The 63,156-nt window shown below is 35.9% G+C and overlaps 5 protein-coding genes across 5 annotated transcripts; 4 read left to right on the top strand and 1 right to left on the bottom strand.

The window, feature by feature from the left end:
* Positions 1-13,721: 13,721 nt before the first annotated feature.
* On the top strand, positions 13,722-14,570 carry LOC108217869 (uncharacterized). Its single transcript, XM_017390765.1, has one exon. It carries the CDS (start codon positions 13,722-13,724, stop codon positions 14,568-14,570), a length of 849 nt encoding a protein of 282 aa, XP_017246254.1.
* Positions 14,571-14,767: 197 nt separating this feature from the next.
* Positions 14,768-22,833, top strand: LOC108204651 (uncharacterized). The gene is made up of 9 exons (XM_017374193.2): positions 14,768-15,128; positions 16,467-16,582; positions 17,732-17,939; positions 18,012-18,582; positions 18,667-18,918; positions 19,015-19,203; positions 19,313-19,387; positions 19,478-21,895; positions 22,221-22,833. Exons 1-9 carry the CDS (start codon positions 14,908-14,910, stop codon positions 22,521-22,523), a joined length of 4,353 nt encoding a protein of 1,450 aa, XP_017229682.1. The 5' UTR covers positions 14,768-14,907; the 3' UTR covers positions 22,524-22,833.
* A 402-nt stretch (positions 22,834-23,235) lies between these two features.
* On the top strand, positions 23,236-26,471 carry LOC108217859 (calcium-dependent protein kinase 11). The gene is made up of 7 exons (XM_017390755.2): positions 23,236-23,937; positions 24,434-24,577; positions 24,678-24,830; positions 24,936-25,048; positions 25,268-25,435; positions 25,534-25,758; positions 25,976-26,471. The coding sequence occupies exons 1-7, from the start codon at positions 23,391-23,393 to the stop codon at positions 26,174-26,176; spliced, it is 1,551 nt and encodes a 516-aa protein (XP_017246244.1). The 5' UTR covers positions 23,236-23,390; the 3' UTR covers positions 26,177-26,471.
* A 398-nt stretch (positions 26,472-26,869) lies between these two features.
* On the top strand, positions 26,870-34,382 carry LOC108202376 (large ribosomal subunit protein bL21c). Its single transcript, XM_017370783.2, has 5 exons — positions 26,870-27,266; positions 28,103-28,183; positions 33,761-33,862; positions 33,944-34,018; positions 34,108-34,382. The coding sequence occupies exons 1-5, from the start codon at positions 26,937-26,939 to the stop codon at positions 34,174-34,176; spliced, it is 657 nt and encodes a 218-aa protein (XP_017226272.1). The 5' UTR covers positions 26,870-26,936; the 3' UTR covers positions 34,177-34,382.
* An 875-nt stretch (positions 34,383-35,257) lies between these two features.
* On the bottom strand, positions 35,258-38,701 carry LOC108197659 (uncharacterized membrane protein At4g09580). Its single transcript, XM_017365373.2, has 4 exons — positions 38,108-38,701; positions 36,969-37,239; positions 36,666-36,836; positions 35,258-35,740 (listed from the first exon to the last, which is right to left on the bottom strand). Exons 1-4 carry the CDS (start codon positions 38,356-38,358, stop codon positions 35,609-35,611), a joined length of 825 nt encoding a protein of 274 aa, XP_017220862.1. The 5' UTR covers positions 38,359-38,701; the 3' UTR covers positions 35,258-35,608.
* Between the last annotated feature and the right edge of the window lie 24,455 nt (positions 38,702-63,156).

The raw sequence follows: 63,156 nt of genomic DNA, 5'->3' as shown, positions 1-63,156 counted from the left end.
TCTCTAACAAAAGTCCATTCTGGATGCTAAGTTGTGTTAATTTTATATTATTTCTCTCATTGTAATTATATATTTATACTTATAATTACGATATTTATTTAGATGAGTGTAAATTTAATTTTATAAAAGAGAAAATATTTAATTTTATATCGAATAATACTCGAAAAATCATGTACGACACGTAATATATGTTAATCAGGAGATTATATTTTTTTCAATCAAGTAATATAATATCGGATAATTATCCTTTTATATATAAATATTTTCCAGTCTCGCTACTACTATATAGTTAAAATCCTTTTATTTATTTATAATTATCGGATAATTCTTATGTGACAATAATATGAATTGATGATGATGTGTTTTTCGTGTATTATAATATCGTAAATTTTGCTCATTCAAATATTTAATCCTCGCGTTTTTATGTTGCATCTTTATATGTGGCGTTAACCTCAATTTAGTGGACTTGGAAATTTCCAACTTTTTAAGCGCTTTATATATGATTGATTTAAAATTTAGTTTCATTTTTTGATTGACGAAATTTGAATAAAAATTGATTAAAAATATATCAAAATCCACTAATTAGTTTAATAAATATTGTTATTTTTTTTTTTGCATATAGTTAAGATTTACGGTGTTGATTAGAATTTTTATGAAAATACAATAAATCGTACATAAATATAAATATTTGACATCATGTTTCAAGAATAATTCTTTTTTTTTTTTATGCGTGATTCGGGGTGACTCAACAGGGCAACCCATGGTGCATGATCCCAGATTCTGCATAATGTCCCTCACTCCATCTTATACACGTTATCGGGAGTATTCTGCTTCCGATTATGTCAATGATATCGGTGTTTTTTTTATTTGAATTAGATAACTTAATTAATTATATTATATATTAAAAAATTGTACTGGTTTATGTACTCAAGTACTTACTATTTTAGTTAAAATTTAATAAAAGAGAAGTTAAAAAATAAGTATTATTGGTCTAAAATTTAGGCATAGTTTTCTGATTGGCTCCTAAAATAGCTCATCTTTTGTGATTGGTTAACTGCATATTAGTTAAAATTTAGTAGAAGGAAAGTTGAATAAAGATAATTATTGGTCTAAAATTTAGGAATAGCCTTTTAGTGGTCCTAAAATAATTCTTTTTTTCTGATTGGTTAACTGAATACCGTAGTAGACTCAGGTGTTGTAATAAAGGATTTGTACTTCTTGAACTCGTATTTAGAGGTACATGGAACTGACTTATGTGACCGTTTTGAGTTGGTCATGTATTTTATTGAAGAATTTATAATATTTTTAAGTTAAGGTAGTGTTTTCAAATTCTAAACTTTCAGAATTTATCAAAGACTTGTAATATTTGAACTCATGTGTTTTTGTATTTTAGAATGTCGCATTTTGATTTTATAAATTGTTTTTTTATCAATATAAATTGTTATTATGAGTGATTTCAACATGGTTTTTTATGAAGATTTTTTTTTATTTTTAAATATAAATGGAGCGGAGTTCCAATTTAAAAATATATAATCCTACAAATCACGCTATGATCATATTCTAAAAAATCCTGCTAAAATTCGATTCAAATGCGGATTCAATAAAATTAAATATATCTGAGAACCAAGCTGCTTTTGTGCCGGGTAGAAATATTTCTGACAATGTCCTCGTGACTTTTAAGGTTATTCACTTCATGAAAAGAAAGAATTATGGTACGGAAGGAGAAGTAGCATTAAAGTTAGATGTCAGTAAAGCGTATGACAGAGTTAGCTGGTGCTATTTGAGAGATCGTATGGAACAAATGGGTTTCAATGCATGATGGGTGAATTGGATCATGCTTTGTGTCACTACTGTCACATATAATGTTTGTTTCAATGGCTATTCTGTTGGACCAATCTCTCCTCAGCGCGGCCTGAGACAAGGTGATCCGCTGTCACCCTATCTCTTCCTTTTGTGTGTTGAGGGATTATCTAGTTCGTTGAGACAAGCAGCAGAAAATGGTCGTATAAATGGCTGTAGAATCAGTTCTGGGGCTCCTTCAGTGACCCACTTATTATTTGCTGACGATAGTTTCTTGTTCTTCCGGGCAGAGAAAGAGGAAGTTTAAGTAATCAAATCTTTGCTGAATTCGTATGAACAACTATCAGGACAGGCGATCAATTTTCAAAAGTCAGGGATTTTCTTTAGTGCAAATGTGCGGAGAGATAAGCAACAGGAGCTCACAGAGATGCTGGGTGTAACTAATGATATTAGAAACAGTAATTATTTGGGCCTACCATCTCTTGTTGGGAGGTTAAAAAAATCTGTGTTTAACTTTGTGAAGGATCGTGTTTGGAAAAGGATCCAAAGTTGGAGCTCGAGGTTACTCTCTAAAGCGGGTAAAGCTGTCCTTATAAGGAATGTGGCACAAGCTATACCTTCTTACTGTATGAGTTGTTTCTTAATTCCCAAAAGCTTGTGTAGAGAGATAAAAGTAATGATGAACGGATACTGGTGGAAATCGAACTCGAACAACTATAGAGGTTTGTGTTGGCTTTCATGGGAGAATATGAGCATGGTTAAGAGTAAAGGAGGAATGGGCTTTTAGGACCTTCACGGCTTTAACCTCGCTCTTTTAGGTAAACATGTTTGGAATTTCATGAACAATCCAAATTCTATGGTGGCAAGAGTGTTTAAAGCTCGGTATTTTCCCCATTCTAATCTTCTTAGAGCCAGTAGAGGTGGTGGGTCGAGTTTTATTTGGTCTGGGATATGGCAAGCTAAGGAAGCTCTTGCTAAAGGCTTCCGGTGGGTTCTTGGAGATGGGTCTGATATTGATGCTCATTGTGATCCGTAGCTTCGCTACAAAGATGGATTTTGTGTAGAAGATACCCCAACCAGTGGTCGCATCCACACCAAAGTAAGTGAGTACTTTCTAGCTAATCCTAAGAGGTGGGATGTAGTTAAGGTGAGAAACTCATTTCATGAAGTTGACGTCAACTTAATACTTTCAACACATATTTTGAAAAATCAGGTGAGGGATGTTAGGTCCTATAAACTCACTATATTAGTTTATATAATGAACACAATCAATCACACAGAATGACAATATAAGAGATTGAAAGCAGTAAACTCTTATTCACAAAGCTTAATCGGTTACAAAAACTCTCTCGGTGATTTATATATTATCACTAAGAGCTGCTAGGGTTCTGTAAAATATACTCGATAACTCAACTCGTATAGAGTAACCCTAATCTGTGTCTATATATACACAGTTACAAAATCAATCTCTGATTTGATATCCTATAAATCAGCTATGTATTCTATCAATCAAAGATTGCTACTGTTTTCTGTTTGGTTTCCATAGTCAGCAAATCACTCCTCCGCTTCTATCCTTCCTTGAAGTATACCCGCTTCTGAGCTCTTTCCACGTGTAAACTCTGACGAGTCTTGACTATGTAAACTCTGATCAGCTTCCAGCTTAAACTCTGATCACTCCTGTTCTAAAACAAACTTTAAGAACATTAGTAATCATCAATTATATCTAACAATCTCCCCCAACTTGTGCATAAATATGTTATGTGCAAGTTAACAGATAATTGATGATGTCAAAACAAATAAGTCAAATGCAACAGAGTTTAGCTACATAACAGAAAACTTTTAAAACTTACAGATACTTTTACTCCTTAGCTTCATAGACACCATTGGCTGTCTTTAAGTATTCTCTGAGGAGTTCCCTTTCAACTTCTGCAAGTGCTGCAGTCATCTGTCTTTTGACTTCTCTTAATTCTGGATCTGAAACTCCAGTTTGATAGATGGCAGCTCTAAGATCATAAATCTTATTCCTTTTCATGTCCTTGTCCAGCCTAATGTAGTAACCTTTGTCAGACTCTTCATTGAAACTAAGAGCTCTGATCCCAGCTACTGTCTCCAATTGTGCTGAATTTTTCTTCATCTCAACTAGCTGTCCTTGGTAATTGAAGTACTTTGGAACAAAAGGTCCAGCATTCTTGTTTCCAGTTATACCCATCTTTCTCTTGATTTGATCCTTGATCAGATTTGAGATGTGCTGACATGATTTGTTCTTCACTTGAAATATGTACTGAACATATCTCAATTCCTCCCAGTGTTTAGCATAGAGATCAGCTTCAATAACTCTAAACACTGTTCCATCAGACATAAAGTAGATAAGAATGTTATCACCTCTGTCATTCTTTACCAGTTGGACTGAATCAAGTTTGTCCATTCTTTCTTGCAATGCTCCAGTCTTGGGTGCACAGAGAGATGAGGGGTCTGTTGACATTGATCCTATACTCTGATCAAATTTTTCATATTTAGATCCTAATCCTCCTTTATCTCTTCCTGCTTTTCGATGAGAGATTGGTTGAATTGAGCCCTTGTCGAAATTTATCTCAGTCATTAGACTTGGCTTTGCAAATCCTGGCAATGGGGTTGTTGTTGGTTTAAACACAACTTGAGCTTTGTCAGAGGTTGTATCTTTCTTTGCTTCCTCATTAACTTGAGCTGTGTCAGAGGTTAATTTTTCTTCTTGTGATTCTGCAATATGAGCTTTGTCAGAGATTGCAGCTTCTGATTTCTTTCCTTTTACAACTTGATCTTTGTCAGAGGTTGTAGGCTTCTTCTGAATCCAGCCTTTCTCAAGGCTATCATCTACTATGCTTTTGCCTTTGCTTGTATATTCATCTTCAGAGTCTGCAATTACAGCATCTGACTTGTAATTTTCTGGAGCTGTATCATGAATTATGGCACCCTCAGGAAATTTCAATGGAGAATGAGGAATTGGAGTGGAGGGTCCATGATCAGAGATTGGAGTGTGAGGATCAGACAATGTTGTCCCAGCTTCAGTTGTAACTGGTTCCTTGCAGATTATTTCCTCATCTACTTCAGATGAAGTAGAAGATGCTGTAGCAGTAGAGAGTGGAACAGCTTGAAGAGGATGCACCATCAGAGCTTGAGAAGAATCAGGAAGTGTAGTAGATGGTGCTTGCTCTTCCTCAAGAGTGAAATCAGTGATCTCAGTAATGGGTACCTTTGCCTTCTTAGGCTTGTTTGCCCTTGCTTTAAATCTAACTTTTCTTGACTGAGGGCTAGCCTGAGTAGGTTCAGAGTTTGTTGCATGAGAGGGTTCCAGATCATCATAGTCATAAGCTGCAACAAGTCTCCTTCTTTTCTGCTTTGGTGGAGAAGCAGCTTCAGTGTTTAAAGTCTTAGAGACTGTATCAGAGTTTACAGTGGGAACTGTATCAGAGTTTGTTGGCACATCAGACTTTGTCTTCAGAACTTGTGTAGCAACAGAGGTTCTGGTCTTCACAGTGGAAGGGGCTGCATCAGACTTTGTAGCCCTTGTTGACTTGGATGCAGAAGATCTGCTTGCTGTGGTAGGTCTGGAAGGTTGAGGTTGTTGTTGTTGGACTGGGGGCAAATCCATCCTAGCTCTAACTGGAGCTGGAATTAGGAGAGGCCTCTGGATTGGATACTTCTCATCTTTTGAGATGAGGTCCTTGAACACCCTTTTATGAAGCCTAAAGGGCTTGATCTCATCATCAACAGCAAAATCCACCTCACCAACAGTGGCATTAAACAGTAATTGACAAAATCTTGAGAAATATATGATTTGTCTATTTTCATGCATTCTTTCACCAATATTTCTACGAACTAATCTACCAAAATCAAAATTAGTAGAGTAGATCAGAGAATACCCAATTTGTAGCATATCCATGGGTATAGCATCCCAGTTGGTGCTTTTCTTCTGGAAAGCCCTCGTGATACAGTCAAAGAAGAAGCTCCATTCCCTTCTTAGTCCTGGACGCTTTAATTGTCCCAGTTTATCAAGCGATTCACTGTAGCCCAGAGCATTCATCATGCCCCTCAGATTGGTATCTCCATTTGTGATGTAAGCTGCATTCTCTGGCATGTTGAATGCTTGACGAACTGTGGCTGGAGTAACAGCATACTCTTCCCCTTCATATGCGAACACAATAGATGGTGATCCATCTGCACCACCATTATCATATTGCCCTGTCCTCCAAAAAGTGATGATTTGGCTTCCAGATAGTCTGGCAGGAGCGGTAAGAGCAGTAGCCAGGGCACTCTGTGCCAGGAATTGCTGGATTGGATGATAATCACTTGGAGCATCTGCTGTGTTAAGAATGGCAGCGTGGTTGTTGGGAACAAATTCCACACCTGCATGAGTAAACGCTGAAGTCTCCATTAGAACAGAGTTTGTAAAGGAAGAAAGGTGTTTGAGAAAGTGTGTAAGAGAAGATTTGAGTTGCAGAGAGAAAAGCTTAAGAGTTTGTTGAGAGAGTGTGTGTAAAGATGAAGTGTATAAGCGAATAACAAGCAATAAAATATGATTTGATAAACTCTTCAGATTTTGTTTAGCTGTACACGCTTGGACTTTTGTTCAGCTGTACACCTGTCAGATTTTAACTGGTAGATGAGTGTTAGTGGCATGGAGAAAAGAAAATAGTAATCATGAGCGCAGTAAAACTTGTGCAGTTATAAATGCTGATTACACGTTCTCCTATTAAAATGTTCTGCATGCCTTTCACTAATTATACAACCGTTTGGAACACTCTCTTCACATTCTCTGAATATTTAAACTCCTGAGATGTACAAGATTTAAAAAAAATCAAGATCAAATCCCTCGAATTTTAAACTCTGAGATTTAAAACAAAGAAAATAAATTTCTAAGTACCTCAGAAGAAGACATAATGTTTAAAAAATTCATCAAAAATCAGATTTTGTCATAAAATCCATAGCTCAATAATGTGCTTGTGAAATAATGAGTGTGATTTAACATATTTAATCAGAGACTAAAGAATTTCATAATTTCCTAAAAATAAGGAAGACAAATATAATCTGTTCAAACTCTCAAGACATAGAGAAGTGACATACTCTGATGAAGAATTATGCAATTAAATACCCCCTATATATATATATATATATATATATTTTTATATATATATATAAGGACGCTTCTCAGTGCAAATGAGGCACGACCTTTAAATATAATATTGCATCAGTATTTCTCCAGTAATCAGAGATTGTGACTGGTCACCATAGATTATAAAATCTTAGCAATTACTTAATACCAGCAAATGTTTGGGTCTTCCCAGTCACTGTCATATAGACATCTAAGATCTCAAAGGAGTACCATGCTTATCATCTGGGGTGTATTGGCTTAGATATAAAGTCATCAGAGTTTATAACCACTGTGCATCTCTAATCTAATGAGAGAAAATTCAAATTAATCAGTCTCACTTATAATTAAGATATGTGAAGTAAAAGAGTCTCAATGATATTAACATTCTTCTTGTGTAATACAGTTGCACAAAATTGAGATCAAGATTGAAGAACTTAACTGAGATTCATGATTACTAATTCAGATCATGCTTCATAGTATCTTCACAGGTTATTTATCTCAAAGAAATAAAATGAGATCATTTATCAAGATTCAGAGTTTACAAACATCAGAGAATATCGTCAGAGAATGACAATCAGAGTATAACAAACAGAGTATATCATCAGAGAATGTCATCAGAGTTTAACAATCAGAGTATATCATGGCAAATTTGTGAGCAATACATATGGTAATTTGACAATTTAAACTTGAAAGATCTGACCATTATGTTTACTCAGTTCCTGATATCATTCCTAGCTCATTCACCAGCCTAGTAAAGGTTGTTTCACATAGTGGTTTGGTGAATATGTCTGCTAGCTGCTGTTCAGTGGGAACAAAGTGAAGTTCAATGGTTCCTTCCAGCACATGTTCCCTTATAAAATGATATCTTATACTGATGTGCTTTGTCAGAGAATGTTGAACTGGGTTTCCTGTCATAGCAATAGCACTTTGGTTATCACAATAAATAGGAATTTTAGAAAAGGATAACCCATAGTCCAACAATTGATTCTTCATCCAAAGAATTTGAGCACAGCAGCTGCCTGCAGCTATATACTCTGACTTTGCTGTTGATGTTGATATTGACTTTTGCTTCTTGCTGTACCAAGAAACAAGTCTTCCACCCAGAAATTGACAACTCCCACTTGTGCTTTTCCTGTCAGTTTTGCAACCTGCAAAATCTGCATCAGAGTATCCAATTAGACTAAAATCTGATTCTCTAGGATACCATAATCCCAATGATGTGGTTCCCTTGAGATATCTGAATATCCTCTTTACTGCAATCAGATGAGGCTCTCTTGGATCTGCCTGAAATCTTGCACATAGACATGTGGCATACATTATGTCTGGTCTACTTGCAGTCAGATAAAGCAAAGATCCAATCATTCCTCTATAGTTTGTGATATCCACTGATGCACCAGTATCTTTGTCTAGCTTAGTTGCTGTTGCCATAGGAGTAGTTGCAGCTGAACTGTCTTGCATACCAAATTTCTTCAAGAGATTTCTGGTATACTTGGCTTGATTGATAAAAATTCCATCTTCAGTCTGTTTTACTTGTAAACCCAGAATATAACTGAGTTCCCCCATCATGCTCATTTGGTACCTAGACTGCATGAGCTTGGCAAATCTTTGACAGAGTTTAGCATTAGTGGAACCAAAAATGATATCATCAACATAGATTTGAACTAAAAGCAGATCATTACCATGATTCAAATAAAACAAGGTTTTGTCTATGGTACCTCTAGTGAATCCACTTTCAATAAGAAATTGAGCTAGAGTTTCATACCATGCCCTTGGAGCCTGCTTTAGTCCATAGAGAGCTTTGTCCAATCTGTAGACATAGTCTGGATGCTTTGGATCCACAAATCCTGAAGGTTGTTCAACATATACCTCTTCATCCAGTTTCCCATTAAGAAAAGCACTCTTGACATCCATCTGGAATACCTTGAATTTCTTGTGAGCAGCATAGGCCAGAAAGATTCTAATTGCCACCAATCTTGCAACTGGAGCAAATGTCTCATCATAATCAATACCTTCCTGTTGTGAATACCCTTTTGCCACAAGTCTTGCTTTATTCCTTGTAATGACACCTTCACTATCAGTTTTGTTTCTGAAAACCCATTTTGTACCAACTATGGATCTATCTTTAGGTCTTGGTACTAGGGTCCAGACTTTATTTCTCTCAAACTCATTTAGCTCTTCTTGCATTGCTTGAATCCAGTCAGCATCTTGAAGAGCTTCCTCCACCTTTTTAGGTTCTGTTTGTGACAGAAAGCAATGATGTAAACACTCATTTGCTGTAGCTGTCCTTGTTTGCACACGTGCTTCTGGATTTCCAATTATCAAATCAGGTGTATGAGATTTTGTCCACTTCCTAGCATGTGGAAGTTGGCTACTTTCATCATTGGATCCTCCCCCCTGATCCAAGCTCTCTTGATTATGTTGATCTTTTTCAAAATGCAGTTCTTCATGATCATCCATATCTGCTAAACCCATAATTCTCTTGTCATCAAATGACACATGTATGGATTCCATGATCACCTTGGTTCTTAGATTATAGACTCTGAAGGCCTTTGTTGTCAGAGGATAACCTACAAAAATGCCTTCATCAGCTTTTAAATCAAACTTGGTAAGCTGTTCTGGATGAGTCTTCAATACAAAGCATTTGCACCCAAATACATGAAAGTACTTCAGATTTGGCTTCTTTTTCTTCACCATCTCATATGGGGTCTTGCCATGCTTATTAATCAGTGTTGCATTTTGAGTGAAACAAGCTGTTTGAACAGCTTCTGCCCAGAAATAAGTAGGTAATTTAGCCTCATCAAGCATAGTTCTGGCAGCTTCTATTAGAGTCCTGTTTTTCCTTTCAACTACACCATTTTGCTGTGGTGTTCCAGGTGCAGAAAATTGTTGCACTACACCTCTTTCTTTGCAGAACTCTTCCATTGTTGAATTTCTGAACTCAGTTCCATTATCACTTCTAATGATCTTTACTTTGTCTTCAGATCCATGGTCCAGTTGCTTCACATGATCCATCAGATGCAAAGCTGTTTCATCTTTAGAGTGAAGAAAATATACCCAAGTGTATCTAGTATACTCATCAACAATGACAAGAGCATATTTCTTCCTTGCAATGGATGGTACATTAACTGGGCCAAATAGATCAACATGTAGAAGATGATATGGCTTCTTTATTGAGAATTCAGTCTTACTCTTGAAGGATGTCTTTCTCTGCTTGGCCTTTTGACATGAATCACATAGACCATCTGAAGTGAGTAGTGATTCAGGGAGTCCTCTCACAAGCTTTTTCTTTATAAGCTCATTTATGGAGTTGAAATTGAGATGTGAGAGCTTCTTATGCCACTTCCAACTTTCTTCTGCAGAGATTCTTGTAGATAAGCAAATTGCTTTTCCTTCAGAGTTTGTAGGCAAGTTGATTTCATAAATATTTCCATGTCTGTGAGCAATCATTGCCACCTTGCCTGTTGACTTGCTTACTATCTCACTGTGTTCTTCATAGAAATCAACATGATATCCTCTGTCACAGATCTGACTGACAGAGAGTAAATTGTGTTTTAGCCCTTGAACAAGAGCTACATTTGAGATGATGACATTTCCAAGATTGATGTTGCCATATCCCAGAGTCCTTCCTATGTTGCCATCTCCATAAGAAACACTTGGGCCAGCTTTCTCCACAAACTCTGACAGCGGGGCCTTATTTCCAGTCATGTGTCCTGAACATCCACTGTCCAAGACTAGGATATTCTTCCTGTTGCCCTGCAATCACAAAGACCACTAATTGTTAGTTTTAAGGACCCAGACTTGCTTGGATCCCTTGGCCTTATTAAGTTTGTTAGCTTTTGCAGCGGAATTATTATTATCAGAGTTTGAGCTAACAGACTTTGAAACAGAGTTTGTACTAGAAACAGAATTTGTACTTGCAGAATTTTTATTAACCTTTTTCAAAGAAGGTTTCAATTGATAATAATCATAATACAAACTATGATATTCTTTGCAAGTATAAATAGAATGCCATAAACTACCACAATGAAAACATGGATCTTGTGGTTTATATCTAATACTACTTTTTCTAACTCCAGACTTTGTAGGTAAGGAGTTAATGTCCTTGTTCTTCCTGCAAAAATTAGCAAGATGATTAGTATTTCCACAGTTATGGCATGTCTTCCTAGGTGCATTTGGAATGGGCATGTAGTTATTACTCTTGTCTATTCCAACCTTGCCATTTCTATTTTTCCTAGGCTCCTTGTTTTTGTTATCAGACTTTACCTCTTTAAGCTTATGCTTAAGCTGTTTCTGAGTCATCAGTCCTATGTTAACCTGTTTGGGCTTATCAGATTTTAAATTGTTGTTAATCTCTGATTCTGGTCTACTCTGTTTAGACTTAGAGGATTCAGCAACAAATTTAACAGGTTTAACCTTAGGTTTTTCAGTTTTAACAAACTCTGTTTTTGATGACTCAGCTTCTGAGTTATCAGTGTAACCTAGTCCCTTCTTCCAGTTTCCACTACCTAAGATATCCTGAGTAGTTTTGCCTGAATTAGTCCATGTCTTAATAATATCCCTTTCTTTAGCAAGTTCTGATTGAAGAGATGCATACCTCTTTAATAGTTCATCTTTAACAATGACAGCATCATCTCTCTCTTTCTGAACTTCTAACATCTGAACTAATTCTTTTTCTAGATAATCATTCCTTTTCTTTACACTTAGAGTTTCAGATTTTAATCTTTCATTCTCTAAAGTCTGATCTCTAAAGCTGATATGCAAAGTTTTAAGGAACAATCTTAACTCAGTTATATCTTCAGTATCAAAGGCAAGAGTAGAATGAGGTACCTTAGCAGTGGATTCAGAGTTGTTGTCAGTGTTTGCCATCAGAGCGTAATTGACTTCTTCCTCTGAATCAGATGTATCTGTCCAGTTTCCTTTCTTGGTGATAAAGGCTTTTTCCTTTTCTTTCTTGGCTTTCTTGCATTCAGATGCAAAGTGACCCTTTTCACCACAGTTGAAACAGGTATACTTGTCAGCTTTTCCAGCTTTTCCTTCCTTGCCCTCATTCTTCATGAAGTTCTTCTTATCATAAACTCTGTCAGAGTTTCTGTCTTTCCTTGAGAAACTTTTGCCTTTGTTGAACTTTTTGTAAGCCAACTTCTTGAAGCTTTTCACCATCAATGCTGCTAACTGCATCATCTCATCATCACTGTCTTCAGAGTCTGAGGGAACATCAGAGTTTGAGTCATCAGAGTTTGATGACTCAATGTCAGACTTTGTGACATGAGCTTTTCCTTTGCTCTTAGCAGCTTCCTCTTGAATTTTTAGAGCAACAGACTTTGATTTGCCTCCATGACGTTTGCTCCTCTGCTCCATCTCAAGTTCATAAGTCTTCAGTCTTCCAAAAACATCATCAAGAGACATTTCTCCAAGATCAAGATTGTCTCTTATTGTAGTGACTTTCAAATCCCGTTTTTCAGGAAGAGCCAGAAGGAATTTGAGGTTTGAGTCTTCAAGATCATATTCCTTGTTCACCAGAGATAAGTCATTCAACAGTTTGACAAATCTGTCATACAGATCTGTCAAGGACTCACCAGATTTTGAGTCAAAGTGCTCATACTCCTGTGTAAGGATGGTTTTTCTGTTCTTCTTGATGGCTTGAGTTCCCTAACATCTGGTTTCCAGAGCATCCCAGATTTGTTTAGCAGTTTTGCACCCAATCACCCTATTAGACATTGCATTATCAAGGGCACTGTGCAGAAGGTGTTTCACCTTTGAGTCTTTACCAATTGACAAGATGTCCTCAGGGGTATAATCTTTCTTGTCTTTTGGAACCATCTTCTGAGGTTCATCTCCAAGCCCAACAGAGAGCTTGGTGGGCATATGTGGTCCATCATAGATCCTGTCAAGGTATTCTGGATCGACAGAGTCTAGAAATATAATCATTCTCTCTTTCCAGACTGGATATTCAGATGCCTTAAGGACTGGAACTCTAAAAGACGAAGCTTGTGATTTTTCAGACATGATTGTGATTAAGATCTCACTGTAGTTATCTTAACAGAGCTGGCTCTGATACCACTTGTTAGGTCCTATAAACTCACTATATTAGTTTATATAATGAACACAATCAATCACACAGAATGACAATATAAGAGATTGAAAGCAGTAAACTCTTATTCACAAAGCTTAATCGGTTACAAAAACTCTCTCAGTGATTTATATATTATCACTAAGAGCTGCTAGGGTTCTATAAAATATACTCGATAACTCAACTCGTATAGAGTAACCCTAATCTGTGTCTATATATACACAGTTACAAAATCAATCTCTGATTTGATATCCTATAAATCAGCTATGTATTCTATCAATCAAAGATTGCTACTGTTTTCCAGTTTGGTTTCCATAGTCAGCAAATCACTCCTCCGCTTCTATCCTTCCTTGAAGTATATCCGCTTCTGAGCTCTTTCCACGTGTAAACTCTGACGAGTCTTGACTATGTAAACTCTGATCAGACTTTATTAAACTCTGATCAGCTTCCAGCTTAAACTCTGATCACTCCTATTCTAAAACAAACTTTAAGAACATTAGTAATCATCAATTATATCTAACAAGGGATCGTATAGCTTGGACACATTCTACTGATGGTAAATATAGTGTTAAAAGTGGATACCAATTCTGCCAGGCTCAAGCTACGTCTATCGCTGGTATTGAACAGTCTGGAGGGTGGAAGAAACTCTGGAACCTTGATGTGCCTCATAAAATCAAGATATTCTTGTGGTGCTTCTGTCGTAATAACATTCCAGTAAGGAACATGTTGAGAGGTCGCGGTGTAAATGTTCCTATTATATGCCCTATGTGTGACTCAGACGTGGAGCATTTGCTTCATGTTTTTTTCGATTGCGAGTTTGCTAGTAGGTGCTGGCAATACATGGGAAGTGTGCTAGATATGAGGGAGGTTTTCTTTGCTCCTAGTTGGCTTCTGCAGATTCTCAATTCCTTGTCACGCGAGGAGGCAGTTCTTGTTGCTACAACTCTGTGGGGAATATGGAATATGCGTAATAAGAAAGTGTGGGAGAACAACTGTGTCACACCGAGTTTAGCGATGGATTGGAGTAAGAAGCAGGTTAGTGAGTGGAGAGAAGCGCAAATGAAGAGATGTGGCTCTCAGACATTAGCTCATGAACGGGATGTGACCGCTGATTTGAAATGGGTTGCTCCAGCTGAGGGTGAGTTAAAGCTGAACGTAGACGCATTGGTTGTGGAGGGCTCTACATCTTTCTCTATTGCAATGGTTCTCAGAAATCACAACGGCCAATTTGTGGAAGGTAGGAACTTCAGAGGTGCTGGGCATGCAACTGTACTTGAGGCTGAAACTCGAGGATTGGTTGAAACTTTGGACTGGGCTAGGAATATACCGGGGAAGAAAGTCACTGTTGAGAGTGACTCAATGCTCGCTGTTAATGCCATCTGCAGGAAGGTGAGGTATCATCCAGAGGTTGGTTACAATATGGAGCGTTGCCAAGCTATGCTTGAGGACAACAGGAACATCTTTCTTTGTTTTATTAGAAGGCAAGCGAACAAGGCGGCCCATCTGATGGCTCGTGTGCCTTGTTCTGTAGATTGCTTCAATGTTTTTTGTCTCCTCCTAGCATTTTGTTGAAGACTATTGAATTGGATTCTATTTTGCATTAATAAAATTTTTTTCATTTCAAAAAAAATAAAATTAAATATATTAGAATATAGATCACGCCTGATCCGATTCATTCACGGCTCTGTATAGATTATCGAAACAAATCGTTTTATCAGGACCTATCACCCGTAAATTTATCTTAGTAAACTTTTTGTTTCATAAACCGAAGAACACGTGTATTTAGAAATCGGGCCAAAATAACCCGATTGCTGAGTGTATATATACTCCTCCAATATCGCAGTAACAGCTCGCAATCCTGACTACACAACTCCAGAATGTTCCTGAAAAAAAACTTTGAACACCGAAAATGAAAAACCCCCAAACGCTCAACACCGAAGCTTTAACTCCGGGATCGATGGACAAAACGCCGTCGTCTCCGAGCTCGTCCGGCGGCCGTGAGCTGCAGTGCGTCGGCCGGTTGGAGATCGTCCGGCCTAAACCGGTCGGTTTCCTGTGTGGTTCGATTCCGGTGCCTACTGATACGCCTTTTCTCTCCTTCGATTCTGCTCTCGTTCCTTCTACTCAAGAGTAACATTTCTGTCTACTCGTGTATATGTGTGTGTGTGTGTGTGAAGTGTTTAATTTCGGTGCTTTTCTGTAGGGGAGAGTTTGTTGGAGTTTGGATTGAAATGCTTAGAGAGAGAGAAACTTTTAGAGCTTCATTGAAATGCTTAGAGATGAGAGAGAGAGAGACGCTCATCTTTGTATTGAGGGAGGGAGGGAGGGAGAGAAGCTGACTTGTTTTTATATGTGTTTGTGTAGACTGTAGAAGATGACTGCTGTGATTATATGAATGTGTGTATAATGTATGCAGTAGGTTTTGATTTCAGTGTCTTCTTTTGGCTATGGAATGTTACCTAAAGTTTTGATCGAAGTACACTGATTGTGTATCTATGTGTGTTTGTATGCTCATACATAGTGTTTAATTTCAGTGTTTTTTCGGTGGAAAGTTAGTTAGGGTTTTGATTGTAATGTTCCGAGTATGTGTGTGGAGAAGCTGATTGTTGTGATTTATGTATTTATACTTGTGGACATAGTGTTTGATTTCAGTGTCTTTGTGTTAGAAATTTACTTAGGTTTCTATAAGTTGTGTAGATTGTTTGTGCAGACAAGCACTTAATTGCGCATTAAAGCCCTAGATTTATTGCGCTTTTAAAAGCAAGATCTGCGAGTTAATTAAATGTGATGCAATTTAGTTTGACTATAAAATTGGCAAAAAAATGCTACGAAGTGCGCTTAAGTGCAAAAAGCTTTTAAGTTTATTAAAAGACAAAAATTCAACATCCTCCAGCAATGCGCTTAACAAAAACATGTCCACGTCAAATGAAACTGTTGGAGCTATTTAAACTCTAACTGTTAAAGATGATGAAGAGAAAAAGAACGAATTTGAGGATCCGGGGTTTGAGCAAAATGATTATGAAACTTTTGAATTATTGAACATTATAGAATGACATCACATGCTTATTTAGTCACATTTCTATTTTGTTAAATATGCTTTATCATGTTAAATTTGTGATCACTTCTATTTTTTTGGCCAAAAAAGTGGCGCATAATTGCACTTTGTGAGTCAGGCTTCATAATTGGAGGTTGCGCTTTTTAAGAATGTGTGCCTTAAACAACATTACAATCAGTAGGTAAAACAAATAAGAGTTTAATGGAGGACATGTGGATTAAGCATATTTGTGTTTGTATTTCCTAAAGTTGGATATGGAATATAAATGGAACAGTGCATGTCTAAGTAAATTCCTGTTAGAAAGATACTTTTTGTTGTTGTTTTTTACATTGTAGGTTCATTTCTGGCTAAGTTTGCTAATTAGTATGTTAAACTCTATGAAGTATGATTTCTATTTGTTTTTGTTTTTTAAGGGTGAGAGCTCCAAGGTATCAGATTATCCCACCAGAGACAGACCTTAATTTGCCACCTCTTCTTCATAATGTACGTGAAAAGGTTTTACCAATTGCAGCAGTAAGGACAGGAAAAGGTACAACTTTATGGGATGTTTGGATTATAATAGTGTGTATTTCGACAACTGAATCTTTACTGAGCTTTTAAATATTGTATCTTCCTCTCAATCTTGTGGTTTAATTATGCTGAAAATAGTGGATATTATGATGATAAGTTTTTTGAGAAGGTGATGCCTGAATTTGTATGAAACATTGCACTACAAAAATTTTTAGAGATGCAAATCAAATGATCAGACAATTAAAGAGAAGTACAAAAGAGACTACTTACTAGGCTTACAGGGGCTGTTAAACATAACTAACCCTTATACTGAGGTCCCGTGATTGTAAATTGTATCATGGTAAAATATTCCATGTTCTGTTTATTCTATTAAAATTGAAACACGAGATTATCTTGAAAATGTAAAACTGCTTAAAAGGTTGAGTGTTCAGTGGAAATAAAGCTGTCATATTTCTTAGGTACCTAACCATATGCCTGTTTCTGTCTTGTACTTGGCTTGTTACTCTTGTTAAACTTAGGACCGTGATTACAATAGGAAACTATGATCATATTTTGTTATAAATATAATTTTATGTTGATTAAGTATATTAACCTGTATACCTCATTATTTTATCTTTTGTCTTTCCTCTCTCTCGGAAACTCGTTAATGTTTACTTTGTCGGTAAGATTTTCTTTGTGCTACATGGTAGAGGGAATACCATGATAGGTTCTCTACTCCAGTGTCTACAATTGTAATATAATTGTTTGTTTTTTTTATAGCAAATTTATGCGTTTTCTATTGAGTTAACTACTTCCACATTTTATCCATGGTTCCTCTACCCACTTTTGTGTGATAACAAAGAGGATACAAGAGTGAAATAATAGTTTTCCTATTATTGTATAGTATCTTCATAAGTTAAAACCATATCTAGAATTTGTAGTATCTGCCAACTCTGCGTCATCAGTCACCATATCCACTTATGGTCTTAAATGTTATTATAGTGTCCATATTAAGATTTTCTCCAACTCCGCGTCATCAGTCACCATATCCACTTCAAGCTGCACATCTTTTTCATTTCAAACTAAACGCTCATACTTGTTAAATTATTAGCAATAGTATCTGTTTGCTCCCTACCATCCCCATATGTGAAGTGGCAACATCTAAAAACTCTGTATCGTATTGTGGCAGATTTACCTTACACAAGTGGTGCTATTACATCTAATCTTGCCACTAAGGGACAGGCACTTGCTGTATCTGGTGTAGCTGAGTATGGTGACGAGTTGGATGTTATTGCACCAGCTGATATTTTGAAGCAGATCTTTAAGATACCATATTCAAAGGCTCGATTGTCAGTGGCTGTACATCGTATTGGTCAGACTCTGGTCTTAAATGCTGGGTATGTTGATCTAGTAACGTTTCTTTTCCATCTAAATTAATCTTTGATATCACTAACATATTCTTTTTGCAGGCCTGACGACGAAGAGGGAGAGAAATTGGTTAGAAGACATAAAAGCCACTCACAGTGCCCCGATAAATCTTTATTTCTGAATTTTGCTATGCACTCTGTAAGGATGGAAGCTTGTGATTGTCCACCAGGTTATAATGTGCAGTCGGAAGGAAGAAACTCATCTGTTCTTCCTGGTGGATATGAGACCAGGGAGAGGTCTGCCGATTCCTCAGAACATTCAATGCAAGAAAACACATCGCACTTTGTTGGAAGCAGTGAGATTTCTCGAGGGGAGGGATCCAAAGACAGTTTGAAAGACCAGCATGTCAAAAAGGATAAGTACATCTTGGGGGGAAAGAAAAGTAGAAGCAAAAGTCATGAAGCTGTAAAAAAGGTCACAAAAGTCAAAGAAACACCCAGATCCCTAAGGCAAGAGAATGACAAATATCGGAGAGCCAGTAATGATGGATTCTTAAAAGTTCTGTTTTGGCAATTCCATAACTTCCGGATGCTTCTAGGCAGTGACTTGCTTATTTTCAGCAATGAGAAATACGTTGCTGTGAGCTTACATCTGTGGGATGTTTCTAGACAGGTAAACATTCGACATTTTATTGTCCGTTTTATATTGTGCGAAATTGCATTTACATTCTTCAGTCTTTCTTTGATGGTTTTGTAGGTCACTCCTATAACTTGGCTTGAAGCTTGGCTTGACAATGTTATGGCTAGTGTACCTGAATTAGCCATCTGTTATCATCAAGATGGTGTTGTTCAGGGTTATGAACTTCTCAAGACAGATGATATTTTCCTGTCAAAAGGAATATCTGAGGACGGGTCCCCTGCTTTTCATCCACATGTTGTCCAGCAAAATGGTATCTCTGTTTTGAGGTTTTTGCAGGAGAACTGCAAGCAAGATCCTGGTGCTTACTGGGTACTATTATTTACACATCTTGTCTAAAGTAATTATGTATAGGCTTTTAGCCTTGTATTGCCTGGACAGTTGAGTATCAAATATACTATTTTGCAGTTATACAAGAGTGCTGGAGAAGATGCTATTCAACTTTTTGATCTTTCAATCATATCTCAAAATGGCCCCTCTGAAGATTCTGATGGTAGCTTAAATTCCCCACCTCTAATTGATAGGGGAAGAAACGATTCATTACTGTCTCTAGGGACTCTCTTGTATCGAATTGCTCATAGGCTCTCACTTTCTATGGTGAGAATCTATCTACTCACACAATGATCATTGTTGTTATCATTATTGTTACTACAATAATAATTGCTTTTGTAAGTACATTTCTGGTTAAATTTTGAGTTTTCTGCAGGCCCCTGCTGATAGAGCGCGGTGTGCTAGTTTTTTTAGAAAGTGTCTTGACTTTCTGGATGAACCAGACCATTTGGTAACTTTGTTTCCTAGAATATGCCAATTGATTCGGCACCTTGTAATTTGTCGAATTGATCTATGCTTACAATTTCAACTTTTTGAATAGGTTGTACGTGCACTTGCTCATGAACAATTCGCAAGGCTTCTGCTAAACTATCATGAAGAACCAGATGTGGCATCTGAAGCACTAATTGTGGAGTCAAAAGCTACAATTGTAGATGCAGGAGATCAATCATTTGACTTTTTCAGTAATCGTTCTGAATCAATCGTTCGTGAATTAATTTACTCGCCTCTTCTGGAGGATGAACCTACAAATACCGAAGCTCCAGAAGATGTGAATTTAAAAGCTTGTAGCAGTTTTTCTCTGGATGTTAACATGCCATCTTCTCAAACAATTGCACCGCCAGATAATATGAACTTTAGAGAATCCGAGACTTCGAATGATCAGAACTTCATATCTGCCGATGTGCCAGCTAGCTCTCCCATTGTTCAGACAGTTGATCCATTATCCTCTAGATTGGCTGCCATACATCATGTTTCACAAGCTATCAAGTCACTAAGATGGACGTGGCAAATGCAGAACAGCACACAAAATGACATGGGTTGTAATGCCAATTCCCAGGACTGCCCATCTTCTGTGGATGTATCTGTTTGTGCATGTGGAGATACTGATTGCATTGAAGTTTGTGACATTAGGGAGTGGCTTCCAACATCAAAATTGGATGACAAGCTGTGGAAACTTGTTCTTTTGCTTGGAGAGTCTTATTTAGCACTTGGGCAAGCATACAAGGATGACGGTCAGTTGCAGCCAGCTTTGAGGGTTGTCAAATTGGCGTGTCTAGTTTATGGGTCAATGCCACAGCATCTTAAAGATGCAAGGTTTATTTCGTCAATGGTTTGTGGCTCAATATCTGATAGTAAAGTTAATGGACAAAAAGCTATAGGTGGTGCAATAGAGGGAAAATGTAGGGTGGAAAATGATTTTTATACTTCTGAGCAATTGTCATCCACCTACCTCTTCTGGGCCAAGGCATGGACTCTAGTTGGCGATGTGTATGTTGAGTTTCACATGGTTAAAGGTAAAGATGACTCCTTACAGCCAGAGAGAAATCCTTTCAGGAGAGAGTTGAAAATGTCATCTGAGGTTTTGAAGGAGGTCAAAAGGTTAAATAAGAAGTTAGGTCCGCTTGAGAATTGTAGCTCGTGTTCCTTGGTTAACTGCAGTTGCAAGAGTGATAGGGCCAGCAGCGGTAACAGTGCAAGCAGTAGCAGAAGAGATTCCGGAAAGCAGAGTAAAAAAGCAACTGCTAAAAATGTCTCCTATCGATCTGAAAAAACTGTAGCTGATCCTGATAATAGAAAAGAGAGGTCTGAGGTGACTCTAGATGGTGGATGCTTGAGGCAGAACAAAATTGATATCCCAGAATGCACTTATGATACGTCACCAGGAGATTCTGCCAAATCTACTCCTGAGTTGCTTAATGCAGTGCCTGCAATCTCTGAAACTTCACAGCAGGAACCAAAGCTGAAAAATGGTGGCATATTTAAATATCTTCAAGGTCCCTTAACTGCTGATGACGAGTATAATCTTTCTGCTTCTCTGAGTTGTTATGAAGCAGCTAGTAAAGCTTTAGGTGGTGCTCCTTCTCATTCAGCAGACCTCCAAGCAGTTGTTAAAAAGAAAGGATGGGTTTGCAATGAATTGGGTCGAAGGTTGCTTGAAAGAAAAGAATTGTGTGGAGCCGAACTTGCATTCATTGAAGCAGTCAAGTCATTTGAGGAAGTATCAGACCATACAAATATTATACTGATCAACTGTAATTTGGGTCATGGAAGGCGAACATTGGCTGAAAAGATGGCGTCCAAGCGTGATGATCTCATGAATCATGCAAGTTACAATAATGCTTACAATCAATTAGTTGAGGCTGCAAAACAAGAATATGCGGAGTCACTGAGGTATTATGAAGCAGCCAAGGTAGAGTTAAATGCTCTTGATGAAAATGATGATTCTGTCTCGAGCAGCTTGAAGAATGAAGTGCATACTCAGCTTGCTAATACTTATCTCAGACTTGGCATGCTATTGGCAACAGAAGATACAGTAGCCAAGGTTTATGGAAATGCATTCTTCGAGGACAGTGTCGTTACTGGTGTAGAAAGAGCAAAAAAGGAGCTAAGAAAGCATGAGATATCTGCTAGTGATGCCATGAGGGAGGCAATCAAACTTTATGAATCACTAGGTGAGCTGCGCAAACAAGAGGTTGCCTTCGCTTTTTTTCAACTGGGTTTTGTCCAAAGAGATCGTTGCTTAAAACTATTGGAGTCAGATCAGAAGAAGACCAATCTTTCTAAAGGGAAGACGAGTGGCATGCAAAGAGTGAAACAATATGCTTCCTTGGCTGAGAGGAACTGGCGGAAGGCCATAGATTTTTATGGACCAACAACACACGCAATGATGTACCTGACTATTCTAATAGAGATATCAGACCTGTCATTACGTATGTCAAGCACACTTCACTCGAATTCGGTATGCCTCTCATCATTGTGAACTTCTCCTTACTATGTAGTGCTTGTATATATTTTGATGTAGCAATGCATATATATTTTAACTGAACTAGCGAATATGAAATTATGAACTGTCTAATGACGGAGGTGCTAAGTTATAAGAACTGTCTTGAAGTTTATGGTATTGCCATCGTCAGATTGTTTAAAGCACTATGATATTGACGTCTTGCATTTGAAAGCATCTGCATAATTAAGTGTCTCTAACTCAACATTCATGGGATATGTATTCTATTTGTTGTGGACAAATATCATTGTTTCCGCCATTAACAGATTTACCTTCCTCTCAGATGCTAGACTCGGCTTTCACTACACTGCTTGAAGGACGGCATGTTTCCAAAGATGAAATTCCGGATTCCTTGCAAAATGAAAGTAAATTTGTCTATACGCATTTCTGGCGCCAGATGCAAAGTGTGTTGAAAAAGTTGCTATCAGCCTCGCTTTCATCAAACACAAACAAATCTTCTGTCAAGTCTGAGCACAGTAATACTAATAGGCCTGGTGAAGAAAAGCTCAGGCAGCTTTACAAGCTCTCATTAACTCCTACAGATTTTACTCAGTTGCACGAGATCTACAACACTTGGATATCATGATGGAAACAGGATGTAGAAGCTTTATTTATGGAAACCAAGAAACAGGAATGTAGCTTTTCTGTTTTTGGAAATCTGGGACGTTGAAGCTCTGACTATTTTCGAAATTTAGATCTTCCCGGTATATTCCAGTTAGGGATGTATTTTTTTGATTTTTAGACTTCAGCTAAATGTTCTTGCAAGTTTCTAATGCATTTTGCATATGATCAACTTGTTAGTGTAGCCATGAACCTATTTGGAGTAGGAAGAAAAGATACACAGATGACTGTCAGTAATATATTTATAGTAATATATTTGTAGAATTAAGTAAATATTTAACATTCTAGTAGGCTTTTTAAATACCGTTGGATGCAGCGAGCTTAGCATTGAATTCGAAAGCTTTGTTTGCTGCATACTTGCATTATGTAGTCGGATATTATAAGTGCTGAGCGATAATTGATATATGTTGAAACAGAAGATAATTGCCGGTTTAGATTAACATGATATGTTTCTTTCATTGAGTTGTCAAATATTTTACAATTACGTGGAACTAATACATTACGAAGATAATTACCCGTTTAGATTAACATGATATGTTTCTTTCATTGAGTTGTCGAATATTTTACAAGTATGTGGAACTGATACATTATAATGTGACCTTACTCTTCGCCAATTATTGTGATTAAAGAACCAAAATCAGTTATTTCCTGCCATCCAACATTTCCACTTGTCAACAATTTTAACAAGGCACAGAGATAAAAAGAATGATCCATCACAAATCCCTCATTTTCTCCACCTAGAAATCAGGATTTCTTGGAAAAAAATGGGAGACGAGAAACGAAATGAGAAAGAGGGATAGTTTGATCTAATCTGAGGACAAAAACATCATCAATGAAGAAACCATCAGGAGCCTCTTCAGGCTCGAAGTCGACATCGATTCTTCCATATCAAACACCAAGACTCAGGGATCATTACTTGCTAGGCAGGAAACTGGGACAAGGCCAGTTCGGAACAACTTATTTCTGCACGGAGAAAGCTACTGGAGATACTTTTGCATGCAAATCGATTGCCAAACGTAAACTTTTAAGCAAAGATGATTATGATGATGTTTGGCGAGAGATTCAGATTATGCACCATTTATCTGAACATCCAAATGTGGTGAGGATAAAAGGGGCTTATGAGGATAATGTGTTTGTGCATCTTGTGATGGAGTTGTGTAAAGGTGGTGAGCTTTTCGACAGGATTGTGCAGAAGGGTCATTATAGTGAGAAAAAAGCTGTTGAATTGATGAAAACTATCGTTGGGGTTGTGGAAGGTTGTCATGCTCTTGGTGTTATGCATCGAGACCTCAAGCCTGAAAATTTCTTATTTGATTCTCCAGATGAGGATGCTAAGCTTAAGGCCATTGATTTCGGGTTATCTGTGTTCTACAAGCCTGGTTGGTTCTTCATTTCATTTCATCATTCTGCTTGAATTCGTTGATTTCCTTAATGATTTCTGGAATATGAATCGTTTTAATTGAATAACAAGCTGGTTGTCTTTGGTTTTTAATCGGACTTACTTTCTTTTTCTTGCACCTCCCCCGATTACCTCTTGATGAGTTACTTAGACTCTTCAGTTTTTCATCATACTCATGTGGGTACTTGACATTCATGGATGTCGATATGGGATCTGAGACGGATCTTTCATGTTAAAGGCGGTCACTTCACCCTCTTGCAGTCAGAGTCCAAAAGGCCGTCTAAGGTCTCTAGACTCTAGAACAGCTTGTTTAGAAATAGAAACAGATCCTTTGTTAAGTTTCAGATTGTTTTGTTCAAGTTGGCCATATGGTAGCATGATATTTCTTAGTATCAGTGATCCAAGTCTTTCTATTACTAGGTAAGACGTGATGATAAAGTAATCCTTCATTACTTAATAATTTTTTCCGCATCCAGGTCATTATCTTACTGATGTCGTTGGAAGTCCTTATTATGTTGCACCCGAGGTATTGCAGAAGTATTATGGACCTGAAATCGACGTATGGAGTGCTGGGGTTATTCTATACATTTTACTATGTGGAGTGCCTCCCTTCTGGGCAGGTATTACGCGTTAAAAGTATAAACTGACGAGCTTTAAGTGTGTACTAGTAGAGTAGTTGTATAAGCTGATGTTGTGCTTTGTTCATTTACTTTTTGGCAGAAACGGACTCTGGTATCTTCAGAGCGATTTTGAAAGGAAACATAGATTTTAGGTCTGAACCATGGCCGTCGATTTCAGACAGTGCAAAAGATTTAATAAGGAAGATGCTTGACAGGTCCCCCAAACAGAGAATAACTGCTCATGAAGTCTTATGTGAGCCAATAATCTGTTTGATAGCTAGTATACTTTCGTAAGATTAATGTAGAAACTCTTTTGTATCGATTTGATTCATGAACTTGCAGCTGAATTCTATATCAGGCCATCCTTGGATCGTGGATGACATTGCCCCAGACAAGCCTTTGGATTCTGCAGTTCTGACACGTTTGAAGCAGTTCTCAGCTATGAACAAACTGAAAAAGATGGCTTTGCGTGTATGGTCACCATAAACCTTCTGATTACATTGCCATGAATATTCTACATAATGTACACGAATTTATATCGTAAATTAAACTGCCTGTCTCGCTAAAGCACTAGGAATGATTAGCTGAGATAATCTCTTAGGACTTGAGTCTAGAATGGAACCTTTTTAGGGATGTATGAAGGAACATATGAAATGTCACATAATTTTCCGACTAATGTGCTATTTGCAGGTTATTGCAGAGAGCCTTTCCGAAGAAGAAATTGGCGGTTTAAAGCAGTTATTCAAAATGATAGACACAGATAACAGTGGCACTATAACATTCGAGGAGTTGCACAATGGGTTGAAAAAAGTGGGCTCTAATCTAATGGAGTCTGAGATCCAGGATCTTATGAATGCGGTACATGCTATATTCTAATAATTTTTGTTATTTACATTTGTAAATGATCAGTCAGTTGAATTTAGTACTCTGCTAAATTAGTAATGTCTGATTGGCAGGCTGATATTGACAACAGTGGCACAATTGATTATGGCGAATTTCTTGCTGCTACCTTGCACATGAATAAGATGGAGAGGGAGGAGAACTTGGTCAGAGCATTCGCGTTCTTTGATAAGGATGGTAGTGGTTACATAACCATCGACGAGCTGCAACAGGCATGCAAAGATTTTGGTCTTGGTGATGTTAAACTGGACGAGATGATTAAAGAAATTGATCAAGATAATGTTAGCGATTCCATCCATATTACTCATTTCCATTTATGAATTCATCACAATGCAGTTCTCTAGTTGAAATGGACTCGTCTTATGAGCATATACGTTCATTTTCTATTGTTACGGAACCAGGGGAGGCTAAACGAGACCAACTGATTAATTATACTTATGAACATTTTGGTAAAAATTAGTAATGCTACGCGAATGACCTTTTTTGTGTCTTGTGCAGGATGGACGAATAGATTACAATGAATTTACGACAATGATGAAGAAGGGCGCAGAAGGCGGAGCTGGGATCGGGAGCAGAACCATGAGAGGCAATCTTAACTTCAACTTGGCTGAAGCTTTGGGAACAACTGACAGTACAGGGCTGGAAGGAGCTCTAGACTCTTTGAAAGTAACAGAAGCCCCTGAAAACTCTGAAAAATGAGAAGGTCTCAGCTAATACTTGAAACAAGCAGATGCCTGTACTAAAAAATAGTTGAAAACTGAAGATACCAATCACAGCTGCAACCAAAGAAACTCACATACATGAACATATTTATTGTATCAACCTATCTTTTTCAATTTTGGCTTAGTTAATAGTTGATACTTTTCTTATTCCTTCACTACTGGGAATTTTGTATCCTTTAATTTTGTAATGATTTGATATATGAAGATATGTTAGACTCGTACTCTCAATCTCATCTTAATAATATTTTCTTTTCTGGGAGATTTTAACATTGATGTGATCTCGTACAATGCATTGGAAGTGAATCATAAGGCTGCGTTGGAAGTTCTATCGACTGTTATATTTTTGTATTATCCGATCTTTTATTATTTTCGAAAAATCAAAAATTTTAAATACATAACTCCTAAAATAATATTAATTGAAATATATAAGAATTATTTACAATCGACAAACTATAAAATTCTATCATAAGGCTCATCTCTTTATATTTTCTTAAGATGAAATTTGAAAGTTCTATATTTCGGCAAGGGTAAATTTTCATTTTCATTTTAACTTTCTCTGACTAAATGTACAAAATAATATATATATTTATAAAAACTCCTATATATCTTTTATCAATAATAAGATTTAATTGAAAAATAAATATGGAAAAGAGGGTCTAAAAAGAGAAACAAGCAGAGGAATAGAGGATAGGATAAAGCAAGCAAAAACACTGAGAAGCTCTCCATTTTCTTGAAAAATGGCCCTAACTCTCTCTCCTTCATCTCTCTCCTCTCCTTCATCTCTCTCATCTCCCAAGCAAAACCCACTTTCTCTTTCTCTCTCTACACCCACCTGCAACTTTCTCTCCCACAATTTCTCCTCACTCACTCTCTCCACTTCTTTCAAGCCCACATTCTCATTTGTCACCAAATTCTCACAAACTGACCAATCTGTTGTTGTTGAGGCTGAATCCGGGTCGGAAAACGGGTCAGAACCTGAACCGGAGGAGGCCCAGGTGGTGGAAAGCCAGGTGGTTGAGAGTTCAAGTGAGGAGCCCAAGAAAGAAGATGTCTTTGCTGTTGTTATGGTGAGTCTTGGACTTTTTTTGAATAAAGATTTGAATTTTATTGTTTTGAGCATTTGGGTATTTTAAATTTGTGATTTTTATGATGTTTTGTGCTTAGTTTTTGTGGTTTTGTTCATAGTGTATATATAATTGTAATGAGGATCGAGGAACTTTGTTTTTTGTGAAATTAAGGAAGCTGAATATTGTTCGATGAATTGTTGTGGTTGTATTTTCACTATATGCATCAATCTTGTGTCGGACTAAAGTCTAAAAGTTGGTAAATTTGACAAAAATGAATATATGAACTTCGCTTTTGATGTTTTGTGCGACTTTTGTGGTTTTATTTTATTGTATTAATATGAATTGTAATGGGGAATGCTGTTAATGAATTGTGTATGTGTGTGTGTGTGTATATCAGTTAAATGTATGTTTCGATAATGTTCTGTTTGGTGTTGGTTTTAAATTGGGATTTGGATGTCTTTTTGGCTATGAGATGTTCCGGACTTTCTTGGTAGACCAGGAAAAGGGCATGAAAGAAATTCATATAGGGAAGAAATGGATGATGAGAAAATACTGTTAAATATTCTCTGACCAGATCCTGAAATTTATTCATACTCGAATGCTTTTTTTTCCCCACTCGCTCGAGAATGTTACTATATTTTTATAGTCTGATATGCCTGTGCTAGTTCTTATTTGATGCACATATATGATTCTTTTATGTTTTCAGATATGTTTGATCTCTCTGTTGGTTCCTTTAACCTATGATATGTGTATGTGCCACATTTTTGTAAAGCTTTATTCTATAAAAATGCTTGTTATTATTATTTTTTTCCTAATATTTGACCGTTCTTTTATAGATTGGGGGTCGACAATATATTGTTTTCCCTGGACGATTTCTTTATACTCAAAGGCTAAAAGGAGCAAACGTAAATGATAAAGTAAGCACTTCTATATAGTTTCGATGCTTTCTTTCTTCTTGAGCTCTAAACATAAATTGTCTATTGTTATTAATTTGATACCACATGGCGATAACAAGATTGTTGAAATTTCTAATTCAATACTTTTAGATTAGTTGTCATTATTATCATGTTAGTTTCTTGGAATAAACAAGGACCGTGGTACATGTGAGAAATATTGTTATAGTGATTATTGCTTGATAAGTAGGAACAGAGAGTCGTTCTAAATAGAAATACTCTGTACTCTTGAGAATGGAAAATGTCACAATTGTTAACTTGTTTTTATACCAGGATATACTATTGCCTGATTGCTCTAGATGGTGTGATTGTCACTGTACCATCTATACTGATATACTCTGGTCAAGTTTACAAATTGCATTGTTGCAAGCATATGCCAGACAGCTTATTATGTATTGGAACATAGTTTTTCGCTGACCAGGCTGGTTATTCTTTTCTGTGCTACCACTAGTTGCAGAAATAACAATATTGAAATTTGGCTAATTTGGTTATCATTTTAAAGTCCTTTGTAATAAAACCTATATATATATATATATATATATATATATATATATATATATATAAAGTGTTTTGATTCTAAAGTGTTTTGTGTTGTTCTTTTTTTAAGAGTGTTCTGTTTTGAGCAATGACAGGGTTGCACTCTACACAGAACTGTTAGGATAAAAAGCGAGATTCAATCTTCTAATGCAAAGCACACACACAACAATATATTTGACGTGGAAAACCCACGTCCCAACTTGTATTATTAATTAAAACCATTATCAATAATACAATCAACCAAACTTGGATACTCAAGCCTACTACTCAAGCATCCGCCCGCAAGCGATACCTAAGTCTACATCTTGAGCACACCTATCAAACACAATATGACTATGTATATATAGCCATCTCAAACTAGACAAATCAGAATCTAATTCTAAAACAACTACACATAGTCCTAATCCAATTCTGATTTCCAACTCAAATCAGAATCCAATTCCAACTGGGTTAATACCCAACAATCCTCTTCTAACTTTGTGACCAAGACATATCTTATAATAATTGTCTAAACATACAATTATTATCCTTATATATTTTGGATCACCAAAGTCCATGTTACTATTGTAATGGGCTGATACCTAACAATCCTCCCCTTCAGCCCAATACAATCAACAATCACGATCAAGACATCGACGTCCATCCGCCAATGCCTCCCCTCGAACAAGAATCTCCATGTCTCGTTCTTCCAAATTTTATCCATCTACAAAATCACGTGCATCAACCACGAGTGCTCTTCCATCCATGAGTCACCCGATCCTTGCTTTCACAATCCTCTGGCCTCTAGAAGAACCATCCAATCTTCTTCCATATTGAGTCCATCATGATTGATCCACGGTGCAAGTCAACCGTCATACCGCACGTAACTTTGCCTCTTCCTGCTAACAAAATTCACCATACTCTGCATTCTCGATTGAATCCCGAATTCATCCTCAACCCCATCAATCACGATCCTGACCTCGGCTCTTGATACCACTTGTTAGGATAAAAAGCGAGATTCAATCTTCTAATGCAAAGCACACACACAACAATATATTTGACGTGGAAAACCCACGTCCCAACTTGTATTATTAATTAAAACCATTATCAATAATACAATCAACCAAACTTGGATACTCAAGCCTACTACTCAAGCATCCGCCCGCAAGCGATACCTAAGTCTACATCTTGAGCACACCTATCAAACACAATATGACTATGTATATATAGCCATCTCAAACTAGACAAATCAGAATCTAATTCTAAAACAACTACACATAGTCCTAATCCAATTCTGATTTCCAACTCAAATCAGAATCCAATTCCAACTGGGTTAATACCCAACAATCCTCTTCTAACTTTGTGACCAAGACATATCTTATAATAATTGTCTAAACATACAATTATTATCCTTATATATTTTGGATCACCAAAGTCCATGTTACTATTGTAATGGGCTGATACCTAACAAGAACACCTTAAAAAAAGAACAACACAGAACACTATCATAACACTTCATTTTTCATTAAAAATGATTTGTTAAGGTTATAATTACATAGTTAAGTAGTAATTAAACTTGATATATGAATTCTAACATCCAAACTCATCCAAGTTATTAATATGAAATATTATAGAATCCAGATTAGAATCAAGAATAGAATCCAGAATAGAATCATATAGATATATATTTTGCACGATTATTTTACATGGAACCATGTTATTTTTAATTTATATTTATTGTTAAACATGGTAGATAATGTTTTTATTCATAATTAAACGTTAATCACTTAAAATTTGAATTTAATTCAAGTTTTTGATGAGATTCTACATTTGATTCTAAAGTGTTTTGTGTTGTTCTTTTTTTAAGAGTGTTCTGTTTTGAGCAATGACCTATATATATATAGGCTCATGATCAAATAGAAACCACTCTTAAAATAAAACTAGAAACCAGTTTCCCTACCACTATTTATAACTACGGGTATCACTAATTTATACTGCACTAATCACTGTTTTTATATATTATGTAAAAAGCGATTTTTATTATCAAAATTGAGAAAATCTACTTATCAAAATTATTGATAATCGATTATAAATGATTAATTTCATCCGTAGGAAGGTTCTTGGTGGTAGGAAGCCGCAAGAGAAGTTGTATGATTGATAGTACGTAGTCGTTAGTTTTGTAAGTTATGATAAAAAGTGTATGTGACTATTGGTGATGATAGACAATGGTGGCAAGTCATAGAAATGTTTGGTAATGGTGGTAAGAGGTCCATTATTACGATTTGGGTGAAGATGATGGTCATATACATTGCATACATGTGTATATATATATTTATATTCGCGAGATATGCTATATATAAATTAGTGATATGTTATGTACAAATTAGTGATTTCTGTAGTTAAAAATAGTGATAAAAAACTGTCCAGAAACTGGTTTTTAATTTTTAGGCTAATTTGGTTTCTATTAGAGTAGTACTCTCTCTCTCTCTCTCTCTCTCTATATATATATATATATATATATATATATATTATCCTTTCATGCAAATTAAAAAAATTAAAATTACACTGTCATAAAGAAAACTCTCAAATCAAGGTTTTTGTGTGTGTGTGTGTGTGTGTTCTTTTTTTTTTTTGGTTTTTTTTTTTTTTTTTTTTTGGGGGGGGGGGGGGGGGGGGGTACATAGTTTAAAATATAAGAGAGATAGTGAGGATTTTAATATATCGCCCTTGTCATGTTGGTTAAGGGGTGGAGGATGATAATATATCGCCCTTGTCATGTTGGTTAAGGGGTGGGGGATGAAACTTTATTACAAGTATTTCTGAACAATCTGAGTTAAGTTGTGTACATAGTTCTGCTTTTAGATATAAGAGAAGTAGTAAGGATTAAAATATATCTCCGCTGTCCTGTTGGCAAGGGGTTGGAGGATGAACCTTCGTCAAAAGGCTATCTCTGACTAAGTCGAGTTAAGTTTTGTGTTAACAGCATTTTAATCGCAGTACAATTTATAAACATAAAGGTTGCAGCCAGGACTTTACCCTTATTTTTCCATAAAGAGGCCTGTGACCTAGGGATTTTCCGAAATCGATTTTTATGTGTTTGTGAACTTCCAGTGCAAAGACATATTATGAAGTCTAATGTGGAGATCGGTGCTGAGTATTATATTATATAGTTACTATAATTGTAAAGTGTTCTAAAAATCCCCGATTTAACCGATTAATCCCCGATTAGTCCCCAGCAAGGTTGGCCACCGATTCGATTTTTGAAATCCGATTAATCCTTATATATATTTCTTAATCAAAGTATATAATATATATAATAAATTATTAAAATTAAAATACTATATTACTTTAAATATGAATAATTATAGAGTTTATGAATATAGTAAATATATCGGTTACTAAATAGCTAATATAATAATAACTAAATATTAAATAATATTTTAATATTAAAATAAATCTGATTTTCACTCCGATTAATCTTTCCGATTAATTCCCGATTTCCGATTAATCCCTGAATCGGTAGCTCAACCGATTAGGTCCGATTCCCGATTTCTGCAACACTAATTGTTGGTGTTGGTTTTAATAAGCTTAACATTACAATGTAGTAATGTACCATACAGGAGACCATAGATTGTGTATTGACTAAAATTGACATTAGAAGTGATTCCAAAGCCTAAATATTGGATTGCAGTTCATAAATTTACTTGTTTGTCATGAAGAAAGAAATAAGTATAAATGATTTAGTTGAATACTTTGTATTCATTAAAAGGAAATCTCACAAAGTCAACATATTAATTATTTCCAAGACATCCTGATTATGAGCTCCCTAATGAAGTCGGAGTCCATGTAGGAAGGTTATTGTTTTGAACAGTGAGGTCAGAAAATGGAATATTATGCAAATATGAGACCCTAGAAAACGGAAAACCAAGTCTGGCAGCTATTGAAATTAGTACTTGCACAAACCCCTATTTCAACAAATAGAGTCTTAAGAAATGATTAATCTCCATACCTGTTTTCTGCATTAATCATATATTAATATGAAATGTATAAATCCTGTATTGATGATCCCTTGGTCTATGCTTAAGGGTGTTATGACTAGGGGTGTTAACGAAACGAATTCGAAACGAATACTATGGTTTTTGTATTTGTATTCGGTTTAAATATACATATTCGGATTTGTATTCGTTTATTATCCGAATAGTTATTTGTATTCGTATTCGTATTCGGTTAAGTTCACGAACTATTCATATTCGTTTAAGGCACTCATTTAAAAGAAAATGAAAAAAATAACTAAACTGCTGACACGTGACAAAAGTTATAAACTCCCATGCTTCACCAATTCAAGCAAACTATAAAAAGTACTAATAATACAGACTACAGTCATCCAACTCAGATAATATAAAAAAATTCAAATTACTGATTGAACAAACCAAAAGGTATAAACCAGAAGGTGTGACATTTTGTTTCTGATTTGTCGGTCTGTGGCTATAACTAGAAGAGCTCCCCTTACCTGTACATAATCTTATTAAATAAAAATATAATATTTTTCTATATAATATAAAATAATATATATATATATATATATATATATATATAATTTAATTTCCGAATAATTAAGCGAATAGCGAATACGAATATTTATCTATTCGAATTTGTATTCGTTAACAAACCGAATATTTTTTAAGATTTGAATTCGTATTTGTATTTGCTAACAAACGAATACGAATAATGTTAAACGAATTCGAATACCGAATATTTCATTAAATATTCGTTTCGTTAACAGCCCTAGTTATGACTTACCAGGGTAATAATGGATTCCCAGTAAAAAGTGGACATAAAGAAGTACAATATTTTGTGGATTCCTAATTGAAATGATCTTGTTTGGCTTAGTAAATGCTTCTTCTTAAATCACTTTGAAATTATGCATGCGCGCCCACTGGTATCTTCTTTAACATAGTCGAACTCTTTTTGCAAATATAACTGTTCCACTGTTGCGGTACTCGAATACTATGTTATTTTTTCTAGGTCATACTGAACAAGGTGTTGCTGGTTGGAACAAAGACTAGCACGTACATCGGAAAGCCAGTGGTACCTAATGCTGCTGTGCATGCTGTAGTTGAAGAGCAGGTATGTTCTCTCCGTGTAATAATACCATGTGTTATTTGCTTTGCTCATTGTTTTTACTTACCCTCCTTGCATGATATGTAGGGACTAAATGATAAAGTTATTGTCTTCAAGTACAAGAAGAAGAAGAATTATAGACGAAACATTGGTCACCGACAGGTAGAAAACTCATCCCATAATTTAGGGCCATTAATATTTTGATAGTATTATCTTGCAATTACAAAATGTCTGTTACTTCAAATGTGCAGCCAAATACACGTATAAGGATAATGGGCATCACGGGTTATGAGGACTCCCCAGCGGTGACCCTTCCTTGAGATATCCTTGCAAAGCTTCTAGTTTTAGGCTGCCAAGTACATTACAAGGATTGTTAACTTTGTAAAAGCCAATGTTGTGTATTAAAATTCGAAAGATTCAAATTGTGGAGAGGTATCTCTATCGTTACGGATTATTTTTTTATCAGCCAAGGGCCCAAAGAGTCATGTTTTTAAAATATATAAGAAGAAATCTATAATATTATCGATATTGTTTCCCCATTTTTTTTTTATTTAACAGATTTGTATAACTTGGATGAAATACACTCCTGCACACAAAAGTCTAACAGGCTGTTTACAAATTGCTCTGCAGTTCTAATCAAAAGATTTCAACTGATCAGCAGAATACCGGTTCTAATCAAAAGATTTCAACTGATCAGTGTATAACCTGGCAACGATATAGAGGCTAATTTAATAACCAAAGCAAACAAGTTATGGGTATTATACCATGTCTGGAGGTAATATATCAACAGACAGATTACAGAGTTCAACAGTCCAAACATCCATGACAAGTAAACAGAAAAACTTGAAGAATCAAGAATTGAACTAAACCCAACAATGACAAGCTATTGTTGGATTCAGTTAGATGGAATGAATAAGTAGAGAATGAAATAAAAAAATTATAAAGAAGTTTCGTGGAGAGAGAAGAAAATACGAGAAAATAACGATCAAGTAAGCGAGTCTAAATTGTCTATAATGAAGATTGCAAGGAAGCATGATGAAAAAGTGAAATGAGCATTTCTTCCAAAACATGTGACTTAGATTTCTTGTTCAAATATTTTAAAATGGAATGAGTAAAGGAATGAAAACATTTTCTCTAATCACCCCTAGTTTAGAGTACAAATTTCATCCCATTTTCTCATTCCATACCATCCAATCTCATTTTCTCTCATTCCATTCCATCCAAGTGAAAGTAGCCTCGTTTCAAATGAAGATGTGTATTGAAACAACAGCTGACATGAAAAAGACAAGCCTCCGGTAAGAGTAGAATAAAACAGGTATGATCTCGACAACCCATTACATGAACAGGTGTAAAGCCCCCTATAGAGAAATCACCGAATTAAGGCTGATTTGAAATCACAACTCAACTGAAACAGAACCCATTTGATATATGTATCATGTAGCTGCTACAATCAATATGATACCTACCAATAAAATACAGGATTTCTGGTAACCAGTTGTCCAAAAATCACAAGGCAGATAATGTGGGTAACATACAGATGTAGCAAAAATATATTTTCTGTATGTTTTACAGTAATGACCTGTCATAAAAGTAATATGCTTTCCTGCAATGCAGGGTGCTGCCGCATCAAACAAGACTGGCTTTACACATGGTCAAACACGTTCTTCCTCAGGTTAGACAACACAAGCATCAGATCACATACCCAGTACGAAAACTATCTTGTAATGATAGCAGGGGGTTCATATTAACTTCTTATTCATATATTCGCTTCCTCTTTAAAATTGTTGGAAGTATAGAGAAAAAACCAATGAGGAAAAGCACAGATAAGGTTTTAAAATCATATAAATCTTTGACGGATTTCAGATCCCCAAGAGCAAGACCAGCCTGAAAATAAAAATGCAAACACAGCAATCAGGTAAGAGTGTACACTGGATGCAACTCGAAGTAAAATGACATGCAGATTACTCTTGTACAACCCCAATTCAGACAGGAATGCAACACCAGTGAGAATGTGAGATATTATGAAATCAGAGGCTTCAGGTATTTCATTCAATTCTTTTTTTGGGGAAATAAGCCGCTAAACTAAATTACTCTTGTTAAAAGTATCACCATGTGTTGTAACTTGTAACATAGTGATAATATACATAAATAAACTTTTTCAAATCAACTCTAACAGATGTGTTGCATTACATGTGATTTTACATCATAATTATCATTTGTCGTTTACTTGTTAGCCTAAATACATATGGCAACCACAGTGTCTTTTACAGTTTTACATGAATTACAATAAAAAAATAAAAGTATGACAAATATAAAAACTAAATGTATAACAAAGATAAGGAAGTGACAGTTTACTAGGAAGTGACAGTTTACTATCAGTCAAAACAGAAGAAATATGCAGTACTGCTTTCAACAAAAATAACTAAAATATATTAAACAATTGTAACTGCTTAGGCCAACAACAACAAGTAGTGAAAAATTCTTCGAAATAATTACAACAAATAAGTTGTATGTTATAAAAGTTTTTTTTTTTGTATTGATAATCATGCTTGCTATAGTTATACTGGTATTCATGCAATTTCTGTGTAAATGGATTCCTATGTCAAGCATCTATATGAGAATGAAGGCATTTAGACGCATAGAGCCACATGGGAAAAACATACATGCATGGAGAAAACCTACGCTTGCAACCAGTATCGTACAAGTGTACAACAAAACTTGGAACGATAAACAAGGCTGGCACTATTAGGAAAGAACTCTTACATTAACCTGAAATATATATTTGTGTATAGAAGTAGAGTATACTTACTCTAACAGTGATATATGAAGCTGGAATAAGGCCGATCACAGTGGCAGTAAAGAACACGTGAAATGGTATATCCAGCATTGGTGATGCTAAATTTATAAAAAGATTAGGCAAGGTCGGGGTTATTCTCAGGAAAAGCATGTAATTGAGCAACTTATCCTTACGCTTTGCAATCTGCATTCGCCCAAACCCTAGTTAGAATGATAAAGTGGCGCATATATACTGCAAAAGCAAATATAAAATAAATAGAATCTGGAATTAGACTATTTAAAGCAAAATGCAAAGATCAATAAGAACTCGATTTACCTCTCCCTGGAAGAATTTCAACTTTTCAGGCCATAACCAGTTGACTATTGGTCTGCCAATTAACTTGGACAGAAAATAGCAGGATGATGCTCCGGCTGTGGCATTAAAAACAACCAAGAATATTCCTTTTATAACACCAAAGAGAGCTCCAGCTAGCAACGACATGAAAATGGTCCCAGGAATCATAAATGTTTGCATAAATATGTAAGTGGCGCAATAACCCAGGATAAACTTTGCTGGATAATGGTTTGCATACAATGCCAAATGCTCTCTGAAAAAAAAATCAGAAAAATCATCACTGATTCCAACATTAACATAAGGAAATAACATCTTAATGTAATATCAACATATTGAATACCTCTTAAATAATCAGATAGCAGATATTCATTGGATAAAGAGCACAAAGCAATGACTAAATCAAATGTTAGACTTCATACATAAATAGACATGTTTACTCACAATGCTTAAAACGAATGATGATTTTAACTCAAGTACCTTAAATGTTACGATTCACTATCAAACTTACAATTTTACTGCAACACAAAAAACGTAATTTATCTCCTATCTTATATAACCTTACCTACATTACAATTTGTCAACAAAACAATGAATCATAATTTGTAAATTGCCAGCTAAAACCAAACTTCTAGAGTTCCGAAAACACACATTGTCAAATTATGCCCTATGTAAGACTTTCCACACAAAAAACACAATCCTGCTCAAAGATCCATTCTCTATCTTATACTCTAAACTAAAACGACATATATGCACCAAAACCTCTAGTATATTCTATTTATTTATGAATTATCAATCCATAGAGTTAAAAAAACTACTATATGTGTTATATTGCCACCACAAAAAAGTATTCATTTATCAAGCGCTTATCAAAGTATCGAGATCATTAATTAACCGAATTAAAACACACACCTTATCCATTACACTCAAACAGTTAAGAAGTACTAATTTATTTAGCAATAAATTTTCAAACTAATCACTCCTTAAAACTCTACTAAGTACTAACTTATTATGATCACTATTTATCGAGTTAATAACTTTATCAAGCATTAATTTATCGGAACACATGATATAACAGCTAAATTCTCAGCTCAACACGAAGATTTCAAACACGAGAAGCATACTTAAGCAAACGGAGATCAGCTATCGTTCTCGGCACCTTCAACTTCCCATACTCCGCCTCCGGCATTGTCAAGTAAATACAAAACAGTCCCGTACTAAACACCGTAAACACGGCGAACGCCGCCACGAACTCCCACCTATTCACCGCCACCGCCTTGGCGCCGACCGGTTTCTTCGTCGTCGGCGAGTCTTCACCGTTCTCATCCACAACCAGCCGGCTCGTGTCGATCAACAAGCTTCGAGGCGCCGCCATTAATAAAAGCCGGATCTTTACGAGAAAAAACCCTAGTTCTTGTAAATTGATCGCATTGATAGCGTTTGGGAGTGAATTGAGTAGCGAATTAGGGTTTTTTGGGGCGAACTTGAGTGTGAGGGGTGTGAATTGAACTGAGATTGGGGGATTATTAGGGTCTGTGTGTTTGATTTGATTTAAATTTGGGGATTTTTGTTTTTGAGTGAGATGGCGTCAACGTATATGAGATGTGTGTGTACAGGGCACGTTTTTCAAGACAACGTGAATGCTAGCTCAAGTATAGTGTGCGCGAGTTGATTGAGTGGCATTGTTGTTTAATTCTAGGTGATCGAGAAGAGGGTGCAGTTGTAATGGAAAAGACCATTTATCGATGATAATCGTCTATCGCACCCCCTGGTTATCGTTCAAAAATGATTTTATATCATAATATTAAATAATTCAAATCACACCCTATTAATTTAACTTATGAAAACAGTTTGCACCCCTTCTGTTGGATATGCATAAATTTGTGCTATTAATAACAAAAATCGAAAGCCTACTCAACACTAACACAAAATAAACGGCCGTTTAAGACCCCACACATACGAGAACCAAAATTTTATAACCTTTTTTATATATGTATATATACTCATATTTTTATGTAATTATAGAAAAAATAATATAATTTGAAAATATATATATATAAGATACTGAAAAAAATTGTATAAAATTGTTGAAAAATTATTTATGTGTATACAGTATATATAAAGGGGTTTAAAATTTTTGGTATTGTCGTATGTGTGGAGACTCTCTAAAATCGTTTATTTTGCTTTATTGTTGAGTCGACCCTCGATTTTTAATATTAACGACAAGGATTTATGTATATTTAATGGAGGGGCTGGAAACTATTTTCGCGGGATAAACTAACAGGGTGCTATTGAATTATTCAAAGTTGTTGAAAGGCATATGTTCAGCCTATTTGTATTTAAAGAGGTACAACTCAATTCAGATAAGAAAGCTCAGTAAATAGCAAGTCAACGGAATCCGTACGAAGAAAGTCAAATGATTTATGGGAATTATATGTCAGATAAATTCCAGGATGCTGCTGCACACCACTGAAAGAAGTTCATTAATATGTTCAAGCCTCAGTGCACAAATAATCTTTTGTAGCACGTCCAGGAGTTCAGAAGATATAAAGTTTCTATACTTTATTTTATCAGAAGATTCCATTTAATGAAGAAGTACTTACAAGACGAAGACTCGACGAACAAATCAAATTCTTAATGTTTATTTGACAAAGAATATTTGATTTAACTAGTGATATGCTAGAAATAATACCTTTAAATCGCAAGCGCACGATCACCGTTTTAATATTTATGATTCGATCCACAGAGATTAAAATTATTTTCGCAAATTCCTTAATTTATAATTTAGGCGAATTAGACAAATTAGTTTTTGAAAGATTTTAATAAATCTAAATTAACAATTAAAATAAAAGAAAAGAAAACACGAAGTTATAATACAAAGAAAATGGCAGGCAGGTGGTGGAAAAATTGAAAAATAAAGCTATACTAGCTGAGCAGATCAAACATATTAATTTATTAATAAAACGAAAACAAAAAGAACGTCATGAAATCGTGGTGGGAAGAATAAGAAAACAAGGCAGAGGGCTGGTAAAGTAATAATAAAAAAAAATGAAAAAAAAAGAAAAGAAAAAGTGTGCGACGGCGGGCAAGCAGGAAACAACAGAATAACACGCCAAGTGAAACAAACAGACGCTGGTTCCGTAGACAAAACTAATTATACGGGCTTCGCCGGAATCTATGGAGGTGCCCGGAATAGCTTAAATCTTGCCGGAAAATTAATTTGACCGGAAAATCTAGCCATTCCAAATATAACAAATCAAAGCCCACTAACCTTTAAATCAAATTCAACAACAAATTCTACACTAAATAGCTCTCAAACTACTCATTTCTCACCAAAACAAGACCAAAATCAAGCCAAAACAACTCCAAAATACACCAAACTTTAAATCTAGCCTAAACATAATATTTCAAACACAAACCCACTAACCTCAAGTCAAAATCATAAACTAAAATTTACACCCAAAAGCCCCAAAATCAAGAACAAAGAGAACACCAAATCTTACCAAACTAACTCCAAATCACACAAAACTTCAAAACTAGCTTATCTACCAAGTCTCTAACAAAACCCCATCAAACTACAAGCTAAAATCAAAATCTAGAATACTAAATCATTGAACCCACTAATAATATTGAGAATTAAAAGGGGCTCAATCTAAATACTAAAAAATGCAAGCTTAAAACATATAATTAGGCTCCTTCCAATCTACAAACAAATTTGAACCTTTTGTAGTTAGAGGAAGATTTCATAGCCAAAGTAAACATAAAGAACAAGAATGTAAGAACAAAAGATAAAACTTTGCATTAAAATATTAAAGTGTTTACAAAATGAGAAGAGAGCATACAAATTAAAACTAGATCTAGACTATAAAAGAGAGGCTACTAAAAATATGAAATCCTAGGTTGCTAGGTTACTCCTTACAAGTAAAGATAAGGGGGTATTTATAACTAAAGAATTAGGGTTTAGGGGTAGGGTGGCTCAATCTTGACCATCCATGTGCCTTGTGTGTTGGGAAGATTGTGGCCCTCCATGTGTCCCTTAGTTGCCAACTCTTTTTTTCTTCTTTTCTTTTCCCTTTTCTTCTTTTTCTTGCATTTTCTCTTCTTTCTTTATTTACCTACAATTTCCTGAAATAAAATAAATAAGTGATTAATACTACGAAAATAAACAAAAAATAGGCACTTAAATATGCAAAAATATGGACTAATCAAACTTCCCCATACCTATCTTTTGCTCGTCCTCGAGTAAAAATCAAAAGAAAATAAAATAAACTAAGAAAACTAGATGCGATTCCTAGGCTCCTTTTCGTAGGCGTGACGGGTGATTTTAGGTTCACCAACCCGTTAAACTCGTAGACGATCTCTACAAGAGGAGTTTTGTCTCCTAAGGGTTTACAGAAGATATACCCATAAAATCTTCAAGACATTCTAGCAAGTGTCTACTCGACTCTACTCTAATTTCGTTGGTGTTAACAAAAAGCGTTTTTAAGGAAAATACGACTCAAAGACTCATCTACTAATAATCAAGATACAATTGCCTCTAATCCACTTGAATCGACACAAAAATTTACTAGAAATTCAAGGAGTGTAATGAATTTAAGGTCTTTGATGGATCCTAATCGTCTAAGAACACTTTCTCTTTTTCAACCAATTTTGAACTGACCCAATCTCTATCGAAACAAATATCTAGCCAAACTTCACAAACCCTTACTTTTTTTCTCTTTTTTTTTTTTTTTTGACTTTATTTTGTCCGTTTTCTTAGGCAAACAATGTTACCCATGTAGCGAGCTTTGGGTCAGTGACTCCCAAACCAAACGGTCTTAGGGCACTAGGTTTTGAAATCCCCCTACGGACTTAATTGCTCGAGTAACAAAGGCCACAAAACGAGACTAGCCAATCTACTTTTGCCCATTTATCTAAAGATGTTATCTATAAAGAACAATGGGTATTGAAGTAGTTATTCCTTTTTTTTTTTATCTCTCTTTTTTTTTTTTTTTTCTATTTTTTTATTCGCAAAGGTTCGATTCGACATTGTTTCAACATGTGGGTTCTCTCTCAGGTATCGAATAATATCACTAGACAATCTCTCCATCAAAGGTCTTGTGCAAATGTGTGTGCCATCTTGGAATTTAGAGTACAAATCGGTCGATACAAGTTTCAAAAAGACAACCTTACTTAACTACGTTCAAATTATCAAAAAGACATTACATATATATACTTTTTGAAAACAAGCTAACACCAACTACTCCTAAAGTTCAAGTGAGGGAAAGACAACTTAGCTAAAAGTATCTCTATTTTTGGATTTTTCTAATTTTTCATTTTTTTAGGGTTTTTCATTTTTTAAGAATTACACTAAAGCCCTCCCCATACCTAAATCATGCATTGTCCTCAATGCATGCAAAAGAGAGAATTGAAATAAGAGAGTAAAGAGGGAAAATACCTGAAATGGATATGAAGGGGATTTTTATTTACGAATGAACACTTACACTACACATTTCCTTCCCCATACCTGAACTTCATGAGGGAAGGTTCAAAGACGGAAGCGAATCAGCCAATTCCGGAAGGAAAGATGGGAGGGAGCTTCGAGAAAGAGTCAAAATGTTTTCTAAAATTTTTATGCACAAAGACTTTCTCTAGAATGCGACAATCGTTCATCCCTATAGGACAGGTATCACTAATGTTCTCCCTAAACCAACTTAATGCTTCTTTATTATCAAGCAAATTAGAGACTATGCAATTTTGGTCATAGGATAAATCACTAGGAACGATGTAAGAAATGATGTCATCCTTTCCTAAGGCGCTATGCGAATGATGGAACAACGAGTCAAATGTCGGTAATTCACCTACATGACTCTCTAAATCGGGCCTAGGGTCAACACGAACAATCTCGGGTGGAGTCTCCCATTTTGAACAAATATCGTTCAATTCTCCTAACAACTCCTCTGAGGTCAATTTTTTCAAAGACTCATGATATTCTCTATTGTTCTCGTTGTTGACTTTGAAATCCTCGTTGAGAAGAGACTCAATCTCACTATCCTCAAAGCTAGACCATGTGACAAACTTGTTGACTACATTAACCCCTATTGGTTGCTCATAAAGCTCGTTGGGTTCTTTTCCTACATTGAAAATGTTTAAGTCTATGGTCATGTTTCCAAAAGTGAGCTTCATTGAACCATTCCTACAATTAATTAAGGCATTGGATGTAGCAAGAAAAGGCCGTCCTAAAATGATAGGAATTTGGTTCTTAGGATTCGAGACGGGTTGAGTCTCGAGAACAACAAAGTCAACGGGAAAGATAAAATCACCGATTTTGATTAACACATCCTCAATAATTCCCTTCGGCATTTTAATAGAACGATCGGCAAGTTGTAGGGTCATATTGGTGGACTTGAGATCCCCTAAACCTAGGGCTTGGTAGACCGAGAAAGGAAGAAGATTCACACTCGCTCCTAAATCAAGTAAAGCTTTATCCACAAAAGTATTGCCTATGACACAAGAAATTGTAGGACAACCGGGGTCCTTATATTTCACGGGAATTTGATTCGAAAGGATCGAGCTTACTTGAGAGGTCAAAAAGGCTTTCTTTGGAACATGGGTGGTTCTCTTATGGGTACACAAATCTTTTAGACACTTAGCATAAGAAGGAACTTGTTGAATGGCATCTAAAAGAGGAATGTTTATCTTGACTTGTTTGAAAACCTCTAGAATTTGTTCCATTTGGGCCGATTGTTTAGGGCGAATGAGTCTTTGTGGGTAAGGAACCTTTGGCTTATAAACTTCTTCGTTGGGCTTTTGAGAAATGGGCCCAGGACTAGGTTCACTCATAGACTCACGGACTCTAGAACATTCGGGCTTATCCGGAATAGGATTCGACAAAGAAAGATTTGGTTCAGGAATCGACTCCTCATTTTTATTCACGTTCTCACCAACTTTGTTATCCACTTGGTTTCCCGACCTTAGAGAAATAATCGCATTAACATTCTCGGGAGGTCTTTGATTGAGAGGAAATTTAGGATTTACCTCGGGTTGACTCGGCAATTTGTTTTTCTCTCGCTCACACAATGCGCTAGCTAATTGACTCAATTGGGCCTCTAACTTAGACACGGCTTGCACGTTAGAATGCAAAATTTGCCTATCTTGGGTTAGGGTTGTCATGAAAGTATGTTGAGATTGAGTCAAATTAGTTTGCGATTTAACTAAGGCTTCCAAACTCTTTTCTAAAGAATTAAGACGTTTATCCGAATCATTAAAACCGGGAGGATTCAAAGGTGTTTGAATTGGGTTAGGAAATGAGTTCGGACTTTGGGTTGGGCAAGAGTTTGGGTTGGGCCTTTGAAAATTTGTTTGAGGAGTTTGAAAAGAAGTTGGGCCTTGATTCATTTGAAAATTGGGTTGAGGAACTTGACAATTTTGACCTTGGGTCCATGAGAAATTTGGGTGATTTCTCCACCCGGGATTATAAGTGGGTGCAAACGCATCATTCCTAGAATTTTGGAACATCGCATTTACTTGTTCAAACTCGTGCAAGGGTTGAGTTGCGGGATTTTGAAAATTGTGATTAGGGTACGTCGACATTTGTGTGGGAGGTTTACTAGTTTCTAAAGCCTCAAGTCTCCTAGTTAGGGTAGCTAATTTGGCATCGGTTGCCACATTATTTCCTATTGAATGCAAACCCCTAGCACTAGACGACTGAATTGACTTTTTGGGCTCCCTAGTTGACTCCCACATCATAGTCTTTTCCGCTAAATCCTCGAAAAATTCCCACCCTTGATCCTCATCTTTTTCCATGAATTTACCTTGGCACATAGACTCTAATAACGCAGTGGTTTGACTATCTAAGGCCTCGTAAACTATCTTGCAAAGTCTCCATTTTTCTATTCCGTGGTGGGGGCATTGTGAGAGAAGATTTTTGAAGCGGTCAAAGAAAATCCAAAAAGACTCATTTTCCTTTTGATGAAATTGATTTATTTCATTTGTAATTCGAGTAGTCTTATGATTTGGAAAATACTTTTTTAGAAACACCACAACGAACCCCTCCCACGTGGAAATAGAATTAACGGGAAGACTATATAACCATTTTTTCGCATTCTCCTTAAGCGCAAAATTAATGAGCCTAAGTCTAATTGAATCTTCCGTTAATTGGTGGAGCTTTTGGAGGGAACAAACTTCCTCGAATTCTTGAATGAAAAGATAAGGATCCTCACCTTCACTCCCTAAAAACTTGGGCAACATGCTAATGTGATGTGCCTTAATTTCGAAATTATTCCCATTAACGAGAGGAAGGGTGATGCACGAAGGTTGAGCGGAACGGGACGGGTAACAACGGTCTTTAAGAGACAACGCCATGCTAACTATCGGTTCTGGAACTTCTAGGGTTTCGGAATCGGAAGAGGATGAAGACGGAATCTCGATTATCGGTCTTACTAATCTAGATGCTTCGTTCCTAACCCAAGTAGTTCGCATAAACTAACACGTAGCAAGTAAATGCGAGAAATTAAATCACACAAAAGAAAGGGTGTAAAAACGAAAGAAAAACCTAAGTCTATGGTTCCCTAATAAAATGAACTAGACCTTGCTCCTAACCGTAAGGACCACCAAAAACTTGATAAATCCAAAATTATTCGAACCGGTTTGGCCAGTTTGGAGCAGGCATTGCCAAGAGGCCAATCTCCGCGCTTAGACACCAAACCTTAATCGGCCAGGTAAGCTTTCGCTTGCCTTAGACACCAAAAAGTCGGAATAATTAAAGATTACCTCGTCTTTTAGGTACCTTCCTAGTTGAGCGCGAAATCCTAGGGGCTAACGTCTAATTCAATTTTATTAAAGGCTAGGTAAATGCAAAATGAAGAATTAAATTGTTGTGGGCCAAGGAAAGAGTGATCAAATCCCTTCCCTTATCTTATGAGTGGGTTTTGCCCTTAAGATTTATTTAAAATGATGCTCCACACAACGAGATAATTAAAGCGGTAAACAACTATGGATGCTCTACACTACGTGTTTTATCTAAAGAAAGAAAGAAAATTAACGTACCTTTGGGTCCTCCAGCAATCACCACAATTTAAGGTACGAAAATTTAAAAACAAAAATTAAAAACTAGATGATGTGCCCTAAGTGATTAAATGCATGATGCAACACATATGTAATTCTATCTAATATTTTTGGATTTTAAAATTTTTAATTTGTTTGTGATTTTTTAATTTTCAATTTTTTTGTGATTTTCTAAATAAAATAAATTGAAATAGGAGAGAGATACAAGTTACCCAAGCAAGCTTCCAATACTCCAAGAATATTCTCCACTTATTCCAAGCTAGCTCATACTCTTCCAATTTCCTAAAATTCAACAAAAAAAGAAGTGAGAGAATATAAAAAAAACTAATCCGAAAAATTAAAAATTAAGGCGCGAAAATTAATTTTAGTCCCCGGCAGCGGCGCCAAAAACTTGATATGCTAGAAATAATACCTTTAAATCGCAAGCGCACGATCACCGTTTTAATATTTATGATTCGATCCACAGAGATTAAAATTATTTTCGCAAATTCCTTAATTTATAATTTAGGCGAATTAGACAAATTAGTTTTTGAAAGATTTTAATAAATCTAAATTAACAATTAAAATAAAAGAAAAGAAAACACGAAGTTATAATACAAAGAAAATGGCAGGCAGGTGGTGGAAAAATTGAAAAATAAAGCTATACTAGCTGAGCAGATCAAACATATTAATTTATTAATAAAACGAAAACAAAAAGAACGTCATGAAATCGTGGTGGGAAGAATAAGAAAACAAGGCAGAGGGCTGGTAAAGTAATAATAAAAAAAAAATGAAAAAAAAAGAAAAGAAAAAGTGTGCGACGGCGGGCAAGCAGGAAACAACAGAATAACACGCCAAGTGAAACAAACAGACGCTGGTTCCGTAGACAAAACTAATTATACGGGCTTCGCCGGAATCTATGGAGGTGCCCGGAATAGCTTAAATCTTGCCGGAAAATTAATTTGACCGGAAAATCTAGCCATTCCAAATATAACAAATCAAAGCCCACTAACCTTTAAATCAAATTCAACAACAAATTCTACACTAAATAGCTCTCAAACTACTCATTTCTCACCAAAACAAGACCAAAATCAAGCCAAAACAACTCCAAAATACACCAAACTTTAAATCTAGCCTAAACATAATATTTCAAACACAAACCCACTAACCTCAAGTCAAAATCATAAACTAAAATTTACACCCAAAAGCCCCAAAATCAAGAACAAAGAGAACACCAAATCTTACCAAACTAACTCCAAATCACACAAAACTTCAAAACTAGCTTATCTACCAAGTCTCTAACAAAACCCCATCAAACTACAAGCTAAAATCAAAATCTAGAATACTAAATCATTGAACCCACTAATAATATTGAGAATTAAAAGGGGCTCAATCTAAATACTAAAAAATGCAAGCTTAAAACATATAATTAGGCTCCTTCCAATCTACAAACAAATTTGAACCTTTTGTAGTTAGAGGAAGATTTCATAGCCAAAGTAAACATAAAGAACAAGAATGTAAGAACAAAAGATAAAACTTTGCATTAAAATATTAAAGTGTTTACAAAATGAGAAGAGAGCATACAAATTAAAACTAGATCTAGACTATAAAAGAGAGGCTACTAAAAATATGAAATCCTAGGTTGCTAGGTTACTCCTTACAAGTAAAGATAAGGGGGTATTTATAACTAAAGAATTAGGGTTTAGGGGTAGGGTGGCTCAATCTTGACCATCCATGTGCCTTGTGTGTTGGGAAGATTGTGGCCCTCCATGTGTCCCTTAGTTGCCAACTCTTTTTTTCTTCTTTTCTTTTCCCTTTTCTTCTTTTTCTTGCATTTTCTCTTCTTTCTTTATTTACCTACAATTTCCTGAAATAAAATAAATAAGTGATTAATACTACGAAAATAAACAAAAAATAGGCACTTAAATATGCAAAAATATGGACTAATCAACTAGATACAGATGAACCAGACAGTGCATCTGTGTATCAGTTATTCAAATTGAATATTTGAAGTCAAGCAGAGTTGGTGGTTCGTTCGTTCGACTGATCAAGACGGAGTTATTAATGTTTAAAGAAGACGGGAAGCAATTCTACTGAAGAATGGGTGATTAAATATTTAATAGATTATTATTTCACTTCTCAAATAATTAAATTAATTATGTAATTTATTTGTTAAATTAATTCACTCTCGAATTAATTTAATTTATGAATTTATATGATTAAATTAATTAAGTGGATAATTTTCTATTTAAATATAATCTACAAATTACATTCAATCATCCACTCAAGCTCAGCAAGACAGAGATTGTCTTACCGTTTTTCTGCTGAAAGGAATGAATGACTGCAAGACAATTAACATTGTCTTACCGAAGATTCAAGTAGCAGCAAGACAATCCCTTAGAGATTGTCCTACCGAAGTAATTGCCTTCAAGACAATTATGAATTGTCTGACCGATGGAAGGCTTCCAAGACAATTCTTAATTGTCTGACCGAATGGTACTCAGCAAGACAATTCTGGATTGTCTGCCCGATTATGCACAGCCAAGACAATCTTGATTGTCTGACCGAGGAAATGCCTGCAAGACAATTCTTGAGTCTTTCAAGACAATCTTTGATTGTCTGACCGAAGGTGCACTGCCAAGACAATTGGATTGTCTGGCCGAAAGAACAATCCTGCCAAGGCAATATAATTGTCTGACCGAGCTCTGAATTGTCTTGCTAGCTCTAAAATTGTCTTTCTGCTGTGTCTTGTGCTTGCAAGGCAATCTAAAATTGTCTTGCCCTTTCCACTTTGTCTTTGCTACTTACAATTGTCTTGTCTTTCAATTGTCTTACAAGTACAAATGCTTTGCCTATAAATATGGCATTGCATCCTTCATTTTTAGTGTTCATCACTTTGTAAATCAAAGCATTTGTAAAGCTTTCAAGTTGTTCGTAACTTGCTTGATCGTTATATCCACAGTTTTCTGTGCTTTGATAACCCGGTTGTTTTAATCACTAAATCTAGAATATACCCTGTCGAATTTATTCTACGAACTTTAGTGGACATTAAAACTGAACCATTTTAATTATATAACGACGTCAAACATTGTTATATTAATTAATTATAATCTGATTAACAAATCATATTCAATCAGATTCACTTCCGCGACGATTTGGTACTGATTGTATTCAACCCCCCCTTCTACAATCATATCTGGACCTAACAATTGGCATCAGAGCGGTTGATACCATTTTCCGTATCAGATCCTATACACACTCTATAACGTTCAAATATTTTTTATTCGAATTAATTTTATTCCAAAAATTAATTTTGATTTAAAATATTTTTCTTTCAAAAATCCAAATCTCATCCAAACACTATTCACTTCAAATCCTTAAACATGAGTACACAAAAGATCAGTAGCATTAAAATCCCACCGTTCAGCAAGGAACACTTTGGCCTATGGAAAAGGCACATGTTCCTATTCCTCCGCACTGCGAACAGAAAATACATAGGGATTTTGGACAAAGGGGTTACTACTCCGATGAATGTCATATTAGCACACGAAGAGGATGGTGTGTTAATACCTCATCAGATCATTCCGAAAGAACTTTCTGAGTACACAGATGAAGAGAGTGAACAGATGAACTTAGATGACGCTCTTCAACTAATATTGGTGGAATCTCTAGATCCAGTAATGTACAATGCTGTTGTTAATTGTACGAACGCCAAGCAAATCTGGGATACATTAGAGATTATCAATGAAGGCTCAGAGGAAGTTAGGGAAAACAAGAAAGAGATACTGATGGCTCAGTATGAACAGTTTGGTTCCCATCCCGGTGAAGGGATTTCAGAAGTATTTATCAGACTTAATAATTTGATAAATAATTTAAATCTGAATGGGAAATTCTACGACAAGAAAGAGGTCAACATGAAGTTTCTCTTAACCCTTCCTGAACATCTGGAACACAGAATCACTGCCATCAGGGAAAGCAGAGATCTGAATGAGATTTCTCTGGAAAGACTCTACGGAGTTTTGAAAACTTATGAACTGGAGCAAGTTCAGAGTAAACAGAGATATGGCTGGGGTAAAACACAGAACCATTCGAGAGCTCTAGTTGTTGAGTCACCTGTACTGGAAGAAAAGAAGAAGGATGTTGTTGTTCCTTCTAAGTCTACTCAGGAATTTGTTGTACCTGAGATGGGTCAGACTGCTTCTTCCAGTGGTGACGAAGAGTTCTATACAATGGAAGAGCTTGAACAGTTAGAAGATCAATCTCTATCCCTGTTTGCCAAGAAGTTTGGAAACATGAGATTCCGGAAGAACCCTTCCTATAAATACAAACCTACTGTTAGTAAGTTTCAGAAGGGAGGCTATTCATCTTCAACAAGCAAAGGAGGATACAAGACTGGGATGGTGGACAGAAGTAAATTTAAATGTTTCAACTGTGGTGAACCTGGACACTTTGCAACTGAATGCAAGCAGCCCAAGGTTCAAGGAAAGAAAAAGGATTCGTATGATGAGCTGAAGCAGAAGTATGATGCCTTAGTAAGAAAGCATCATGGTACTTCTGGAAGTCAAAGCTTCAAGAGCAAATCATATCTAGCAGAAGGGAAAAGCTGGGATGATACAGATAGTGATGAAGAAGAGCAGATTGGGAATGTTGCTCTCATGGCTACTGCTGGATCATCTTCACCTCCTCCTGCTGGAAGCTTTCAGGTAGATCCTACATGCCCTAAACTGTTTATGCAATTAGGACTTGAAAGAGATGATGCTATTAAAAAGATGAAAGCTGCTAATCTTAAAATTGATACTTTAGTCTTAGAAATTCATGCTTATAAGATGAATGAGATGAAAGTATTAAAGCCTAAAATAGAACAATTGACTATGGATTTAGGATTACAATGTGCTAAAGTCAAAGTTCTAGAGAAAGGTGAGATTGCTTTAAGACTTCAGCTAGACGAAGAGAAAGTTAAGTGTAAAGCCTTTAAGGATGCCTCCACTATAGTCAAAGAACTTAATGATAAACAAGAGATCAAGAGAACTGTTGGAATATGTTTTGACTATAACAAATCCGTAGGTAAGGCTAGTAACATTACTCCTTTCAAGAAGAGTGCTGAGGAAAGAGGGATTCCTTTTGTTTTGAAAGATTCCCTTAAACCTTTGTTTAAAACCTCAGAAGCTGAACCTCTTTTAGAGACTCCTGTTGTCATTAGATATGAACTAAAACAGGAAGACCTTAAAATGAAAGAGAGTAATGAGATGAGAGATGAGATTCTGACAAACCTGAAACCAATAAAAGTTAAAGGCAATGTTAGGTTGCCTAAAGCTGGTTTAGGTGTCAACTCTGAAAGAACTAAGTTCAACAAGCCTAATAACTTTGTGAATAGTAAGAACAGAAACAATAGATGCCATTCTACTGAGAATTTTAAAACTGTTAACAAAAGTAGAGTAGAATCTGTTGATGTTCCTATTATTATGACTGATACTCCTGTTGTTCCTGCGTTTGATGCATGTCATAAATATTGTAGTGTTGATAATTGTATGACTTGTGCTTTCCATTTGATGTCTGCTTATTTTAAAAATTTGCATGCTAAAAATGAAAACACATCGCCTAGACAACACACAAACAACAAGCATGCTAGATCAAAGACTGCTAGTCCTACTCGTGTTAGGAAGGAGACTTATGTTCCAAAGCCTAAAACTAAGGTTTATACGGCTGTTGTTAAGGAAGTAAGTTCAGTCAAGTCTGAACCAAGTATCAGTCCAAGAGGCTCTGTTGTTACACCTGATAGAAATCAGTTCTTTAAGTTTGCTGGACCCAATCAAGTGTGGGTCCCAAAGAATGTTTAATCTAATTGTCTTTTGCAGGGTGCCAGTGGAATTGTTCGTGTCACCTGGGTGCTTGACAGTGGAGCGTCAATGCACATGACTGGCAATAGATCCCTGCTGGAAGACATAAGAGAAGGAGCTGGCCCTACAGTCAGTTTTGCTGATAATAGCAAAGGTCGTACTGTGGGATATGGCAAGTATAAAATTGGAAGGATCATCATAGAAGATATTGCAATAGTTGAAGGACTTCAACATAATCTCCTGAGTGTCAGTCAATTCTGTGACAAAGGTTATTATGTTCATTTTGAAAAGGAGATATGTATCATTAAACATATCAAGGATAAGCGTCCTTCACTATGTGGCATAAGGAAAAGCAATATATTCGTAGCTGATTTGTCCTCAGGACCAGGAAACAAAGTTCACTGTTTCTACGCCAAAGCGTCTGCTGAAGATAGTTGGTTATGGCATAAGAAGCTCTCACACCTCAACTTCAAAACCATGAACTCTCTAGTCAAGAGAGATCTAGTGAGAGGGTTGCCTTCCCTGGAATTCTCAACTGATGATCTTTGTGAAGCTTGTCAGAAAGGAAAAGCGAAGAGAGCATCTCATAAAGGCAAAACCATTAATACCATTACTGATCCACTTCATTTGTTGCATATGGATTTGTTTGGCCCTGTGAATGTTGCATCCATTGATGGAGGAAGATATGCCTTGGTTATTGTGGATGACTTCTCAAAATTTACATGGGTTTACTTCCTGGCTTCTAAGGATGAAACTCCCCTGACAGTAATTGATCATATCAAGTTGGTTGAGTTGGAAAAAGGTGTTCCTGTAAAAGCTGTAAGATCAGACAATGGAACTGAGTTCAAAAATCAAACTCTAATCAACTTTTACTCTGAAAAGGGAATTAGAAGGCAGTATTCAGCACCAAGGACTCCTCAGCAGAATGGAGTCGTCGAAAGAAAGAATCGTACACTGATCGAAGCTGCAAGGACTATGATTGCTGAAGCAAAGCTTCCTCTGTACTTTTGGGCTGAAGCTGTGTCTACTGCCTCCTATACCCAGAATAGAACTTTGATCAACAAGGATCATATGAAAACTCCATTTCATCTGTATAACAACAAGAAACCTTATGTCAAACATCTTCATGTCTTTGGAGCCAAGTGTTATGTTCTCAAGGATGGTGAAGAGAACTTGAACAAGTTTGAGCCAAAGGCATCTGAAGCAATTTTTGTTGGTTATACAAATAATGCTTATAGAGTTTTTGTAATTGATACTCTGTCAGTAAAAGTTAGTGTCAATGTTACATTTGATGACACTAAACTTCCAAGTCTACAATCTGCTGATCCATCTGAGTCTCTGAAGTTTGACAACTATCCAGACTCTGATTCAGATGATGATGTACCACCTGAGGTTGCAACAGGAGATGACAACAATGATAATGATCCAGGCAATGGTGGAGGAAATGGCAATGATGCTGGAGATTCCACTAATGCCAGTGGTGGATCATCAAGTCAACCTGGCAACAACTCAGGGGGAGCTGATGGATCAACTAGTCACACATTTCAGCTTAATGATAATACTGCTGAATCATCAAGGACACATCTTCCAAGGGAAAGGATTTGGAGCAGAGATCATCCCTTTGATTTAATTATTGGTGATCCTGATGTTGGTGTAAGGACTAGAAGTGCTACGACAAATGAATGCCTATTCTCTGGGTTTCTATCACAACTAGAACCAAAGAAAATAGAAGAAGCACTTGCTGATCCTGATTGGGTTCTTGCCATGCAAGAAGAACTCAATCAATTTGAGAGACAAGAAGTCTGGGCCCTAGTTCCAAGACCAAAAGGAAAATCTACAATTGGAGCTAGATGGGTCTTCCGTAACAAGTTAGATGGTGATGGCATTGTTGTAAGGAACAAAGCCAGACTGGTTGCAAAAGGTTATTCACAAGAAGAAAGAATTGATTATGATGAAACCTATGCTCCAGTTGCTCGTCTTGAAGCCATCAGAATATTTCTTGCATTTGCTGCACACTCCAACTTCAAGGTATATCAAATGGATGTGAAAAGTGCATTTCTGAATGGAAAGCTAGAAGAAGAAGTATATCTGGAACAACCCCCTGGCTTTGAAAATCCAGAGTTTGCTGATTTTGTATACTTCCTATTCAAAGCTGTCTATGGACTCAAGCAGTCACCAAGGACATGGTATGACACTCTCTCTGAGTTTTTAATTGAAAACAATTTTACTAGAGGTGTCATAGACAAAACTCTCTTTTACAAATTGCATGATAAGGATATGATATTTGTACAAATATATGTTGATGATATTATATTTGGTTCTACTAACGATAACTTGTGCAAGAGATTTGCTAAGTTGATGCAGAGTAACTATGAGATGAGTATGATGGGTGAGCTGTCCTACTTCCTTGGTCTTCAAGTAAGCCAAAAGGAAGATGGAATATTCATTTGCCAATCCAAGTATGTCAGAGATCTTCTTCGAAAGTTCAATCTAGAAGACTCTTCACCGGCAAAGACACCCATGGCCACTGCCACAAAGCTTGACCAGGATAAATCTGGTAAGAAAGTTGATATCACAAGCTATCGAGGTATGATTGGCTCTCTACTTTATCTTACTGCAAGTAGACCAGATATCATGTTTGCAACATGTTTGTGTGCTAGGTTCCAAGCTGATCCTAAGGAATCACATCTTATAGCCGTCAAAAGAATCTTTAGATATCTTAAGGGTACACCTGGTTTAGGTATATGGTACCCTAAGAATACTGGTTTTGACTTAACCGGCTATACAGATTCTGATTATGCAGGATGCAGGATTGATAGGAAGAGTACGTCTGGAAGCTGTCAATTTCTAGGACGTCAGTTGGTTTCCTGGTATAGCAAGAAGCAGCACTCAGTGTCTACCTCTACTGCTGAAGCTGAGTATATAGCTGCTGGTAGCTGCTGTGCTCAGATCTTGTGGATCAAGAACCAACTAAATGATTATGGTGTTGTAGTAAACAAAATTCCCATATTTTGTGATAATACAAGTGCCATAGCCATTTCCAACAATCCGGTTCAACATTCAAGAACCAAGCACATTGATATCAGGTATCATTTCATACGAGAACATGTCATGAATGGTACAGTGGTGTTACATTTTGTACCCACGACTGAGCAAATTGCTGACATCTTCACGAAACCACTGGATGAATCCACTTTCTCTAAGTTGGTTTGTGAGTTAGGGATGTTAAATATGACATAGTTCTCTTGTATATATTTTTCATATGCATTATATGTTTTTATATATTTTTGTTAATTATTTCTATTTTATTAGATTTTATATGATTTTCTGTATATTATCTAATAATATTCTGAGTAATTATGCATGTTTGTATATTAGTCTGTAATTTTCTAAGTGCTCATACACTCCCCTGTACTATTCCCTAAGCACTTAGATAATTATTTGTAATTATTTTGTATTTTTCAAAATTAATTAAGCATAAATATTTGATTTTAAGTTAATTCATCTTTTTGAATTAAAGTTAAAGTCATAAGTATTTATATTTAATTAAAGTTGAAATTTACAAAATATTTGTGTAATTTATAGTATTGTTTTTATTATAGATTTTTGATTTTAATTGCAAAAAGTTTTATCTTTTAAATTAATCAAAAATCATATTATTATTATTATTATTTGTTTTCCTTTTAGACAATTACATTCTCTACTGATTGGCTCGGCAAGACAATCTCAAATTGTCTTGCTGAACCGGTTTCTCAGTTTATTTCTATTAAATCAAACAACACTACTTCAACCCCTGTTGTTAGAAAGGTAGCCCGGAAACGGAGTGGGAGTGCACTTTTACGAGATCCCGCAGCTCTGTCTCATAAGAAGCAAAGGGTGGCAGAACCAGAGACAACTGCAGCTGCATCCATTTCCTCCCAAAAGGATTTGGACTCTGAAACGGTAAATATACAGTCTCTAGATTCATTCTCTCCACAGAATGCATTTATTGAAATTGGCCGTTCGACCGCGGTATCCTGTAAAGAGTCAAGTACACAACTAGCACTCACGCTAGTAAACACTGAACCTGTGTCTTTTGATTCTTCACTTAGAGAGAGCACAGAATTTCAAAACATGTTATATGAAAATCTTTCTGATCACTCTTTCTTTTTGGATCAGGATCTACTTGGCAACCTGCAAGTACATCCGCCTTCACAGGCATTCGGAGGACAATTTGTTTCTTCACCTCCTATAGTTCCATCTCAGGGAACTATGGTTGTATATACAGGTACTGGTGACGGTGTGATAAACACGAGTGAAATCAGGCAAACACCGAGCGAAACACATGCACGAGAGGATAGTGATAAATCTTTGAGTGTTCGTGAGGTGAGTGCACACACCAACACTGATCTGTTACAGGAACAAATGGCTGCTCTGAGAGCTGAGATAGAAAGGTTGAATGCTGAGAATGCCAGATTCAGAAGTGGAGAGCTGGTGACTCTACAAGAAAAGGTTGTTGATCCTTCACTTTCTTCTCTCAAACAGGAATTAGATGCTCATGTCAAGGGCATTCACTCTAGGATGGACAAATTTGATACAACTCAGGAGCTCTGTCTGACGAAGCTTGACAACTTGGAGCAAACTTTGGCTCAAGTTGTTCAACACTTAAAGATCAATCCGTCAACATCTCAGTCTACTCCAGAGGATCCCTCAACTAAGGGGGAGAAGGATAAGGATGACAAAGATAAGGATGACAGCAATGCTGATGCTGCTGATAGGGGTGTTAAGGGTGGTGATACTGATAGGAGTGATAAGGGTGGAGAAGGAGCAAGTGAAAAGGATTCTTCTGTAGCTAGCAAATCTAAAGGCAAAATGCCTGAAACTGAGAACATCTTCACTAATCAGGATTATGACAATATTCCTGAAGATGTTGATGATGATGATGCATTTGATTCTGCTTATTTTGAAGCTGAGGAAGAAGGTCGTTTCGAGGAAGGCTTTCTTTTCAATGAAGATCAGTCTGTGGACCCTGAGCACATGGAAAAGGTCAAGATGTTTAAAGCTCAACATGAAGCTAGCAAAGCAAAGCTTCAGGAACTGCAGAAACTGGTGGATGAAAAGAGGACAATTGATGAGTTGGTCAAGCTGGAGAAACAAAAACTTTGGGATGCTAAGTGCAAGGAAAAGAGAGAGGATATCTCCAGGAAAGTTGGTGAAAGCTGGGATATTGCAAGACAAATCCTCTCTGGACCTCAAAGGGAACCTTTCAATGATGGTAAGTTCAAATCCTTCATTTATGACCTGAGAGAGGCTAACCCTAATGAAGATATGTTTATGCGTGCTCTTGCTCTCGAGTTAGAATATATAACTATTGGTGTCAAGAATCTTCTCAATGAATGGGAGATCATTATTTCTACTCAGAGAAACGGAACATTCAGGGTTTCAATTGATTTATTCAAGTTTCTATCTCTAACTGAAATCTGGGTGATTCGTAACAAGATCAGACGCAGCTCGAATCTGAATGAACTCCTACGTGACAGACTTATGGATTGTGCTATTCATAACAGTCCACAAGTTGTCAGAAAGCCTTACTGTGTCAAGTTCATTCACGAGAGAAAATTTGGAACCTTCTACCTGGACCACCAACATCTTCTTAAGTATGATGTTAGTCAGTTGGTTCTTGTATCAACAATTCTACGTACCAAGGGCTTCGCTACTAAGGCCAAAGCTGATGCTGATACTGAGATTGTAAACTACTGCACAAGGAGAAATATTCAACAATACTTCAGGAAGATGAAGTATATCAATCAATCTCAGCCAGCAGATTTCATCGAAGACCCTGTGGATATAGAGGTTCAATATTATCTTTCATTGGCTCGTGAAAGAAAGAAGCGTGGAGAATCCACTGCAGCTGAAGAGCCTACTCAGAATGAGCCTTCTACTCCAATTATTCACTGTTCAGATGCTGAAGAAGGAGAAGTCACTCGTTCTGAGTGAATAGATTGATTAGGATATTTGTTAGATATGTTCAAGGAACATCCTTTTGTAATCTATTATGAATATGGTTTAATGTTCAATGCAAGCCATAAACTTTTGCTATTTACATTCCATTGTTTAAATCTTTGTCTTATCTGTTAGTTGAGTTATCCTCTAGGAAATTTGCATGTTATGTTAACAAACAAATAGGGGGAGATTGAAAGGCATATGTTCAGCCTATTTGTATTTAAAGAGGTACAACTCAATTCAGATAAGAAAGCTCAGTAAATAGCAAGTCAACGGAATCCGTACGAAGAAAGTCAAATGATTTATGGGAATTATATGTCAGATAAATTCCAGGATGCTGCTGCACACCACTGAAAGAAGTTCATTAATATGTTCAAGCCTCAGTGCACAAATAATCTTTTGTAGCACGTCCAGGAGTTCAGAAGATATAAATTTTCTATACTTTATTTTATCAGAAGATTCCATTTAATGAAGAAGTACTTACAAGACGAAGACTCGACGAACAAATCAAATTCTTAATGTTTATTTGACAAAGAATATTTGATTTAACTAGATACAGATGAACCAGACAGTGCATCTGTGTATCAGTTATTCAAATTGAATATTTGAAGTCAAGCAGAGTTGGTGGTTCGTTCGTTCGACTGATCAAGACGGAGTTATTAATGTTTAAAGAAGACGGGAAGCAATTCTACTGAAGAATGGGTGATTAAATATTTAATAGATTATTATTTCACTTCTCAAATAATTAAATTAATTATGTAATTTATTTGTTAAATTAATTCACTCTCGAATTAATTTAATTTATGAATTTATATGATTAAATTAATTAAGTGGATAATTTTCTATTTAAATATAATCTACAAATTACATTCAATCATCCACTCAAGCTCAGCAAGACAATCTGAGATTGTCTTACCGTTTTTCTGCTGAAAGGAATGAATGACTGCAAGACAATTAACATTGTCTTACCGAAGATTCAAGTAGCAGCAAGACAATCCCTTAGAGATTGTCCTACCGAAGTAATTGCCTTCAAGACAATTATGAATTGTCTGACCGATGGAAGGCTTCCAAGACAATTCTTAATTGTCTGACCGAATGGTACTCAGCAAGACAATTCTGGATTGTCTGCCCGATTATGCACAGCCAAGACAATCTTGATTGTCTGACCGAGGAAATGCCTGCAAGACAATTCCTGAGTCTTTCAAGACAATCTTTGATTGTCTGACCGAAGGTGCACTGCCAAGACAATTGGATTGTCTGGCCGAAAGAACAATCCTGCCAAGGCAATATAATTGTCTGACCGAGCTCTGAATTGTCTTGCTAGCTCTAAAATTGTCTTTCTGCTGTGTCTTGTGCTTGCAAGGCAATCTAAAATTGTCTTGCCCTTTCCACTTTGTCTTTGCTACTTACAATTGTCTTGTCTTTCAATTGTCTTACAAGTACAAATGCTTTGCCTATAAATATGGCATTGCATCCTTCATTTTTAGTGTTCATCACTTTGTAAATCAAAGCATTTGTAAAGCTTTCAAGTTGTTCGTAACTTGCTTGATCGTTATATCCACAGTTTTCTGTGCTTTGATAACCCGGTTGTTTTAATCACTAAATCTAGAATATACCCTGTCGAATTTATTCTACGAACTTTAGTGGACATTAAAACTGAACCATTTTAATTATATAACGACGTCAAACATTGTTATATTAATTAATTATAATATGATTAACAAATCATATTCAATCAGATTCACTTCCGCGACGATTTGGTACTGATTGTATTCAACCCCCCCTTCTACAATCATATCTGGACCTAACAGTTGTGATACAAAATCGTTTTTGAATGATAGTTAGGGGGTGCGATATGCAATTACCTTTTTAAAAAAAGTTATAATGAAAATATTTGTTCAATTTCCAGAGCAGATATGGGATTTGACATGCTTTAGCCTTGTGTAGATAATTTACGTATTTTTGACTTATAATTTATTTATTATGAATGAGTTAACATTATTATTAAACTTTTATGTTCATCAGAAAATGACTAATTTGATAAGTCAGGTAACACTCCCTAACTTCATATGATAATAATATTCGTTTTGTGTTGTCAAGTCTATATAAATTTGATCAATGAATTCTTATAAAACTTATTATTTATATCTAATAAACTTATTTTTTTTTTATTTTTACGTGTAGTTTGGTTGCTACTCAACTATAAATAGATAAATGTTGATGGCAAAAATAAGTCATTTTTTACAAGGACTACCTTTCTTGGACATAAAAGTTATAATGCTTTGCCATTGCAAGTGACGTGCCCTTATATATACCACTGGCTGATACCACTGGCTGACCCATTGAGCAGGTCAGATGCAGCTTTTAGTTTGAATTCAAATTTCATTACTTTCAGATTTTTCTCCTAAACTGCTTCTCCCCCCAAAACAGCTTCCCCCTCCTTCATTTCTAATTCAAATTATCTCAAACTTGTGTAAAGTTCCCGCTCATACACTAAGTTTGTTTGTGAGTTTCTCTCTCTTCCGGGTTCTTCATCTCTTTGTTTTTGCTTTTAACTCCAGTAATTTCATTCATTTATATATTTTGCTTGATGTTTCAAAGTAATTAACAAATTGGAATCAATGTTTTTCTAAATGTATTTTCTAATTTGTGGTTTGTTTCATTTTTGTTTTAGTTTCGCTGCTTTTTCAATCTCAGGTATGTTCCTCTCTTTCTCTCCTATTTTATATTTATGTTGGCCATTTTATGTTAAATAGTTTAATATTCCGCGCATGTTTATGTTTCTCTCCTAGATTAACAATCTTGATATATGTTTGTGTTTGTTTCATGTCTAATTTGTGTTTTATTTTTTTTGGGTTTCTTTTGTAGTGTGTTCTTGGAGCTCCCTCTTTCTCTTATAGGTTAACAATTTTTCTATATGTTTCTGTTTGTTTTATTTCTATCTTTTTTGTGTTTGTTTTGTAGATTGTTCGTGGAGTGAATTAGTTCGTAGATTTCAGTTTGAAGATTCTATCGATCGGTGTCAGTAATTTCAATTGCAAGAAGATTGCTAATGTTCTGGCATTTGCCAAGATTCCTCCTGCAATCAATCAAGTTAGCTTGCTTCCATTTCACAGTATAAATTTCATTAAATGCCATTCCATTTACACCTTGAAATGAAATGAAAACTATGTTGATACGATTACTTGAGGACATGTATAGTGGTGCCTTAATAACTTACAGATATCTCCATTTGTTTTAGTTCTTAATTATAGTTGCGGGTTAGGATGACCAAAAACTCAATTTGTTTTTTTTCATTCAATCTTAACACGAATTGTGTCAGGAAAGCAATGATGGCCTTGACTGTCATTTATAAATTTAAACTAGGCTCCATCCTTATGCTTAAAATCACTCACGTAATACTTGAATGATAGGCATCTTGATAGTTTTCTACTGACATGATCACTTCCACATTTAAGTTACATGATTGGTCTCGAAACAATGCGAGTTATAAATTCAATTCATTCACTGGACTCCTCATCTCCCTTAAGAAAATGGAAGCCAATGTTTCATGTCTTCTTAATATATATGCATCGCACACATGTATGTTTATAAAATTATAAGTGATAAATTTATTGATAATTTAGAGACTTGCAGAATAATAGCTTCACTGGAAATATTCTGGATTACCTTGGCACCTTGCCTAATTTTAAAGAACTGTTAGTATTATTCCTTCTTCTACGACAGACAAATATATGTGCAACAATGTTTTTTTAACAAATTCGAGTTGTCTGAATTTAAAATCTCTAATTATCATTGTTTTTATATGAATTTGGCAGATAATCAGCTAAGTGGAAGCATATTAGCTCTGGAAATAGCAAGTGGTCAGAGAAACAGTTGCCTTCGATATGGTGAGAATTTTGAGGACCTGCAAAGGTATCTGATTGCAAACAATTAAAAAATAAAATTACAATTCCTGATGACTAATGTTGTTACAGGATCAAGAACATAACCTGGGGAAAAGCCTCCTTACTGGACATCCTATCTCAGAATAGTCAAAGATTTAGCCACTGGACTAACTACATCCACCAAAACCCTGGTCTATCACATGGAAAACTTAAATCCTCCAATGTGCTGCTAGGATCCGACTTTGAATCTTGCCTCACATAATATTGTCTTACCATATTCTGAAACTCTAATTCAATAAAAGAATCCAGCACTTCTGTCATATTTTACAGTGAGGTCAGTCCAATGTTTCTGTACTATTTCAATGCACTGCTGCAGTACAAGATACTTGGCTTGAAATTCAATCCTGCAGGTAGGTTTTACTTGATTCAAATTAAAAGAGTGATACATTGATACACAGTTACACTCAGAATCTGTATATCAGTGTCATCAGGCATTAGAGACATTGACAGTATTCCTTTTACATGACACTCATAAATGAAATCATAATATGTCCATTCATCCGATCACAATATCTATGTTTAGAGATTGAGTGAAGTGCAGAAACATTTTTGGTCACTTTGAAATAATGAAATCATACACTGTCAGGTTGCATGTTTTGTTTTATTTTTAGTTTTATTTGTTATCTTTCAAATATTTTTTGGAATAACCATATTTTTCAATGAGGGCATAACTAGTATTTGGAGTTTTTCAAGGCGAGATATAGATTCTGGAGGATAAACAAACCTAAATTGCATTTCTAAGTTCCTCATGTGTACAAGTTGCAATTATACACTTGGAAATATGGAAAAAGCTATTAATGACATATTTAAAGCTGTACGAAGTTTGTTGTCATACCATCCGATTGATTCTTAACATGTTAGTTTGAGTTAGTTTGAAAGAAGATGAGCATGATCAGGTGATGAAAAAAAATGGTATGATATAATTTATAAGTTACAAACTCTAGGAAAGCAAATGATAATCTTGAAAAATGAAAATCTGGTCTCTATGCACTGTGGAATGAGAACAAATTATCCGTTCAACTTTTTCACATAGACATTCATTCATCCATATAAATAGACTTGAAATTCAATTTAAAATTTTGGGGTTGGTTTTCACTATGATATTTTATTTATTTTATCTCGAAGTCTAGAATACTCCGTCTAAATTTTCAAATTCTTGGAGTTTTAACTTTTCTGTTCTACTTTTCGAAATTATCAGAATCCTTCTCAATTTTATAATATCTGCGGGTTCTAACTCCACCTCTCTACTCTTACACATAGACAGTAATTGATTCATATCAATACGCTCGAAATTCAATTTTACAATGTGGTCTTTTTTTTCCAGTATGATATTTTATCTATTTTATCTCAAATTCTATAATATTTTGTCTCAGTTTTCAAATC

Source organism: Daucus carota, chromosome 1 (genome assembly GCF_001625215.2).
Source record: "Daucus carota subsp. sativus chromosome 1, DH1 v3.0, whole genome shotgun sequence".
Taxonomy (NCBI): domain Eukaryota; kingdom Viridiplantae; phylum Streptophyta; class Magnoliopsida; order Apiales; family Apiaceae; genus Daucus; species Daucus carota.
Note: the sequence above shows the minus strand (reverse complement) of the source record. Positions and strands in the feature narration are given on the sequence as shown.

Coding starts and splice junctions, on each gene's coding strand:
- LOC108217859 (XM_017390755.2), top strand. CDS start 23,391: ATGAAGAAACCATCAGGAGCCTCTTCAGGCTCGAAGTCGACATCGATT. Junction 23,938..24,433: donor ATCTGTGTTCTACAAGCCTG/GTTGGTTCTTCA, acceptor TTCCGCATCCAG/GTCATTATCTTACTGATGTC. Junction 25,759..25,975: donor AAGAAATTGATCAAGATAAT/GTTAGCGATTCC, acceptor TGTCTTGTGCAG/GATGGACGAATAGATTACAA.
- LOC108204651 (XM_017374193.2), top strand. CDS start 14,908: ATGAAAAACCCCCAAACGCTCAACACCGAAGCTTTAACTCCGGGATCG. Junction 15,129..16,466: donor CTCGTTCCTTCTACTCAAGA/GTAACATTTCTG, acceptor TTGTTTTTTAAG/GGTGAGAGCTCCAAGGTATC. Junction 17,940..18,011: donor ACTCTGGTCTTAAATGCTGG/GTATGTTGATCT, acceptor TTCTTTTTGCAG/GCCTGACGACGAAGAGGGAG.
- LOC108217869 (XM_017390765.1), top strand. CDS start 13,722: ATGTTGAGAGGTCGCGGTGTAAATGTTCCTATTATATGCCCTATGTGT.
- LOC108197659 (XM_017365373.2), bottom strand. CDS start 38,358: ATGGCGGCGCCTCGAAGCTTGTTGATCGACACGAGCCGGCTGGTTGTG. Junction 37,240..38,107: donor GCTGATCTCCGTTTGCTTAA/GTATGCTTCTCG, acceptor TTTTTTTTTCAG/AGAGCATTTGGCATTGTATG. Junction 36,837..36,968: donor TGAAATTCTTCCAGGGAGAG/GTAAATCGAGTT, acceptor GGGCGAATGCAG/ATTGCAAAGCGTAAGGATAA.
- LOC108202376 (XM_017370783.2), top strand. CDS start 26,937: ATGGCCCTAACTCTCTCTCCTTCATCTCTCTCCTCTCCTTCATCTCTC. Junction 28,184..33,760: donor GAGCAAACGTAAATGATAAA/GTAAGCACTTCT, acceptor TATTTTTTCTAG/GTCATACTGAACAAGGTGTT. Junction 34,019..34,107: donor GAAACATTGGTCACCGACAG/GTAGAAAACTCA, acceptor TCAAATGTGCAG/CCAAATACACGTATAAGGAT.